The sequence below is a fragment of the Carica papaya genome, chromosome 5, assembly GCF_054855325.1.
Source record: "Carica papaya isolate Zhongbai chromosome 5, ASM5485532v1, whole genome shotgun sequence".
In the NCBI taxonomy this organism is placed as follows: domain Eukaryota; kingdom Viridiplantae; phylum Streptophyta; class Magnoliopsida; order Brassicales; family Caricaceae; genus Carica; species Carica papaya.
The window spans coordinates 3873249-3945337 of NC_142313.1; the positions used below are offsets into that span (position 1 = coordinate 3873249).

The window sequence follows — 72089 nt, forward strand, 5'->3', positions numbered from 1 at the left end:
TTTTATTATTTTTAGTTGAAATTATCATGAAATAAAACTTCTACTCTCGTTTTCAAGAATTTGTTTAAAATTAACGAGTAAATTTATATATAAATATATATAATTACCACCTTCATAATACAAAATTAGACAAACATATAATTAAAATGTAATTATGAATTAATTTAATTACATATAAGAAAATAAAATTTTGTTAATACTTTTAATTATTTATTTAGTTCTAATAAATAAATTTTGTAGAGGCAAAGAAAACTATATAGAGAAAATAGTTAACCCTTCATTGTAATGTTAATTATAAGCAGATTTACCTGTAATTTTAGACATTAAATAATAAAATAAGCTTAACACACTTTTATTATCTAATGTTGTAATTTCAGAACAATGCTAACAAAGTGATGTTCATTTTTTTTTTCCCCCTAAAGATTGGTAAATTAATGCCTGTGCTGAATTAAGAATAATAATATAGATTGTGGAACCATCAAAATTTTTAAAACCCAAACTTTCTAGTGTTCTCCATATGTATTAAAGACAGAAAATCTAAAACTATGTTCAAACTATACATTTAACTTTTCAACCGAAACACTATTAACTTCAAAACTTGATCATGACCGTGTTAATTTAAATAAAATAATCTATAAATCTAAGTTATATTGTATTAATACGAATTGAGATATGTAAATTTCCATAAGAATTAAAAAAATTAAAATAAACCAAACAGAATATATATTCTCCGTAATTTCGATCTTTAAATAAGTAGATCGAAAATTCTAATCCAAATCAATTCAGTTTTAATTCCGTTTTAATCAAAATTATTAATTAAAAAAAAAAAGACCTAAAGCAAAAAAAAAACTCCGAGTAATTAAAAGGCTATTCCCTTTTTGGTCGTGCCTCTCATCATTACTCACTCCCTCTCGCCTCTCAACTCCTTTGGACTTCCCTCTCTCAATTGCTCCGGCCTCCACCAAAAATCGAACCCTTTAGGCATTTCCAAATGCCAATGGCGCCTCTCAACTCCTCTGAATTTCTATGCTCTCTCTCAACTACTTCTCCTCCAGGCTTCAACCAGCCCAACGCGTCACTCCTCTTCTCTGCTAATCTACTATCAAATGTTTGAATCCATGACTGTTATAACATAATTTTTATTTAGAAATTGAGCAATCCATGTTTTCACGTAGTGTATCGACGTGTTCATTAAGGAAATGTAAACGAGGGGAGTAGAAGATGTAGGTGAGTTGAATGAGTCGGGAAAGCTAAGGAAGTTGCAGAGGTGCCAAGGACGGCGAGAAGAAGGTTGGGAAGGGAAGTTGCAAGGCTTTTTTTTTTTCTTTGGAGGGGATAAAACCTTATATAGTCAGATCTTCCATCCGGCATTTTAGGAGTTTTTTAATTTCGGTTCTTTCTGGATCTGGTTCGATTTTAGACTTCTCCATACCCTTAGTATTTACCACAATATCGAAATAGTAAATATCCTCCATAAAAACAATAATAACGAAACAAAACAAATAAGTGAGCACTAATGTATACAGAACCAGTCAAGACTATCTATATTGAAGAATACTTCAATAACTTCACTAAATCAAAGATTTTGAAAATAATACAAAACCAATGAAAACTCTTTGTCCAAACTGACTCACATGCCTTTCTAACCAGCAAATACCAAATCAACAACTCAACATTTTGAAAAAGAACCCTGACCCTACAAAGGATAAAAAATAAACTTATCTTTATCCTGTTGTTGCCCTAATCTATTTGGAATCCCGCCGCTACAGGGCCCTCCACCCTTTGGTTTTGGGAACCAGAACCAAATGTGGAAGGGCAAAAAAGACACAGCAAATGATAAAAAATAAAAAATAATAAAAAGAAGACTATACTGTGTGTGTGTTCTGTTCTTTTTCCAGGATCTGCATAAAGTTTTCACCATGTTTAACACAGTCTCATGGTGTCAACCATCCTGATATTTATTCAGCCACTGTATGAGAGCTAGACCTAGTTCAGCAACCCTTTGATCTTCCCAGAATTGCTCAAACTGGGAGCAAGTGTCTTTGCCACCAACTTGAACAACGAAACATTTAATTGCCAAAGACCAGTCTGAGCTTCATCCCAATGCTAACTTAGTGTTCTGCAAATTGTAGTGACAAAGTGTGTCATTACATCAAATAGATGTTAGATATCACCTACATAGCATGAAAAACAAACATAGGTATGCTCCATTTGATTTGATCAGGCCTAGCCAAATCCACTAAGGTTGTTTATACAGAGATTATTTTGTGTAACAGATTCATGATAAAAGTAATATTTCCTTTCATTATTATGTAAAAAACTCAAATGATCAGCAAATTTCACTTGGATTCTACCAATAATGAAGAAAGGCGACAACCCTCAGTATATACCAATTATATAAAGTAGTTCATCTATTATATATAGTAAAAGGTCCAACTAGGCTGAGCAATTACAACCAGTAGGCAGTCATCACCAGACTATAATATTACCAAACTCAGTCACGTGCAATAAATCTAAATGGGGTTCTGTGAATTACCTTCAACCGAAGTTGAATCCACCAGAAGGAACAGGAAGTTCATTGCCCCCAAAGCGGAATCCAGATTGGGAAGCATCACCAGGAGGTAATTGCTCCTCGTCATCATCTTCTACCCAATATGTCTCAAGAATCTTCACTGCCTTCTCATATATCTCATTGTTGTCATGACTCTGAAGGTTCTCAATCTTTTCTAACCCTTCTGCATCATCAACTAATTGAGCATACAGATTTACATTTTCCCCATTGCCCATATTCTTCTCAGCTTCACCGACCTTTAGAATGTTCTCAAGTCCTTCCAAGCACACAGTGACAATTCTTGGATCAGGGCAGTTAAGGAGATCACACAATGGCTTAATGCACCCTTGGCTCACTAAAAATCTAGCAATCAGAAACAAAATAAACATTTTTAAACGTGATTACTTGAACAACAGAAAATAAAAGACAGAACACGCAGGAATGTGAAACTATACTTGATTTGTTCAGGGGTGCCACCAGAAGTAGCATTTGAAATAGCCCAAGCTGCCTCCTTCTTAATCTCGAATTCAGCATTTTGAAGCAAAAGAACTAGAGGTTGAATAATACCAGCCTGAATAACAGCCTGCATGTTTTTCAAGAACTGTCACATATAACATCCATTTATATAGAAATAAGAGATAATCATGCAAATCAAGTATTGCAACACCACAGTTCCAACAGTAAAAATCAATTATTGAACCTTTATTTTCTATTTATATCTCAATTTCCTTGAAACACATTAGACATCATGAAAGAAGATGGGTGTACTTGTTAAACAATTACTATATAATACTCTGAATGAGCTCACCAGGAATGCCTCACATAGTTTATTAGAAGCTCACCTGTATCTGATCTACATTTCCAGCTGTGATGTTTGAGATGGTCCAGCAAGCTTCTTTCTTGATACTCTTCTTATAAGTTTGTGTCAACAGGTTAAAAAGGCATGGAAGAGCTTGATGGCTTATTATGACCTGAAAGATAGAGAAGAGACATGGCATCAAATTATTGGCTTACTAATTCATGACTAGGGAAAAACTACTTATAAATATTTCTAAGCATAAAAGAGGATTAACTAATTTGTTGTTTTGATATGAATGTTTTGACAAGCCCATAAACAAATCACAGAACAGAAAAGAAGGTAATGTTTTGATAAGGAAAACTTATGTGGCTCTTGTGACCTCTGATAAAATTTCGTACCCAGCATTTGAGAAATGGCACTGATAAAATCGACTTATGTTACTTATGGAATTTTGTAAGCAAATGAGCACGGAAGACACTTCCGTGATTTTTTTATTTCTTTTTTCAATCTTTTGAATCAAAAGACAAAAATAATTGTTGTATTTTGTTTCTCACTTAATATACAACATGGAAACGAATGACTAGTACTTCACAAATAAACACTTCAAGCCAATTGTGGTCTGATACAATTTTCATAAATTATCTTGGCCAATTTATGCTCAATAGTAATTGAGAAATGTTTTTACTTAGTTCGGTCAATAGATAACTCTATCTTTCTGATAACATTTTAGGGCAACAAACTCAGAGGATAATCAAAGGTGTAAAATAATTCCATCTAAAAATGTGAAGACTAACCATATGACAATTCAAACACATACATAGAAAAATATTAATAAAAAATTATTTGTTAGAGCAGAAACATATCATAGTTCAAGTAGCCAAGCAAGTGGTAGTATTGCTCCCACACAGCAGAATAAGCAGTTTGATTCAAATACAAATACAAATAGCCAAGATTTATGATTAAGCTGATCAATTATATTAAAATAAGGAAAATAATATAACTAAAACCAATTAGAAAATTTTAAAACAGAAAGCCATAATCCTATTAAACACCTGCGTTTGCATATCATCTCCAGTGACAATGTTTCCAACTGTACGAAGAGCAGGAATAAGCACTGACGGAGATGGATGACTACAGACCAAACCAGAGAAATGTTAAACTAAAATCATTCAGATTTCACGGGTAAAACAGAGGAATTTCTTTTGGTATAAGAAAATACACATAAAAATAGTATTTGGTACTCACAGTAAAAGTTCAACTAGGCGAGGGCAAACACCGGCCTCAATAACAGCTTGAATCTTGTCATTGGTACCATCTGAGAGATACGATAATGCCCAGCAGGCATCTGTGAGAACTTCCTCATCATTTGAATGTATAAGGCGCTCTAAGGCAGGTAAAGCAGGTTTTGTCTGTTCATGGAATTTCAAGAGCCCCACACATTAATAACAGATATAAATACTAGCAATATACAAGCATGAACAAGTGCATGCATAGGGTGCGTGCATGTGTGCATGCGTGTAACTCATACTGTAACAGCTCTTCCGAATTTCAACCTGCTCAAATGAAGGCTGAGGCTTCCCTCTGCAGAAGTTTGATAAAGTCCATGTTGCATTTCTCAGCATTGAGAGCTTGGCATGCTCATTAAATTGTGCCAGCAAAGGCATCAAGGCCCCATGGCCTAGGACCATGTCACGGCATTTTGGGGAGTCACCAGCAACATTTCCTAATGCCCAAACAGCCTATAATCACATAAAGAGTTTATCAGCACCGAAAAAATTAAACATTGCTAATCAAAACATTTCCAAAAGTTTCATTCCCCAAATTTATATATAAAATTTGTTTGGTAATATGTGTTTTTGTGATAACAGGATTTAAATAAAAAGAAATTTTCTAGAGAACATAAAAACTTTATCATTTTTATCGACCTTGTGCTGCATTTTCACTATCTAAATATTTTTTTTATTTTCAACTACATTATATGCTTTTGTGAATAAAGATATGTAAATTTAGGAAATGAAATTAGAAAATGTGCTTATATGACAGTGATCAGATGCAAAAAAAAATTCAAAAAAACGCATAGAGAAACAATTGAAAGCATAGAAACATATACCTGCTCACGGACATCATCTGTGGGTGAACTAAGAAGCTTTACAAATATTGGGACAGCACCATGATCAATCACAACCCTAGTGTTTTCTGATGTCCCAGATGCAATATTTGTGAGAGCCCAAGCAGCTTCAAACTAAAATCAAAACCAAAACAATGCAACAAAATTATTAATAAAACCAAGATATAACTTAGTTTAACAGATTTAAACAAAGAACATTAATAGAAAATTAAAACCTGAAGCTGCGGGAAATCATCCCTCGAAAGAAATTCCACAAAACGAGGGACAACACCCGACTGTACAACTTCATTTATTGGCGGGCTACGTTCTGTAGACAGAGAGAAAGTAAGACAAATCTACTGAATACATGATAGTAGGAATAAGAATACATCAGAAAATAAAATAAAATGAAATATCAACCTATAGAGAGCAGCTTCCGAAATTGAGTGGTTGCCTCCAGTTGTGCATTCCTGTCGTCCGACCAAACACCGGCAACCATAGCAGGCAGACTTTCCAACTGCAACAATATCCATACCTCATTAGCTCAAAAGCAAGCTAAGAATAACCAAGATTATCATAATATTTCTTTTTTTTTTTGTTAAAAATCAAGATTTGTATACACAACAATTTGCAACACTTGTTATCTTCTGTATACCCAATCTCTGTCACCTGGATAGTCTATCCAAACTGGCTATGTCCCAATTCCCATTGCAACTAGATGTTCAATTATTACTCCACTGAATGCTCTATATTAAGACTAGCTTAAGACAGAACCTGAACTAAGAACATCCCAGAATAAAAAATGAATCAGACAGTAGATCAATTATCTCCAGTATTTATTTGTACCTCAGATCAAATCTAGCTCTTTTCTTACACTTAGCAATTTCATTGAATAGATATTAAAAGCCCTAGCAGTACCAAAGAAAAGCCTCAATAACTATAGTGATTTTCGATACTTCCAGTCAGTTCAAATTCATTCTTCATAAAACAGAAATCAGAAAATAGACGAAATGAAAAGAAAGTTAGCCCTAACTCGATGATCCATTGAATTAAATCAAGCAACAATTGACCCAAGCTCAATTCTTATACATAGTTAGACAAGGAAAAAGAATAAAGAAGACTGCGGTAATAACACACAAAACGTAGTGGATAATATACCTTCTTCTCGGTAGTGGAAGCGGGGGCGAGAGAGGAAGGGAGCTGCTGCTGTTGCTGCTGCAGCTGCTGCGCAGCAAGGAGTCCTTCGCGTCGCTTCTTTTGCAAGCTCTCTTCCCTTTTATTCTTCCGGATCTCGACCATGTTGTCCTCCCTCCTCCGTCGACCCTCTTCTGCATCGACCGACACCTTGTACTTGTTCCGACGGACCTCGGTCCTAGCACTCGGTCTCAGAGACATGGTCGCTCGCTGTATCAATCAAAAACCAATCAAAAGAAAACTTCAAAGTATTGAAAAGGATCTATCTATACTGACAGCCAGATAAAGAGAGAAAGAGAGGGAGTGACTGAAGAAACCTACGAGTGAAGAAGACGAAGAAGAAGAAAAGAAGAAGAAAGCTTTTTTGGAGTTTTATATTCGAATGAATGGAAGAGGAGGGGACTGGGTGATTGTACATATATATACGGTTTTTACTTGAAAAGTAAAGAAAGGTTTTTCAACTACCGGCGGATCGGAAAATGGCCTTGGATTTTAAGTTAATAACAGAAATGCCACTCAATTTTTGAATTTTGAAAATGGACAAAGTCTCCAACTGCCTCTCCGTCGTGGTTTCCAGCCTAGAGAATGTTTTTAAATTAAAAAAAAAATTAGAAGTCCCGAAAATTAACGGCTTTAAATTTAAAATAATGTAAATAATATTAAAGGATGATGCAAATGAATTATATAATAGGAAGTGACCTGGAAATTCATTGAACAATTTTTAATTGACAAATTAAATTTTCTTTTATTGAAAATTTAGCATTTATTTTTTAATAAAAATATTAAAATTTATGAGTTTAATTTTTTAAGTATTTTATTTTATTTTATTTTAAAATTTTCTGTTTTAAGAATGTCGGCATCTAATGATATCCGAATTATTATTTTTTATGCGATATATTTGACATTTAAAATATATATATATAATTTTATAACTAAAATAAAAACAAAATGATACATTGTCTATCGTGTAAACAAATAAACAAAATATATTAATAATATATCATATATAACGTAATTTGAATATTTATTGAGTGATATAATAAATTAGTATGTAAATAAAAAATTATGAAGTGAATGATATATAAAATTTTGCAATTTTATCGATATAAGAGTGCAAATTAGCTATACGATATTCTATAAATTACGGATAAATTTTCTCTATAAGTTAACTACAATAAAATAAAATCTCACATAATAGTTTAGAATTAACTATAATACTAAAAATATTTATGTGATATGTATAACAACGGGATAAATGAAAACAATCTAAATTTTAAAATAAAATTACATTTTTAGATATAATTAATGTAGTAAATAATGAAATGTATATTTGTAAATCAAGTTCAATATTTACTACATTTTATTTATAGTATGATAGTTTAGTATTTAAGATTATATTACTTTAATTAAATGTCACAATTTATATCATTAATGAGTATGTAAAACTCTTTATTAGTGTAATATGAGATAATGATGGTTGACTAATTATATTTTATTCAATTATTTTATTAGTTAATTTATTAGTGTATTTGTGATAGTATAATAACTAATTATAGCGAGTCATTATGATTTTATCTAAATAAATATTTCGTAATAACTAAATTGTTTAAGTTATAGTAATTACAACAAACAAACATTATAGACCTAACACATCAACTAGCAACAAAAAAAATCAATATTTTTAAGACAAAATTATTAAAATTTTATTTGCAAAATCTCTTTACTTCTTGTGCATTAGATATATTTCGTCATATTATATATAAAAAAATTAGAATATCATCTATTTAAAAATAAATACTATTCGCTTGTAATTTATCATTTGATATCGGGTTTAAATGATAGAATATTGAGCTTGCAATTTATCATTTAATATAATGTTTAAAATAAAGAGATTAATTTTTTTGAATTATACAAATTTATTGGCTACGATAATTGAAAGAACAAAATATATATTTAATAAATATTAAATTTTCGTAATCGAGATAATTACAAAGAATAAAAGTACTAAACTTAATATATTAATTAGTAAAAAATATTACTTATTTTATAAACTTATAGATTATCCTTACTCTTTATATATTAGATATTTTTTATCATATTATATAATAAAAATTATAATATTATTTATTAAGAATGTACTACTGTATTTATTTATTAAAGGAAAGAAGGTTGTATTTCTTGAATTATAAAGATAACCATAATAATTGAAAAAAATATGTATAAAAATATATGCATTATATAAGAAAAAAGATATGAAACCTTAAATAATATTCTAATTAAATAAAAAAAAATTAACAGTTTAATGTTGTAATGATTTTGTTGCATGTAGTTGAGGTAAAATATCTTTTTTTTTTTGAGAAAAGTAATCCATCATCATAATAAATGTTGAGGTAAACAATTTAAAGAGACATCATAATAGAAGTTTTGTATAGTTATATTATCATGCTGTAAATTAATTATGATATTTCCAATAAATTTTCCCAAAATTTTCATTTAATTAAAATTCAATCATAATTTTACGAGATAAATTTAAAAATTAAAATATATTATGAAAAACATTTTTAAGTTTAAAGTTATACATATTATTAATTATGTAAAACATACAAACAATTTATAATATAGTATTGAATGAATATATAATAAAATATTATAATTTAATTAAGACTTTTAAATTTTTATAGATGATGAAAAGTATTAATGTAACACCCCAAAACTATTTTTGTTTTTATATTGAAATTTTTTTTGGATTTTATTTTATTTTTTAATAGTTAATTTATTTTGTAATAATTATATGTTTAATTTAATTTAATAGAAATAAAAAAAATAATGATAAAATAAGGTAAAATTATATTTGGGAATTAATTGAAAATGATTTTAGAAAAAATGGGTGAAATTTTGGATTATGGTGGTGTTTTTGAAAAGAAAATCGAAAACTGGGGGGTCAAAACGTAATTTAGTAAAAATACACCACGTCAGCAGTCCCAGCCAACCAGGACACGTCGCGTGACAGGAATGCTGACGTGGGAAGTCACGCGGGACGAGGCCCCGTGAGTGATCCGCGTGCGCGCGATCAAACAACCTAGATCCGTTCTCACGCGCACAGACGGTCCAGATTTATTCATATTTTAATCATGATCGAACGGTATAGATTAAATCGTGATGGACGGCTGATATTAAAAGGGAAAAGTTATAAATAACCTCACCCACACCCAACTCCAAACCCTAGCCGCCAATACCCTCGCCGTAGAAGACGACCCAGCCACTAGAGGAACCGGCCGCCGCCACCTGCTGCTGCACCAGAGGATTTTTCGACCGCCAAACGAGGTAAAGTTTCTCCAATTGGCTTGTTTTTCGATGCTAAATCCACCTGTGGCCAAATCGGAGTCAAACCACTGGCCAATCGCCCAGAAAATACCGCTGAAACCCAGCGGTGTCGTCGCGGCTTTCCTCGATTTTTGCCTCCGATAAAGCCCTTCCCGGTTCCTGTTCGATACAATTTTTACACCACTGTGATCACCGTCCTTTTCTTTACAGGTTGACCGGAGTAAAACATTGATTCGCGACTCGTGCCGGAGAAGCCACCGCACCTGAGATCTTCGCTACCGATAAATCTCAGTTTTTCGTAATTTTTTGGCCCACCGAGGGCCCTAGGGTTGTTTTATCGCAGGAACTAATGCAAATTTGGTCGAAAACGGCTGAAAACGGCCAACCCGAGGCGGATCGCAGCTATGGGCGGCGACACCGTCGCCGGAGCACGGCAAAACCGCCCTGCTGGAGTTCCAAAAATGGCCGAGTAGGCCTTGGGACTGTTTTTGAGTTTTTTCGGGATATGTGTATGTACCGGAAGTGTATTTCGGTTCCCAAGAAAAGAAATTCAGGGAATCTAGGGGCAGCCCATAGGCGCAGTGAGAACCCGATTTCAGACTCCGAAAAAAGTAAGGATTTCTTACCCTATTTTCTATAACGGTATTAAAGCTCAATAAATAATAAAACGGTATTTCATGAATTAATACATGTGTATAATTAATTAAAGTTATTAATGGAGCTCGAATCTGATATATTTTTCGGTCAGTTGTTGTTTGATCTATTTTACATTTTTAAATGCAGTATGGTATTTGATGTGTTTATTTTATGGTTTCGTATGCATGAATCACAGTTTCGTTTATTATGATTTGAATTATTGTGAACCCGTTGTTGTCTTATTTGGTGTTCATTACTGGTTTATGTGTTTATATTTGATTGGATAATCAAGACCAAGAAAAATAGAAAAAGGTATGTGAATTGATAAATTGATGATGTTGATAGCCTAACTAGATATCCTGGGAGATGGTGGACGGATCGGGTTCGTAGGGAACCCTACCGGGAACGTGGTCTTTCATATCGGATGGGGTATAGAGACCTTATGTGTTTTGGCACCCATACCGGACGGGGTATGGGGACGGCCCTGGAATCAAGTTATTAATGTGAATGGTTCACGTGTAGCGGGGACCCTCTTTGGATCTCCATGGATACTAGTAGACTGATAAAAGAGGAAAAATGTTGTCTGATGATTGAAAAATGAGAGTTTTATATGTGTTATGTTATAAAGTGTGCATGATTTTATGATGTTTATGATGTTATTGTGTTTCATAAGTTGTCTTTCATGAATCTTAACGAGATAAGTGGATAATAAATGTTTTTATTATTGATAAACGAGTTTGCTATAAATTATGTTCAATTGTTCGTTTTTTTATTTTCTACAAAGCTTTACTCCTGTGTCAGTGAGATAGTGTGATGTCTTTACTGGGATATTGTAGCTTATTCCTTATTTAACAATTTCAGATCAGGAGGACTTGGTTCCCGAGCCCGTCCCGCAGGAAGACGGCGAGTAGACGATTAAGGATTTCATAGATTTATTTATAGCATTCATTACTAGTGTTTACTTCAGTTAATTTATTCTTTCATACGTTTAATACATTTTGGTTATTGTGTAAGGGATATTAATCATAATTTTTATTTCGCTTCCGCACTTATAATTTTTAATACATACATTTTTTTTAAAATTTCCAGAACCGTTACAATTAATTATTTAATTAAAAAATAATTAATTATTATTGTGAAAGACTCAAGATATATTTAGTACATAAATATATATATTTAATTTTATTATTAATTATAATGCCATCTCTTGCATTTGTGAGAATTACTTTATACAAATGATAAGAGGCATTTAACAATCACACAAAAAGCTTTAACTAATAATAAAACAAAATATAAAGGGTAGAACTGTAATTTACTTTTTTTTTAATAAAAATTTTGTTGGTATTTATATAGGTTTACATTAATTAAAATTTTGTAATAGTAAAAAATAAAAAGAGAGTAGTGTCATTTGTTTGGTATGAACTAATCAATGAATTTTTTTTTTTGTTAAAGAAAAAAAAAGTCAATAATTTGAGATGACTCCACAAGTAATAAGAGAATAAAAGGGGGGAATTAAAATACATTGTATTATTATAATAAAAGAATTTGCAGGCCCACAAGGTTAGGCCCAGGAAGTCTGACTCTTTCGAAAGCTTATAAAAAATTTAATTTGATTTCAAAATTTTTAAAAAATAAAAAATAGTAATTTCTTAATGTTTTAATTAAATTATATTTTCATATTTTATGCTAGTTTTATGTTAATTTAAATTAATTAATTATTTCTTAAAGCAAAATGGGTAAATCCTTAGTTTATTTATTTTTAAATAAATCATTTTTATATTATTTACTAATTTTATGTTAAAATGAATTTAATATCACGTGACATGAAAATTTATTGAGAGTGAAACGATGTCGTGTCAGTATTGCGCCATCTCAAGACAGCTCAGTAGAGCGAAAACTGTAATGACAGAAAAAACAGTCTCTGCTATGAGACGAAAAGGCAGAAACACAGCAGAGACAGGAGCATAGCAGAAAGAGATCTCAGAAGATATGGCGGATAAATTATCATCAGTTGCGAAGACTTTTTCTCCTTCGCCTATCCAACAACTCTCTCACCTCGCTCAGCAATGTAACGCCATCAACCTCGCCGAAGGTTTCCCAGACTTCCCTGTTCCTTCCCATATCAAAGACGCCGCGGTTTCCGCCATCAACTCCGACTTCAATCAGTACCGGTTGGTTAATATTTTTCTATCTTTCATTTCAGATTCCTCGTTTTTTTTTTGTTTTTCATTGTTGAAACGTATGGCTTATTTTAATGTGAACAAGGCATGTGCAAGGACTCTGCGATTTGTTGGCGAAAAAGGCGAAGGAAATTCACGGCCTAGACGTTGACCCCCTGACTGATATAGCCATTTGCTGTGGGCAAACCGAGGCATTTGCGGCAACTGTTTTTGCCGGTACGTTGTCGTTTAGACATGCTCTTACTTTTCCAGAACCGTTTTGGCCACTCCAATCGAGATTTAAGTGTTTTGACTTACTGATTATGGAGTTGCAGTAATAGACAAAGGTGATGAGGTTCTGCTCTTTGATCCTTGTTACGAAACATACGAAGGATGCATAACCATGGCGGGCGGTGTCCCAGTAAGTTTCCTCTGATGTCGATTTATCAGATGGTCTTTGGTTTTGAACAATTACTCACCTTCAGTATTGTGTGTGAATTTACTTTTTCCTTTTTGTTTTGTGGGTTGGGTGGATCGTATGGGTACAGGTATTTATGGCGCTTGATCCTCCCCATTGGACTTTGGATCCGGAGAAGTTCAAGAAGGCTTTCACTGACAGAACGAAAGCTGTGGTGTTGAACAGGTTATTAATTCATTCATTTACTGAAAGTTGATGATTAGAAAAGATACTGATGTGGACTATGGAGTGGCACAGTCCTCACAATCCAACAGGCAAAGTTTTCCATAAAGATGAACTGGAGATTATAGCTGAAGTTTGCTGCAAAAGGGATTGCCTAGCTATAACGGACGAAGTATGGCGTTAACTACCTTCTTGCTCCTTAAAAATCTCAATAATTAATTTGAATTTAACCAGGGGATATAGGTCATGGAATATTTGTAATTGTAATCCCCTTTAATGGATACAAGAGAGGGTTTAAATCAAGGTCCAGGAGATAATCACTAAAATAGTTGATTGGCTAAGCTAGGTTGTTAGGATATGGTGTGCAAAAACTTCCAGAATGATTCTTACTGCTCCATAAAGTTACTTTCTGAACTACTCTATTGAGTTTGGAGAAAATAGGAGTTTCTTATACGGTGTAATTGTCCAATAAATTATTAGGAACCAGTATGAATGCGCTTATTGCTTGGTGTTTTTATCTAATTTGGCATGACTAGTGGAACCAAATCTTAAGCACCGAAGATCATGAACTTCAAGTAGTTTTTGATTTTGAAGCAAAGGTTCTAACTCAGAAGAGGATTCAGGGATGAAATATAAGACTCAATATCAAATATAAAATCAAAAGCATTGGAAGTATTAGATAAAAAATGAGAACCTCCCTCCTTATGTTATTGGATTTTTTGTTGAGGTATTAATTCTCCTTAGAGTAATTGGGAAGGACTCAATGAATCCCAAGGCTTGGTATCTTGAGTCATCAACTTATGCTTCTATTTTTTCCTTCTCATAATTGACACTTAACCTATAACTTTGGTAGCCTTCAATTTCTCTATTTTATTTATGGTCTTACTTCCTTGTATATGTGTTATAGATATGTACTCAAATAATGTAGGCATATTTTTTTTTTCAGGTTTACGAGCACATAATATTTCATGATGAAAAGCATATATCCCTTGCCTCACTCCCAGGAATGCAAGAGCGAACTATCATCACATCTTCCTTGTCTAAAACTTTTAGTGTTACAGGTTAAAGATAAATCTTGCGCTATGAAATTCTACTGTAAATTTTCTCGTGATAGAAATTCTCTTATATTTTTTGCTCTTAATTGGTATATTATCTCTCATAACCATTGTGTTATCTAGCCTTAAACATGTCCTAATTTTGAGTCACTACTTTTATCCATCATTTTGAGTTATTATGTTGACTTGCCATTTAAAAGTACTGCTCTGTTTCATTGGTGTGTTATCAATCAGGTTGGAGAATTGGATGGGCAATTGCTCCAGCTGTCATTGCATCTGCCATCAGAAACATCCATATTAGAGTTACCGATTCTGCTCCAGCACCTTTTCAGGAGGCTGCGTTGAGTGCTTTGATGAGCCCTCTAAATTACTTTGAATCGTTGAAAATGGTAGAAATATCAAATTTTATTTTCAGATTGGTTTCAAACTTTTGTCAAAAACCACTCATAATGACTTGCTTCTTCATACTATTTTGGATATCTAACTTTGTGATTATACCTAAATAATTCCTGATTTTTAGTAATAACCCTATAGGATTATGAATCGAAAAGAGATTACCTTGTCAAGTTGCTTTCTGGGATTGGTTTCCAGATTCACTTTAAGCCGCAAGGTGCAGTCTTCGTATTTGCAGAGCTTCCAGAGCATTGCTTACTTTCTGACGTAAGTGTTACAAACAAGTTATTCACTTTGTTGGTATAATAAATTAATCACGTTAAAGAAGTTTGATTACTTTGTGAAGCTGTGCTCGTTTAGACCTTTATTTTGCCCTACTACTTTCAGTGCTTAGCCGCCACTTTGTTAGGTCTGTACTACTAATTTATTCTAACAGAACAAGTAAAGCTTTCCATTCGTTCAGTTGGAATACGTTCAAGAATTAATAAATCAAGCAGGAGTAGTTGCTGTACCAGGATGTGGATTCTTTCGCACAAATTTCCCGTCTGAGGATCTATCTCAGATAAGTCATAGATATCAGAGAAGATATATCAGGTTTGCTTTCTGCAAAAGCAATGCTACTCTGGCTGCTGCTGCACAAAAGCTCGTCGATGCTAAGAACCACCTTAACCTCCATTGATTTAGTCCAACGGGTATTTATACATTTCTTAGTAGCACAAAACTGTATGAATTTTAAGCTGTTAAAACTGTTTTGTTAAAAGCATTATGTACATTATGATTTATTTCAATAGAAGTTGAAAAATATAGTAAGCCAGTGCAAAATATTTACGTCCATAGCTCTCAGGAATGACACAATACTTACCAGGCAGGTGGAGTGGTAGACACACTTCCTTTTTTTTTTTTCTTGCTAAAGTTCTTTTCAAAAGATGACTGGAAAGACTATGCTATGCCACAAATTCATAAATCCACAAGCCATCTTGTCTATTTGACCAGAGGAAATGAGTATGAAAACATCTATGGTGTCCAAGGAGGTGGTGGTGGTGGTTGGATTGGGGATATGGGAGGAACTGAATAAAAAATGGTGTTCTTGTCAATCCCAGTAGTTTCTTCACCTGACAAAGCTACCAGCGCTGCAACCAGACCTGCATTACCCGCAATGGTTGGTTCTGTACAAGTGTAGTTGCTGCGTTCATCAATGAAAGCATCATCTTTATAAGGTCCAGCAACCATGGCTCCCACAATTGTATAATGGTTTGGCATCTTACTGTTTCTCCATCTATATCCATCCTTACAACCATGTTGGGTATTATTGGCGGGAATTGAAGCACCTCTATGGTGCACCTGCTGTGGGAAATGATTGCCAAAACCTACTATGTAGCTCATACTCCTAGGATTGTTGCCAAGGACGTAATTCATTTGAGACTTGGCAAAATTGCGCAATGTTATCTTCTCGAAAAAATTATTTCCACAGTACCATCCTGGTGTCATTGTAGCTTCTAAGTAATCACTGTACAGAGTAGCCAAGAAAGCTGCATTCACAGCATATTGAAGAGGGCGAGGCCTTCCATGGTTTAATTGAATCAATCCTCCTCTTGTTCGGTTGTAGGTAGGGAAATCTGGAAGGTATGAGCACATGGTTTCCATTACCTGCTTGTGAAATACTCTTAACATCTGTTCATATGGATATCCATAGGGCAAGAACATCCTCAAGCGGGTGAGAAGCAACTGAGCACCAACATGCTTGTTGTCCCAGCTAAGCATGCCACTATGTCGACCTCCCCCAGATGCATCAACCTTTTTGGCCAAAAGAGGGCTAGTGACGAGCTCAAGATAGGAAGAATCTCCAGTTGCAAAATACAACCAAGTTCCACCCCAAACAAACTCATCCCAGAAACTACTAGAGTTATATTGAGCTGATGGTGGATCTCGACCCGCTGAGTAGTTTTCCCCTTGCTGCTTTGTGGCAAACTTAAACAACAAGTCAGCACCATGGACCAGTTTCTTTGAATACTCCTTGTTCTCTTTGAAAACAATTGATGCAGAAGCTAAAGCTGCAGTCATCTCTGCAGCCAGTGCAGGGCAGATACTGCAAGTGGACACTGGTCTTTCGTACTCAATCTGTTCAGGACGAACCCAGCAAATGAGATCATCTCGCCCTCCCACTTGCGAAGCAATGAGGTCTATTGAATGATCAGCAGAGGAGTTGAATGTTCTGAGAAGGTAATCTGTCCCCCATTTGATGATGTCTTTGACATGGTCAAGCTCTGCTGCGGCTTTATATTTTGCACTATACTCGAGCACACTCCAGCTCAAAATGGTCATGGTGAAAGATGCAGGGAAGCTGAACTTCATTGCATCTCCAGCATCGTAGTAGCCACCTGTTAAACCTTTCATAAACTTCTCTCCATCTCTCAAGCAGGAGTCACCCCTCCACCAGATATTATTGTTCCTTGGAAGCTCTCCAGCTGCATGTACCATAAAAGAACGAAAAGCAATATATATCAGAAGATCTAAGTTAGAATTTCTTTCATAGTATTATACAGGAGAGTCATGAAGGCAAAGGATTGCACGACTCAGCTTTGCGTTTTAAAAATACTTACTTACTGTAATTAAATGGGTGATACTGTTAAAATTAAACGGCAATTTCACCAAACACTTCAAAATGATTTTGCATTTTACTAAAAATTTACACTTAAAATTTTAAAAGTCAATTTTATTAATTAGATAATTTTTCTTTTTTTTTTTTTTTAAATCATAATATTTTTATTAAATATTAAATAATATTTTATATTAAAAATAATTTTAGTAAATAATTATTTTAATAATATGTTTAAACTAACAGTACAAATTATAATTATTTTAGCTAAGAACAAAATTGAATTAAAAACGTAAATATCTAATTTAAATTTCTTAAATATTGATTTACCTGAATTTGGTTGGAAGCTTCTTTGGAATTTATATTGCCAAGTTTGCACTTCATTAGAAGAAAAAGGTTGGCCCCATTAATAAAAAAATAGCCCAAATGAAGAGCTGAGCCCAGATAAATTTTAACTTTGGGCGAGGGCTCAAATAAAATTCTATACATAATATTTAAATTATTCAAATAAAATATTAATAACTTTTAAAAAATATAGTAATTAATATATTATATATTCAATAAGATATATTTAATTTATTCATACATAACAATATGAATTTTTGAATTAAATATCTCAGAATTCTAGTTCAGGTTATTGAAATGATGTTCTAAACTCAGATTTATCTTGAGTCCACTTTAAACCGAATAAAAAAAATATTTGAAGATTCAATAAAAATATTACATGTGAATATCTAGAAGAAGAAGAAGACATCAGAGGAGTGTACATACATCGTTGTGCATTGAAGAACATGAGTGCATGGCGGAGGGCGACGGTGTAGTTATCGGGTCCGGTGAGTGGTCGGTGGTGACGACGGCGAGTGGAGACGTAAGCAATGAGTCCGAGGACGCCGGCCAATACTAGAACCACCAATAAGGTCCTCACCACCATAGCATTTACGTATCTCCTCATCTTCATCTTCTTCCTCTTCTTCTCTCTTTCAATCACGGGCCTCAGTAGCCAGCTTTGCTTCACCTCTTCCTCCGACACCGGCGAACGGTAAGCAGCCGCGTCATATCCAGAGTCTCCGCCGTCATCTCTGCCTTGCTGGTCTTGATTTTTTGTTATTATTTCAAACGAACCCCCCCATATGTTAGTTCTTTCTGGCATCCCTCTTCTCTGTTTCACTCGGTATCTTCTCCTCTGTTTTTGTTAATGAATTTAATGTATTGCAGGCTAAAATGGGAAGAGAGAAATAAAATCGAGGATATTTTTCCTAATTAATTTAATGATTTAATTCAGTTTTCAAATGGAAATCAAAGTAAATTTACCATAATTAAAACCAGTGCATGCACCGGGATTACAGTGCAAAAGGGTATTAGTCCAGAGATTATTAAAAGTAATTATGTGCAACGGATTAATAGCTAGGATTTTAGTATTTCATCTATAAATTAGAATATCACTTAAAAGTCAAAATTATCAATTCTATAAATATATTATAAGTTTGCATGAATTAATTTATAATATTTAATTTAATAAATTTATAATTTAATTTATTAGTTTATTAATAAAATATAATAATTAAATTAAATTTTATTCTAACATATTATTATATAATTGTTTTGACAAAAAAATATTGGTGAGAACTAAAATTATAATAAATGAATATTTGACATATAATTTGTTTAAATTAATAAGATAAAAAGTCAAAATTTAATATTTATCACATTAATTTATAACTAAAACCTTGAAAAAAATTTATGATCATTATTTTCATCAATAAAAATATTTAAAAGTATTTTATGGCGAAATTTTGGATTTTTTTCAGTACGTAGTGGTAATTTATTGGGAAGGTAAAAACCGAGGATTAAAAAAAATTTGAAGTTAATACGTAATTATTTCTCGGTAATCCAATGCTTTGCACGCGGGTTAGCGACTCTAAGGGGTTCGTCAAGGTCCTATCAGACGGTCTGTCAACTTACCCAGACACACCACCTTTTTCGCAGCTTCGTTTCCCGATTCCCCTTCGTCACAGCTTGCGCTTCTAGAGAACAGGAGAACCAGAAAAAGAGAAGTTGACGACTAGAAGAAAATTTGTAAAAAATGTCAATTGGTGAAGAACAGCGAGAACCTCTCCTTCACAGTACTTCGCAGAGAGGTCGAGTCCATGAAGATGATGAAGAGATCGTCCTGTATCCACCGGCCAATGGGCCAGACGAACAGTCACCTTGTCCATCCGGGAAGAATCAACGGCTGGAGTCCCTCGATGTCTTCCGTGGGCTTACTGTCGCTGTATGTTGCCTGAATTTCGCTAATTCTTTTTTGTTTTTGACTGTAATGGAATTGGCCTGGTAATAATTCTAAATTTGGACGTGTTTCTTAGTTTTGGATAATACTTTCTCTGGTGAAGTTTGTATGTAGTTGTTGATAATTTGGGTGTGAATTGAGTATACTAGTTATGGCAGAAGAGAAGTTGGTAACTCCGAAGGGAAGTCTTCATCAGTAACACACAGACATAAAATTGGTGTATGTGTATGTGAAAGCTCATGTTGATGCAGATTATGGACTTTGCCGATTGTTGTTTTCTTGCTAGTCATTAAAATATTTTTGGGCATTGACTATTTAGTTCTGCTGATTAGTTGAGGTAATTTGTCCTGTTTATGAAATTTCTTTGTTGGGTAGAGCAATGCAGGCATGATATTATACCTTCATAAAACATGGTTAGTAGCTGATTGCAGCTAAGTTTAATCCCATTTCTATATTTTATTTGCAGCTAATGATTTTAATAGATGATGCCGGAGGAGCTTTTCCGTCAATTAATCACTCACCATGGTTTGGTGTAACACTTGCTGATTTTGTAATGCCTTTTTTTCTCTTTGGTGTTGGTGTCTCCATCAGCCTTGTATTCAAGGCAAGAAAGCTTATGAAGTGTGAGATTTAGTCGCTTGTTATTAGTTATTTAAATGCAAGATATATTGCATGTCTTGGAGATTGAAAGCATTACTGATACCTCTTTAAGCTACAGACTGAGAGTGGAGTCTTGATTGACATTTTTCATTTTCTGGATGAGAAAATTATTTAGTCTGCATAGCGGGCATCAAACATCCGCATGTTATGCCTTTTGTAATATTTATTCTGCCAATATGGATATTGTAAATTAATATTCAATTTTTGAAATTATGGTCACCATGCAGAAAGCCTCTAACAGACCAGCAGCGACAAAGAAAGTGATACTGCGAACAATAAAGCTCTTTCTTTTGGGAGTGTTGCTGCAAGGTTTGCTGCTTGCTCATTCATGTTCTTGATCTTTTTCATTGGGTCCTCGCTCATAATAATCCCAGGTCTGATAATACATGTTAGGTTAGCCCATCTTTGATGAATTGAAATTTTTAGTTGACTGACAGAACATTAATGTTCTTGATCTTATCATTGTTGAACTTTTAGTTGACTGAAAGAACATTCATGTTCTTGGTCTTATCAGTGTGTCCTCATTCCTCACAGACATTTCAGTCTGATCATACATGTTAAGTTAGCCCATCTTCGGATTTTTTAGCTGACTGAAGGAACATTCAACTGTACGATACTTGGACGCTATGTGTTTGACTCAGTACATTATAGATTTGCGTTCGTCCTGATAAAAAGAAGCTGATGGTATAAAAACATTTATACACTTTTAAATTAAATTTTGTCTTCTTAATTTTTCTTGGAATGTCTATAGGTGGGTATTTCCATGGACGTCACAGTTTGACATATGGAGTCGATATTGCCAAGATACGTTGGTTAGGAGTCCTACAGGTAATATTTTTACATCAGTTAACATCTTTCGTTTTCTTTTGCTTTAATTATCTATATTTCAAATTGTACTGTTTTATGATAATTCTCTTTTGCAATAGTTCTTTATTCTAACTGTCATTTTCTGTTTTTTCCTCAGATAATTGTCTACTTAAAAAATTCTGCCATAAAAACTCGATTATGCTTTCCTGATGATTTGTTTACAGTTTTGTTGGGAGATAAACATAATGAACTTGCATAAGTGCCCTATCAACTGGATCTTGTCCTTCACTAAGCTGTTTATCAAACTGACACCTGCTACCGTGAAAAAAATGTTATCAGCTTTTAATATAAACTGAATTACTTGGAAAATTAGATAGCCTGCAGTTTGGTACTTCTTATTGATAGTATATCCTTAATGATAGGATAATGTGATAAGATATTGTTATGTAGTAGGATAAGATTTTATTGTTTCTTGAATGAGTTCCACTTCAAGTTGAACTCTCACTTGTAACCTTTGTATAAAATTGACCTTGAAAGAAAATTATTTTTCGAGGACGGAAATTAATCTGAAAATTTACACAAATCTGCTTTTATTTTTCCGTTGCAGGCTTTTACTGCGACAGCTCTATGAATAAGAACAAAAGAGTTGCTTGATATTTTCTCGCTAGCTAAATTTTGTATGAAACCAAAAGAGATAAACTGATTAGCCAAACCTCATTGGATGTAGTAAAACCTTTGGAATGTTCACCAGTGTTGACAACAAATGCTAGTAGTGTCATCATTAGCTATATAACAGATTATAAGCAAACAATGGACCAAGTGTAATTATATTTTTACCAGCTTGCAGGCGTTGGTTATAGGAATACTAGCCTATTTAAGCTCATTTTCTCACCTCCTGTAACTGGACAAGTGGTTGCATCTTGTTTTATCAACTGACAGCATGTAAGTTTTTGTCTGAATGTCAAAACTGTTGTTAGTTGGTGGAACATGAAGAGAATGTCTACAAAGGATCATGCAGCTACTGCTAATGAAGTCATGTTAAAGGATCTTATCTTAGAGTATATTGCCTCATTTATTTAGATTTATGATTTTTTTTAACAATGAAATAAGTTCCATATACTAAGTTAAGAAGACAACGTAAGCACTTACTGCAGTTTTCTAGGTGCATATTGTCTAACTAGAGCGGCATCATGTAATTGCAGAGAATTGTATGTTTGTTTCTCCTGTATCTTGAATCCCGGACTTATCTTAAATGAAGTTAACACTGCTGCCAGCTACAAAAGGATGTTAAAACTTTTTTTGGTTGAAATGCACAATAGGATGTTAAAACTAATGAACCTAATAAAAAAGTAATGAAGAATGATGGAAGCAATAAAGAAATACTTATGACGTCCTTGACCTGTTCAAAATGTTATGGAGTAACTGGTCAATTCTTTATCGTGTTTATTAGTTATCAGTGAACTGAAAAAGAAAGTTCTAATGATTAATTCAACATATGGATAATGGATTTATTCTGATGTTCAGTAATTTTAATTTTTGAATTGCTGGTTTCCAATAAACAGAGGATAGCACTTGAAAATTTTTTAGCAGTTATCTAATGCTTTAATTCGGATAATGCATATGTTCTGATGTTCTGCAATTTTAATATTTTGTTGCTGTTGCAATCAACAGAGGATAGCAATTGGATATTTTTTAGCAGCTATATCAGAGATTTGGCTTGTTAAGGATATCATAGTTGACTTGCCGTTTGCTCTCATAAAGAAATACTATATTCAGTGGTTAGTTCTGTTACTTGAGATTTTTTACTTTGACTGCTTTTCTTGTCATTTAAAAGATGTTGCTGCTTGGGATAATGTTGAACTGCCGAATATTTACTTATTATTATTGCAAATATTTGCATGTTTGTGATATTCGAATTCCTTGGAATTGGAAATCATCTTGAAGTTCCTCTGGAGGTTTTCCATCATTCTTAACTAATTGTCTTGCTCCATGAGCGTCAATCTTACTTCATGGGCTGCAAGTTCATTAAGTTGATTTCGTCATGGAACCATTTTGTTTTCCCTTGTAAAATTGACTGGAAAATAGGGAATGGGAACTATCATATTTATGTCTTAATAAGTTTATGAAGTTATATGCGGAAATAAAATTCTCCTCTGCCAATTAATATGATAGGTGAGTACTAAGGAGCTGCATTATTCGAAATCAAACAGACTACATCCATAATTGAAAAAAAAGGAAAAAGTATTAGACCATTGTGCTAATTTATGTTTGTCTGAGTTGTTTTTGAGACTGTTGGAAATATCTGATAAGGCATTCTGTCGCTTTCTTTTTCCGGAGGAATGTGTGATTCTGTTGTTGACATGCCGAACGTATTCTGAACTTCCATTTTGTTCAATTGTGTTGATGATTCAACTACCAATGTGCATTAACAACCATGATTTTGCATTATCCATTAGCGAAATGGACCTTTTATAATTATGAAAAGCAAAAAGGTTAAGCCGTCATGTTATATATTTGTCTAAGTGTGTTCAAAAGCCCATTGGCAAGAATGTTATGAGGCATTCTGTTGCCCTATTTTAGAAGGCCTATATATATATATGTTATTGCCAAACTTATGCAACTCAGTTGTGACAAATGCAACTATCTTGATGCTTTCACTTAACAGTGTGCATTAACGACTGTAATGCTTATGACTTTGATTTACAGTCTGTTGTATTTTAAGAGACATTAAATTATAAACTTAACTAGATAACACTTTTCTTTTTTATGCTCATATTTCAGATTTTTCTTATACAGGATCGTTGGAGTGCTTTTATGCCTATTTTACACATGCCTGCTATATGGTCTTTATGTTCCTAACTGGGAGTTTGAAGCTCCAGCAACCAATATGTTGGTCTATGGATCTGGTACTCAAATTGTGAGTTGAAGTTATTTGTTTTTGGAAACTGTTATCTGATTTGCAAGAAAAGAAACATGATATTGTTTGATAAATTCTTGTGTTTAGTATGCCTTCATGGATAAAAACATGAAAATGTGATAATCATGTAACAGCAGGACAATATTGTTGCAGACGTATGTACAAATATAAATGATAATTGTGCTATCATGAATTTTCTACTTCTTTTGTGGTCTTCCAACCTCCTGCTCTGCATATTGGATGAGAATATCCAATTTCTCAGTGTGCAGATCAAATGGGAAGCAACCAAGCCAAAGCTCATGATCTTGGGTTTTATTGATTAGTTATGCTTTGTGAGTCTCATTTAATTTACCTTTTTCATTTGCTAGGTGCACTGTAGAGTAAGGGGAAGTCTTCAGCCTCCCTGTAATGCAGTTGGTTTTGTTGATCGAAGCATTCTTGGTGAATATCATCTATATCAACGTCCTGTGTACAGAAGAACAAAGGTGACTTCCTGTCCTATAATTTGAGAAGTTCATTAATTTAATCATGAAAAGATTGTAATCCTTCTTATCTTGCAGGAATGCAGTGTTAATTCTCCTGACTATGGACCTCTTCCAACAGATTCACCTGGGTGGTGCCTAGCTCCTTTTGACCCTGAAGGCATCTTAAGGTTATTAGTATTTTCTTTTCTTTTTTCATCTTCCTCTCCTTTTTTCTCAGGGTTTCATGTCATTTATTTTAGAATTTACACACAGAAGAGGGAAAACTGAAGAAGAATGATAAAGACAGATAAGAAACAAACAGGTATACTTGTCACATCAAGTTCCTGATCTTACAAGTTTTGGGGGGTAGAATGTGTTTTTGTTTTTTAAATGAACAAGTAAAAAAATATTATTAACAACGGCAGCAAGAGAGTGCCAATCCATATACAGAATATGTATATATCTATCAATAAGTCAATCAGGTTCCCCAAATCCTCCCTAGAGTGCAAAGCATGACCAACAATAAAATCCAAGATTCTGAAACCATCAATTCCTAATTAAATTGAATCCATTATCAGTGTCTGCCCTTTCAAAATTCTAACATTTTTCTCCTTCCAAACCGCCCAAAAAGAAGTAATCGGAGTCATGTCCACATGTTTCCTCCTGCTGATACTCTTCAACGCCCATAAATTCTCTCTAATCGATCCTGCTTTCACCCACTTCACCTCTAATAACCCATGAATATGGTCCAAAGCTTGTAAATCTCCGAGTATCAAAGGAGTAAATAGTTGCATGTCTCTGCAGTTCTTTTACAAAAAATAACATCCATTTACCAGAACCTTACTCTGTCTTATCAACTTATCAATTGTCAGAATGCACTCCCTGTTGGCCTCCCAAGTAAAAAGAGACACACTGGGTGGGAATTTCACCTTCTAAATTGAGGGTTAGAATGTTATAAAAGCCTTCTTGACAATAGCTATGATTACGTTTTTTTTTTCTGAGAAATTCCGTATAGCAGTCTTATATGTTGAAGCTAACATTATGGACACAGAGTATAATTAATTATGGGAGATCATTCTCGAATTGGATGCCAAAGAGTGTGAGAAAATTAGTTGAATTGACTTAAATTGCTTTTATCCTCTCATATTTATCATCTGACACTCCAGATAGGCAGTTCCAAGCATGGGGAATGAATGGTTGATCTGAAGATGAACATGTTGTATGCCCTCAAACTTGCAGGCAGTCTTGTGTGTCTTTTGTAGTCGATGCACTATGGTGGCAAAACATTGCATATAAAATGAACATTTCCTTTTGGGTTACTGATCATGCACAATCTCCTCCTTTTGATTTGTTTCTATAGCTATTCCGTTGCACTTTCAAAGACACAGGCACCTCATGCAGTGTTGCAAACTTTTTGAAAGATAATGAATGAGATTTTTATTTCTATTTGAATGCTAATTTCTATTTTTGAAGAACTCTCCAGCTCATCGATTGCTGCCGTCACATGTTTTATTGGAATGCATTTTGGCCACATACTTGTTCATTTTAAGGTATGCAATAAGAGCATTTTTAGTTGAAATATGTTTTCATCTGTGTTAAAGTGTCCAGACACTAACAGCTTATGTTCATGACTCCTAATTGTTGGTGCAGGACCACAAGCAGAGATTATTATTGTGGTCCTTGTCTTCCTTCCTACTGTTAATTTCAGGTTACATTTTGGATCTGCTAGGTAAATTGTTTTAGATTTTTTTCACATATATTACAGTTTCCACTAAATTTTATTCTCCTTTTTTCGCTCTAAGCAAAGCTGTGTAAAGAGTTGCAGGAATTCCTTTGTCTAAACCGCTATACACACTAAGCTATATGTGCATCACAGCAGGAGCATCGGGCTTGCTCTTAACCGTTATCTTTTATCTGGTAAGTTCATTCTCTTGATAAATAAACCCAATGATGTCAAATGACCTCTTTAGTTCTCAGCTGGGATAAAGGGGTAAATATGTCTTATACTTAAATTTTATTATTATTTTATATATATCTAATAATATATATTGATCTTATATCATTATGATTCTAGAACATATGGTTAGTTGGATGAGGACTCTACATGACTAAATCTTGTTAACATTATGAATGGCATGCTCATGTGGTGAATAAGACGACCCCTTTCAATATTTACATCTGTTCATGGTATCAGAGCCTACTCCACATAATTTGTTTTGAATTTTTTTCGTTAACCTCACTGGTTTACGATTTAAAAAAAAGAAAGAAAATTCTCCCTGTGTCTGCACCTTCTGCATCTCTCAACAATGTGGCCTGATCTGTCAAACTTTCTCTCTCTTCAAGCGAACAACAGCATGTCTGCACCTTCTGTGTGAGACCCCCTTCTTGCTCTCTCTTCGGGTGCAATTTTTCTCTTTTGTCAGGCAAACCAGAATCACAATTTTTCTCTCTCCTCAGACTGTCAGTTTCTCTCTACTGTCTCTGCATTTTTTATCAAGCACAGGACTCCCTTCTCTCTCCTACAGCAACACTGACAGAGCAAAGTCTCTGTTATTTGCGTCTCTTTTCTCCAAATGCAAAATTTTTGCCTTGGCTCTCTCTTATTTTGTTATTCTCTCTCTTGTACCTCCGATAGCCTCAAGCTCTCTCAATAAGTGATTCTCTCTCCTGCCTAGTTGTCTTCTCTCTCTGCTACTCTACTTAAAAATAAAAAAAGGCCTGCTGATTTTTGTATTTGCTGTTATATATTCTTTGGTTCATACAACTACGTTGTTTATATACTTACCTTATGATCAATCTCCTCCAAAAGGAAAAAAAACTTTTGATCAAACAACATGAATCTCTCTTCTTCTTCCACTTTAGTTGACTCTTGTCCCTCCTCTTTTTTTCACCTTTCTCGTGCTTCTCATCCTTCTTTCGGTGTTTCCAACATTAAGAATTATATTAGCGAACAAATTGATTTCACTAATTATTTAGTTTGGGAATCTCTTTTCATCGTGGTTTTTCAAGACTGGCATTCTCGATCACATTGATGGGACCAGTTTATGTCCAGTTGAAACTCTACTTGAGAACGGGCTACAGGTGTCAAATCTAAATGTTGTTTTATGGAAGTAGGTTGATGCTATAGTATTTTCATGGATTCAAGCGACTGTCTCTTCTGACATCCTTTGAAGCCTGCTCAAACCCAATCTCTCTCTCACTACTAAAGACACTTTTGACTTGCTACCGAAGGCATATTCCAAATGAAGCTCACGGTTGGAATCCGAATTTTATAGTGTCTTTAAATCTGATCTGTCAATTAATGTATACCTCCAAAAGATGAAGTCTTTGTTCAACTCCTTGGTGGCTATTGACCATGAGCTCTCTAAAGGATATTTGGTTCTTCAAATCCTGGAAGTTCTTCCCTTTGATTATGAGAATGTTGTCATCTGTTTAAGTTCCCAGAAACTGCTACCCTCCTTTCGGACTGCACTATATCTCCGGGTGGTTCAACTTGCATGACGTCAAAAAGGGCCTTCATATTGTTGACTAACTTGAAACTTTATCCTGCTTGCTTCTGAGAGGCTAATGCATGCAATCCTCAGTAAGGGCATTATATTTTGCCAATGCATTTCTTCTTAGAAATAATAGTATATTGCCTAAATTTTTGTAAATCTTTCGAGCTAGTCTCAGACCCTGTCAAAACTAGTTATGTGACTAATGGATGGGATTCTCAAAATCTCCAGAACCAAAGGGTTTGCTAGTTTTTTATTTGTTTGGATTTACATTCCTCAAGCTATGTTTCCCTTGCAACAGCACCATTGAAGTTAATCCTCTCTGTAGCTCTTTCAGAAGATTTGATCGAGAAATTTCTTGGTCCATTTTTTCTAGAGCTAGGAGATTTACTTGCAGAAGCTAATAAGAAAATAATTGTTTGGTGACACGGAGAGGATGGAGATTTATATTTTAATCTGAACATAATTGATGCAGGTAGACGTAAAAAAATTTGGAAATGCCACATTGTTGCTTAAGTGGATGGGAGTAAATGCCCTCATCGTATATGCTTTGGCAGCTTGTGAAATTTTTCCAGCAGTTGTGCAGGGTTTCTATTGGCGTTCACCTAAAAACAACATGGTAACTTTCCTCCTCTTTTCTTGACCATAAGTATTGCAAGCAATGATTTAGTTACCAGTAAATGAACACAAACCTTTTACATCAAAATATTCAATTGTGCCTAACAGACGGTTGGTGGCATGAACTCTCAAAATTCATTGTTGGATAAACTGCTTCATAGTGATTAGTGGTTGTAGTCAATTGTATAGAGAAGTTACTGCCTGTCTAGACCTCTTTTCATTTAGGGGGTGTTTGGAGTGATTGTAATTTGTACTCTGAGTTCTACAAACGCTGTTAAAATAGTTTTTAATAAAAGTACTTTTAATTAAATATTATTTGATGTTAGGTAAAAATAATTGTAAAAACTGTTAATCACCTTAAAAAAACAGAAATTGTGTTTGGTGGAAAATGACTTTTGAGATTTCATGTATAAATTTTTATTAAAAATTAAAAATTATTTTGTAAAAATTACAAATTGTAATTATTATCTTTAAACGTATTAAAAACAGATTTTGATTTTAATTTCTTTTCATTTTATTAGTTTGATTGCAAAAGTACATTTGGAACTTATAAGTTAAAGTTAGAAGTCGCTCTAATCGCCCCTTAGTCTTTTTCTGTATTAGTACGGCGAAAAAAGAGGCAAAATGATTCAACAAGTACTAGCTTGTGAAAGTGTCATTTAGCTCGGCATTGGAGATGGATAGAAGTAGAACTCGGTAGATTTGTCTTTCTACTCATAGCATAACCATTGAGTTTTCAAAATGGTTGTTTGGAATTTGATCTCACAATGTCTGGTTGATAAACTCAATATTACATTCAGGTCGACTTGACAGAATCTTTCTTACAAGCTGCACTTAATTCGAGGAAGTGGGGTACCCTGGCATTTGTACTGCTTGAGATTCTATTTTGGTGCATGGTTGCTGGTTTTCTACATATGAAAGGTATATATATGAAATTGTAGAAATGCCACAAGGTTGCTTTGTAAATCTCCTGTGAATACAAAGTTTTACTATTAGGAACAGCATTTTATATCTTCAAATTCATATGGGTGCTATAGGTTTGTTCAGGAATCAGTTTATGCTGTGTATGGGCATTTTGGTTATAGTCAAACTTGGTTTATCACCTTTTCATCACTTGTTTATGTATATACAAGTGCACCTTTGTAACATGGGTTATAGGCATTACAATTTTAATTGTTAGACTACAATTATTTGAAACTGTTATTTTAAATATCTAACAGTTAAAACATTAGCATTTACAATTGAAGTCAGCAATTTAATACTAACACAAAAGTAATGCCTCCCAGTGTACATAAAAGTCTGTTTGGGTAATTGACGTTTAACACCTTCCAACTTTTGGCCTCTTTAGTCTGTTTGGGAAATTCAAAGATCAACTTGAAACCTATAATTATCATATGAAACACTATTAAATAGTACTTATTAGGCTATCTTTATAATAAGATTTAAAATTCATTTGAAATTTAATCTCGATTTTGAACAGTTTATTTTAAATTTTGTTAAATCTAATGAAATTTGAAATGAATTGTTTTATTTTGTATCAAATTTTTTGTAAACTTAATTTTAAACATCTTAAATGAAGTTTTACCATTTTTATTATTTAAATCTTTTATAAGCTTAATTTTTATAATTTTCAATGGAATTTTAATTGTTATAGTTGAAATAAATATTAATGTTAAAATAAATTTTACACTAGGAAACCTCCCAGGTATGTCAATTCCAATTCCGGCTACATAGTTTGGCTCTTTGTGTAATACTCGGGTTCGGAATTTGGTACAGAAATAATTTTAATATTTTAAATATATCAAAAAATTATTTTTAAATTAATTTATTTTAATTTTTGTTGAATTATTAGAAAAAAATAGGTTATGAGTGAAATTGAAAATAATTTTGAAAAAAATGGGTGGAAATTTAGATTTGATGGGTGTTTTTGAAAGAAAAATCGAAAACTGTAGATCAGAGTACAAATAAGAAAAATTTTGCCATATAGAACTGTCAAATCAACAATCCCAACGAACCTGAGCGTATCGCGTGGCAAGGTGCGCTGACGCGGGATGTCACTTAAGTGATATGCGTGCCCCGTGATCGAACGGTCTAGGATTGATCCCACGTGCGTGGACAGTTTGAATTTGTTCCCTTTTTAAACACGATCGAACAGTCGAGATCAAATTGCGATAAATGGTTCAGATTCATTTATTCTTTAAATGTGATCGGATGGTCGAGATCAAATGCGATGAACGACTTAAATTAACGTGAGATGAGCATAAATATTTCGCATCACATTGAACCCAAACCATAGTCACCAACCTCCTGCCGTAGAAGAAGAACCAGTCGTCGGAGAAAGGAGTCGACCGTCGACCACCGTCGCACCAGAGCCACCTCCGACTGCAAAAAAATGTAAAAAGTCTCCTACCCGCTCGAAATTTGATTATGAGCAACCCCATCGTTAAATTAGAGCAAAAGGGATGACGGTTGAGCTGGAAACCGTGGGTGACACTTGGTGGCAACGCCGCGGGCAAAACCCATAACCTCCTCTGATGAGCCCCTTCCTGTTTTCTGTTTCGTGCGATTTTTCATCGTTGTATTTAATGTTATGTTTTCTCTAGGTTGACTGAAGAAAAACTCTCAGCCATGAAGGAAAGCTGGCGGAACTGCCACACCCGAAAAATCCCACCGCCGGTAGGTTTTTGTTTTCTGATTTTTTTCGACCAAGCAATGCTCTCTAGCGTGTTTTTTCGTAGGGATATGTATAAAGCGGGCTGAAACTAGCCAAAACTGGCAAAAAACGACTAGGTTGAGGCAAATCGCCACCGTGGACGGTGGTGCCGCCATGTTGGAACCTCGAAATTGGCCAAAAAGAATTTTTTTACAGATTTTAGATCATTAGGATATTTTTAGGTACATGACAAATATTTTGGATTTCGCAAGGATAATTTAGGAAACCCGGGGACCACCAATAGGCGCAACTAAAATTTTAGTGTTTCAAACACCGATTCGGGTAAGGATCTTTCACTCTTTTCTTCATTACGACAAATTAAGGCTTAATAATTAATAATTGTGTGTTTTTATGAAAAATTAGAGAAATTTAAAAATAATTAAAGGTCACTAGTAGAGGCGAAACTGGTTAGTTCACAGTCATTTTGATTTCTTGCTAATTTTTCTATATTGCCTATATTTATTTACTATTATACTGTGCATAACTCAATTGATGATTTTTAGGGTCTCTTTGATTATTTTGTTATTTGTTTCCCCTGCATTACGTGCTTGTATCCCCGTCATTGATTATTTGGCGGTGTGAAACTATATTGTTGTTTAAGTGAACGGTGAGTATAAAATGAGATATGGTTATTGCATGATTAATTTTTTTGCTAATGGAAATCTGAATAGGAAAGACTTACTGGGTACCTAGGAAAGGGCGGACGAGCCCAGTACATAGAGAACCCTACCGTGAATATTACCTTAGTATGACGGAGCTGAGAAGTCCTTTACCAAGAAGGTTTGGGAGATATGGTTCACTTTCATACTGAATGGGGTATCAATGTAAAATGATCATTTTTTTGTTATCTTCTATGTGATAAATAATTGTGCATAAATATAAATTTTCATAAGTTATTGTTGGGAGAGAGTTGTTACACAAATGTGGAATAAATGACTTTTTTTATAATAAATAAATTTACAATAAATTAAAGGCTCAATTGGTTGTTTTTCTAATTTTTACTAATCTTAAGTTTTTCGTATTTGTGATTCGTGTAATATTTTTACTAGACTAGTGTATCTCACTCATTCATTAATTATTTCAGATCAAGAGGATCAAGATCCAGATTCCGATCAACAAGATGGTTACGAATAGTTCACCACCCGGACTTCCTTCAAAAGCTAATGAAGGTCATCCTAGGATACTTAGTGATTTGTTTTTTATTTATTTCTTTAATTTTCGTTTGCTCTTTTAGAAAGAATATTCCCGTAGCCCTAAATTATTGTGTAAAGAATTTAAACCCTAATTCTATTATTTCGCTTCCGCATTTAATTTATGATTTTATTTTTATTTAAATTTCGGGCCTTTACAGTTGGTATCAGAGCCGCATTTGTCGGAACAATTCCTTACATAAAGACCTAAAGAAACACCAAAAAAATAAATTATCGCTCAACCATTCATTGTGAAATGTAAATACAAATAGATGAGGAGAGCAAGACCCACACTAAACCGAGCAGCCTAGGAGGACTTGCTTCGAGAGGATGTTGACCGACTATTTGAAATGCTAGAGAGACTTATTGATGCCCAGCAGGTCCAGGAGGAAAGGAGGGAGTTACCTGACCCTTCCCCGCTACCACAGTTTGAGCCACCCCTGCAGCGGAAAGATCCTGAGCCACCCCGATACAATCCTACTCCTCCACAATACCATCCGACACCGCCACAATATAATTCAGTGCCCCCATCGCATCAACTGACACCACCACAATACAATCCAATACCTCCACTGTATCATTCAGTACTACCACATGGCCATCTGATCCCTCCCCAACACAATCTAGTCTCACTTTCATGGAACCCAGTTTCACCCATGATGGATACAAAAGACTAAATCTATCTACTTTTACGGGAACATCATCTTTTGAAGAAACTGAGTACTAGTTAGTTGAGACAGAGAATGTTTTCACGACTCTTGAGGTGGTTCCCGAACAGAGAGTTATACTTGCCACCTATATGCTGGTGGAAGAGACAGGTCGCTGGTGGTAGCTCAAGTAGGCCACCCTACCCGTTCCAGTCACTTGGGAATAGTTCCTGATGACCTTCAATGCAGAGTACCTCCCAAAGTATCTCTAACATCTGAAAGAAATGGAGTTTGCACTCTTAATTTAGGGTGATATGATTGTGTCAGAGTATGCTCGGAAGTTCTTAGAATTGGGCCGGTATTCCCTTAAGAGCATGATGGATGAAGGCAAAAAGGTAAGGAAGTTCGAGTGAGTCCTCTGTCCTGAGATTAGACAACAGCTGTATGTGTTCGAGATCAGTACCTACTCAGTTATTTTGGCTAAGGCACAGCTAGTGGAGAGAAACCTTCGCATTTTTTCTCAAGCAGTAGGGAACCTCAGGCCCCCGGTTTCACACCGCAGTCTAGTACCCACTGCATTTGTTCAATAGAACAAGAGACCTAGGCCAGTGACTCAGGCTCTTCCTCAGATTCTGGTAACAGGACATGGTAGGACTTGCCAGCACTGTGGTAAAGATCATGAGAACCGACCCTGCTATCGCTTCAATAATATTTGCTGTATATGTGATAGTGCCCAGTATTACGTGAGAGAGTGTCCGAGAAATCAGAACCAGGTCAGACCTCTTGTTTAGAACAGAGCTTATAACCTCACTTAGCAAGATACAGAAGCCAACCCAGACGTGATACAGGGTATGTACATTATCTGTAATCATCTTGCATATATTTTGATTGATATTAGTACCTCACATTTATTTGTTTCACATGTTTTTACACCAAACTTGAATCTATTACCTAAAAGAGTTGATTCTGTGTTGTTTGTCTACTCCTGGGAATAGGACATTATTAGAGGAGGTTATATATAGAACTTATATTATAGATATAACGGATAAAAAATTGAGTGTGGACCTAATAAAAATTAACTCGGGGGACTTTAATGTAATCTTAGGAATGAATTGGCTAGCAGATCGTAGATTATTTTCATAAGAAACTTGTATTCAACCCTACTAATGAAGAGTCATTTACAAATTAATAAAAGTTTTAAACATTATTTTTTCATGACAACCTTCTTATTACAAAGCACTTTAACTTGGTTGTTTTCTTTAACTAGGCAAATCTAAGAAAAAAATTTATATTCGAGAGATTCTAGTAGTTCAAGACTTTCTGGATGTGTTTCCTGATGAACTACTCGGACTGCTAATGGACAGAAAATTTGAATTCACCATAGATCTTTAGCCAGACACCCAGCCTATCTTGGTTTTCCTTTATCGCATGAGCCATGTTGAGATGGAAGAGCTGAGAAAACAGATCAATGAATTGTAGGATAGTGGATTCATCTGACATAATGTGTCCCTTTGGGGTGCTGGAGTCACATTTGCAAGAAAAAGGGATGAGACGTTAAGGTTATGTATTGATCACAGGGACTGAACAAGGTTACGATCAAGAACAAATACCCATTCTCCAAGATCGATGACCTTTTTGATCAATTGTAGGGTACCCAAGTCTTCTCCAAAATAGACATACGTTCAGGTTACCATCAGGTAAAGATCAAGGTAGAAGACATTCCCAAAACAGTTTTCTGAACCAGGTATGAACACTATGAGTTCCTAGTCATACCATTTGTACTAACCAACGCATTAGCCATCTTTATGAATTTGATAAACAGGATTTTCAGATAATTTCTGAATCAGTTCGTCATTGTATTTATTGATAATATTCTGATCTATTCAAAAAGTAGAGAGGAACATGCTCACTATCTAACTTAAGTTTTATACTTTCTCAGAGAAAAGAAGTTGTATGCAAAGTTAAGTAAGTGTAGATTTTGTCTCGAGTAAACTACCTTCCAAAGGCATATCATATCAAGAAATGGAGTGTCAGTGAACCTCGAAAAAGTTGAGACAGTGCTTGGTTGGAAGAAATTGACATTGTTCAAGGAGATTTGTAGCTTTTTAGGAATGATAGGTTATTACTACAGGTTCGTAGAAGGATTTTCTAGCCTAGCTGCTCATTTGACTCTGCTCACAAAGAAGAAAGTCAAGTTTGAGTGGAACGAGAATTGTGAAAGGAGCTTTACAGAACTAAAGAAGTGGTTGACGACTGCACCTGTGTTGGCTTTGCCGAGTGGGACATGTGGATATACAGTTTATAGTGATGCTTCCTACCTGGAGTTGGGTTGTGTTTTGATGCAACATAGGAAGGTCATAACTTATGGGTCCAGATAGTTGAAGAGTCATGAGAAAAACTACGCCGCCCATGATTTAGAACTTGCTGCGATTATCCACGCCTTGAAGACTTGGTGTCATTCCTTGTATGGGGAGACTTTTTAGATTTATACTGACCATAAGAGCTTGAAACACATATTTACTCAAAAGGATCTCAACATGCATAAGAGATAATGGATAGAATTCCTCAAGAACTATAATTGCAACATTTTGTATCACTTGGACAATGATAATATGGTAGCCGACGTACTCAGCAGAAAAGGTGCAGGTATGTTAGCTCATCTAATGATTTCAAAATGTAAGAAAATAGGGGCCACACAATAGAAATGACTTCAGGACCTAAAGAGAGTTACATGTTTGGCCCACCTGACTGTTTAACTTGAGTTGATCTAGAGAATAAAGGAAGTCCAATCCGTCAATTTCAACCTAGCGGCTCTTAGGAAAGATGTAGAACAAGAAGTAAATTCAGAATTTTGAGTATCTGTCGATGGGTTGTTCAGATTTAAGGACAGGGTGTGTGTTTCATATAACAGTGAGCTGAAAAGGGACATCATGACAGAGACTCATAGTTCAAAATTTGTCATGCATCATGGAAGTACTAAAATGTATTAAAGTATCCGACCCCGATTTTGGTAGAACGAGATGAAAAGAGAGCTAGCCGACTTTATTTTCAAGTGTCTAGTGTGTCAGCAGGTCAAAGCAGAGCATTAGCGTCCAGACGGCCTAATTAAGTCGTTATCGATTCCATAGTGGAAGTGAGAACATATTACAATAGATTTCATGACAAGATTGTCTAGGACACGCTCAGGACATGATGCTATTTAGGTAATTGTTGACTGGCTCACCAAGTCTTATCACTTCTTGGCTATCAAGAAGACTGATTCCTTAGACAAACTAATAAAAATGTATATCCAAGAGATAATCAGGCTACATAAAGTGTCAGTGACAGTAGTATCCAACAGAAACCCTAGGTTCACTTATCAGTTCTGGTCTAGTTTTCAGCAAGTCATGGGAACGAAACTATCTTTTAGTACCGTATTCTACCCTCAAATCGATGAACAATCAGAAAGGACGATCCACACACTAGAGGATATGCTCCAAGCTTGTGTTCTTAGCTTTGAGGGCCATTATGATGATCATTTACCCTTAATAGAGTTCGCCTACAATTACAGTTACCAAACAAATATCGGTATGGCTCCGTACGAGGTGTTATATGGTTGCCCGTGCAAATCACTGATTTGTTAAAAAGAGGTGGGTAATAAAAAATTATTCAGTCCAGTCATGTGGAGGAGACTACAACAAAAATAGTTAAGATCAGGAAGAACATCCAGACGACTCAGAGCAGACAGAAGAGTTATGCGGACACCTGAATAAGGGATTTAGAATTTGAGAAAGGTGATCGAATATTCCTCAAATTCATAATTTTCAATACAATCAGTAAGTTTGGCAAGAGAGGGAAACTAAATCTTTGGTTTATTGGGCCATTTGAGATCTTAAACAGAATTGGTACCGGTGTACAGATTGACACTATCTCTAGAGCTATCCAGAGTCCATAGTGTATTTTATATGTCCATGCTACGCAAGTACAACCCCTATCACATCTTGGTCCACGAGCCTCTTTCACTCAACGATGATCTATTTTATGAGGAGGTATTAGTGGGCATTATAGACCGAAAGAACAGGGCACTCCGCAATCGGAAAATTTCCTTTATTAAGGTCCTATAACAGAATCACACACAGAGAGATGCCGCATTAGAGCTAGAATCAGACTTCAGAGCTTAGTATCCTCAACTGTTTGATTGAGTGAGAGTGAGATAAATTTGAAGGACCAAATTTCTTTTAAAAAGGGGAGAATTATAATATCCGAGCCTAGAATTTAGTCCGGGAATAATTTTAACATTTTAAATATATATAAAAAATTATTTTTAAATTAATATATTTTAATTTTTTGTTAAATTATTGGAAAAAAACAGGTTATGAGTGAAATTGAAAATAATTTTAGAAAAAAAGGGGTGAAATTTTGGATCCGAAAGGTGTTTTTGAATGAAAAATTGGAAACTGAGAGTCATAGTGCAAATAAGAAAAATTTTGCCACGGAGGACCACTCCATCAGTAACCCCGACGAACCAAAGCACGCCATGTGGCAAGGCGCATAGACGGTCCGAATTTGTTTCTCCTTTAAATGCGATCGGACGGTTGAGATCAATTCGCGATGAATGGTCTAGATTTATTTCTTCTTTAAACGCGATCAGAAGGTCGAGATCAAATGTGATGAACAACCCAGATTAACGCGAGATGATTGTAAATATTTCGCATCACACTGAACCCAAACCCTAACCGCCAGCCTCTCGTTGAAGAAGAAGAACTAGTCGTCGGAGAAAGGAGCCGATCACCGACTGCCGACCGTCGCCACATTGGAGCCACCTCGGACCACCAAAAAAGGTAAAAATTCTTCTATCTGCTAGGAATTTGATTCCAAGCACTCCCATGACCAACTTGGAGAAAAAAGAACGGCGGTTGAGCCAAAAACTGCGGGCGAAACTCGACGGCGCTGCTGCGGGCAAAACTCGCAACTTCCTCTGATGAGCTCCTTCCTGTTTTTCGTTTCGTACAAATTTTCAACTATTGTGTTCACAATTCTTTTTTTTACAAGTTTACCAAAGAAAAATCTCCAACCATGAAGGTGAGCCGGCGGAGCTACCGCACCCAAAAAACTCCACTGTTTACCAGCTTCCTTTTTTTGATTTTTTTAGGCCAACCAAGACTCCCTAATATATTTTTTAGTAGGAGTATGTATAAAACCGGCCTAAACCGGCTGAAAATGGCCAGATTGAGACAAACCACCGCCGGAGCACGGCAGTGCCGAACTCCGAAATTGGCTAGAAATGATTTTTTTACTGATTTTGGACTCCTCTGGTATTTTTAGGTACGTGATAAGTGTTTTAGATTTAGCATGGATAATTCATGAAACCCGGGACCGTTAGTAAGCACAGTAGAAAGTTTAGTATTTCAGACACCGATTCGGGTAAAGATTCCTCACTATTTTCTCTGCTACGACAAATTGAGGCTTAATAACTAATAATTATGTGTTTATAAAAAATTAGAGAATCTTAAAAATAATTACAAGTCACTAGTGGAGCCGGAACCGGTTAGTTCACAGTTGTTTTGATTTTTTGTTTATTTCCCTATATTGCCTATATTTGTTTACTATTATACTGTGCGTAACTCAATTGATAGTTTTAGGGTTGGTTATTTTGTTATTTATTTTTCCTGTATTGCGTGCTGGTATCCCAGTCATTAGTTATTTGGCGGTGTGAAACTATATTATTATTTAAGTGTACGGTAAGTATAAAATGAGATATGGTTATTGCATGGTTGATTTTTTATACTGATAGAAATTTGTATAAGAAAGACTTACTGGGTAATCGGGAAAGAGCAGACGGAGCCGGTACATAGGAAACCTTACCGTGAATGTTACCTGAGTCGGACGAGGCTGAAAAATTCCTTACCAGGAAGGTTTGGGAGATATGGTTCACCTTCATACCGGACGAGGTATCGAGGTGGTAGAATATTTGGCGCCCATTAACAGATGGGATATGGGGGCAGTCGGTTAATTGTTTAATTAGATATTTAGTTTACGAGTAGGATGACATCCCTATAGACTCCTAGAGGTACCTGTAAGTAGGTAAAAATATAAAACGATAGTTTCTTGTTATCTTCTACGTGATAAATAATTGTGCATGAATATGAGTTTTTATAAGTTATTATTGAGAAAGAGTCGTTACACAAATGTGGAATAAATGACTTTCTTTATAGTAAATGAATTTATAGTAAATTAAGGGCTCAATTGGTTGTTTTTCTGATTTTTATCAATATTGAGTTTTTCGTATCTATGATTAGTATGATATTCTTACTGAGATAGTGTAGCTCACCCCTTCATTAATTATTTCAGATCAAGAGAATTAAGATCTAGATCCCGATCAACAAGAGAGTTACGAATAGTTCACCACTCGGACTCATTTTAAAAGCTAGTGAAAATCGTTCTAAGATGTTTAGTGATTTATTTTTCGTTTATTTCTTTGATTTCCGTCTGCTCTTTTAAAATGAACATTTTCGTAGTTTTATTAAGCATTCTAAATTATTGTGTAAAGAATGTAAACCTTAACTCTATTATTTTATTTTCGTATTTAATTTATAATTTTATTTTCATTTAACTTCTGAGCCTTTGCACTTCGTCTTTGAAAATTCCAAGATGCGGATGCCTTTGAAATTATAAGAGAAAAAATTGTGAAAAAAAAAATTATTTTTATTTTATTTTTAAATAATTTTTTAATTTTGTCAATATCATGTGATATAATTTCTTTTTCCTCTTAATTTTATTTTATTTTTTTCATATTTTTTTATATGTAACGCGAACTTAAAATTTTAAATTAGAAACTAAAAAAATCTCAAAATTAAAATACATGTAAACTTGACTTACAGAACTGGCCCGACCCGGCAGGTTGGGTTTGGCACTAATGTCTTACACCGTGGCATACAGTCGTACTTAACGCCTGTAGTGGGAAACAGAAAATGTGCATTGCTCCAAGAGTATATACTCGACGTTATCGGTTTGGCCGCAATAAACTAGTTTCGTTCATATCTGCAATGGGTTTAGCTTAACTTTTTTTTTAAAAATAAAATAAAAGAGCTTGTAGGTTAAGAATATGAATTATTAGTATTTTATAATTAATTTAAATTTTTGGGCTTATTAATCTTTAATTATTTATTTCCAATAAATTCTTTAATATTTTTTTTTAAAAAATTCGACTTCATTGTAATAAATAATATATATATTTATTTTTTCAATAAAAACTTTTTATTTTTTTTTCACAATTAATCTCTTATTTAAACAAATGATTATGTTTTTAAGTAGGAATTAATTTTTATAACAATTAGAATCTATTTATTTGGACAATCCCAAACTAATTAGCTTGTTATCTAAGGCCAACGCGATTAATTACACCATTATTTGTTGGCTCTCGATTTTGTTACGCTTTTACTTTAAGAAATTAATCTGTTTTAATCATAATACTCATAATAGAGCCTCCCAGTTGGTCCGAATCATCATCTCCTCTCCCTCTTTACTTTTTCTATAAGAAAAAAATTAAATTAATCTATAATTTGTTTAATGCTATCTTAAACTATAATTATATCTTTAATCAATATATAATCGATAGCTTTATTATGTTTAAATATTCAAATTTGAAGCTGAAAATTTTAAAATTAGTTGAAGGCATTATAAATATTTTTTAAAAATTTTCCTAAATAAAAGCAATTCTTACTAAAGCTAACAAGTAAAAAAATAAAAAATAATGTTAGAAAACTTTTTTTTTTTCTTTTGAAATATATATATATTCCATCAGCTGAAGACACTTTTAATCTGATCTTTGTCTGAGAATCAATAAAAACAAATAGTTGGAGAAATGAGATCGGCAAAAGCCAGTACTTCGTCTTTTACAAGTTAAGTAGCAAAAAGTTAAAAAAGTGCTGAAGATGATAATGGAGCTTCCCTTGGTATATTTACTTCCTTCCAATCAAAGATACATACAAATTCTTTCTCTTCTATATTAAAATTTTATTACTTCTCTCTTTAGTCTTTTCCCAACTCAGATTCCACCACCACCATTTCAACCTGTAAAACATCCATGACAACTTCAATTCCATCTCATATATAAAAACCACTCACTTACCACATTTCCCCTACATCTTCTACTTCGATTTTACTCTATATAACTCTCTACTGTCATCGAGGATTTGAACGGAGAAGAAAATGGCTAGTGAGAAAGCAAATGCTGAAATTTCTGACACCAGCAATGGAGGTGGACTCCAAGATGATATCACAGATCGATCACCACACGGTAATTTTTCCACGAGATACCAGCAGTTTGGCAAAGCTCTTGCACATAGAGCATTGTATGGCTCCAGCAGCCGGAGAGCAGGAGGCAGAAGGTTGAGAACAAATGATGTCAAAACTTTGCCGAGTAGGCTAAGCAAGGTATCATTAGCTGATGATGATACTGAAAAATAGAGATGAACTTGTACTCTTTTATAATATATACATGTATAGAGATATGCATTTCTGCTGAGCTACTAGTATTGACATGGAGAGTTCATTGTCTGTATCTCCTGAACTATGACAAAACTAAATATTGTCTTTCGGATTATTATCCTAAAATACTTCATCTATTATATCTTTTCTCATGAATCAAAAAGTAGCTCCCATTGAACTCAGCAATAGAATACTTTCAATTTCAAGGTAGCAGCTTTCTGGGGTTTCAACTGCTGCGAGTGCAATGGAAAAGGTTAGCTTGCAGTATATTCTTGAAACCCACGACAATCAGAAGAGGTTGACAGATGGCTTTCACCCTGTCAGAAGCCTCAAATTCAATCTTTTTGTGATGAGGAACTCTGGATTCTATAACTAGTATAATGGCAGACTGATCTTTCTGTAAGTAGATCTGGATGAAGTTCAATGAAAATGGTCTTTGTAAAAAAATTCTAAAACTGATGTATGAGAACTATTCATCAATCATATTACTACTGTATACATGTAACCATCTTAAGAAATTTACCTACAGAAATCCTAGCCCGTCTCCACCCATATCCTCGCCTCCCATCATTGGACAGTCAGCTGCATCATGTCCAAATTGCCCGCCACAAGGCACACAGCAGCGCCTCCGTTTCCTGTATATATCAGCACCATCTCTTTGTCTTCTCTCTTTCAGTTTCTCCAACGTAATAGATCCATGAGAATTCCCAGCAGCAAAACTTTGGTCAACTGCATCAGAGTCTGCAACTTCTGGGAGTATCAGCGAGTCAGATGGGCTCTCGTAAGGAATACCACCTGAGCCATTGGATGAGCCAGGAAATTCCTTGATGCGAGATAAAACTAATGCAATCTGATTACAAGCAGCATCAAGTCGTTCTTCTGTCTCAGTAGATTCTGTGATAAGAGTTGAAACCATGGAATGGAGTAATTGAACTTTCCCAGCATAACCCCCTGAAGAACTACTCTGGAAGGGCTTCATCAATGATGAGTTGACATCACACCAACGGACCGGCAAGTATCGATCTGGAATGTGGAAACAGTTGTTTGTTGATAGGACACGAAGAATGTGTCTGCAGAGGATACCAGAAAACTCAAAAAAATGGCATCCACAACTTATGAAATCATCATGAGGTATCCATACTACTTTGAAACCTCCATCCATATTTGTGTGGTGTCTGACAATGAAATAAGTCTCATCTATCATAAGAGATGCATATTGTGGAGCCAACACGAGCTCTTCTTGCAGTTTGCCGAAGGCATATGGCGTAAGAAGAGCAGCAGCATGCGACTCCAATGGAGAACCTGTTTTCGGTGTGACCTTCTGTACTTTCCGCTGTAATTTTGTTTTTGTTCCTGCTTCATCTTTAAATTCAGAAATAGCAGCCACCTGCAGAAAGATGGATAAACAAATGAAAACTAATAAACAAATTAACATTAGGACAACTAGTATTTGCTACCTGCTCGATAAAATTATCGTGAAAAGTTTGAGCACCCAAAAACCGCTGGATATATGCATTTATGGCCTCTGATTGAAATGTCCCAGTCATTCCAGCAAAGAAGTAACATCTCAAATATGGGAGGGCCCAGAAAGAGCGTAATGCATATAAGCTCACAATGTGCTTATTTCCATGTAGCCCATATGTATCAACCATTTCTCTCCATCCAGCTTCAAAATCCTCCACAGAATGCAAATTATAAAGTCGATAAAACTCAGCTTTCCATTTATCGTACTTCGACCCAAGCAGTGCAGAAAACCAATCAGAGAACTTGGCAACAATATGCCATATACAAAATGCATGCTTAGTGCTAGGCATTTCTGTGGCAACTGCCTCTTTAAGCCACATATTTTGGTCAGTTAATATCGTTTCTGGAGCCTTTCCGTTCATGAACTCCAAAAATGTCTGTCATAAACATTTAGACGCCAAAAGAAAAAGATAATCAAAACCAAAAACTTCAAATAAATGCAATAGATTTTACAATTCTGAGTAATTAACTATAAGAAAATTTTGCAAAAGCTTATCTAGCTGCAAATCTTTATACACGTTAACAGAGGCATATCAAGGTGGGGCAATAGAAAAGGCTAGGATAAAACATATCTACTACCAAAACTGAAGGTCCAGATTCTACAAGAAGAACTACTAACTAGTAACTGTGTTCCTCAATAAATGAGGCAAAAAAATGACTTTCACCTTGAGCTCATATCAAGAAAGAAAAGTAATCTTAAATAAAAAGCCATCAACTGAATGGCTGAACCAGGAGGAAAAGGGTTTGCATCTCATTTTATCATGTAAGCTCATAGCATAGCTAAGTGATTAACCATGGCCTAGATTCTCACCTCAAGCCAAAAACAAGATGAAACTCAATTCCCTTTTCATATTTACAGCATGGTTAAATGATTGAAGTTCAAGATTTTCAGAATCCTATTGCAAATGCTACATAGCCTCTTACCTTCAATGCCCATGAAAAAGATTGCACATTTTCATCCCTAAGAAGCACGCAACCAAAGTGACAATTCATGCCATGATTGTCCACTCCAAGCCAAATTCCTAGAATCATATCATATGCATCCAAACGGCAAGTCGTATCAAATATAATGGCATCTCCAAATGTTTCATATAATCGAATACATGAAGTATATGACCATGCAATGTGCTCCAGCCTGTTATTTGCATCAATGTGGAAGTTGTATTTGAAGTTTGGATTTTTGTCCTTCTTATATTTGCACATTTTAAGAAGGTCGATAGCATCATTATCCCGACCAACATTCCTGAAAGACTGAAGCAGATTTCTCACATCTATTTCCGTGAATGGTAAACAACCTAGCTTCACACCCTTCTCTAACTCCATCAATCTTAACATTTGGCGGACCGACATACCAGCTTTTGCATACATGCAAATTCGACTCTTGTCATCAGCAGAAATGGTACAATGTGCAGGAAGCAACTGTGTGTCATTTGATTTCAGCAGTTCATGGTTGTGGACATTGCTAAAACCAGTTATACGCCATTCTGGAACATCAAAATCTGCCTTCTTGACAATTCGCATGTATGCTTGACATCCACAACGAGATGATTTTCGATTTCTTTGCAGCTTTCCGTCATCAGATGGCTTCAGCTGCGGATAACCGCCACGGTGGCAGGTGAAATCTCTCCTTGTAATGCCTCTACCTACACCATCTTTCCCTCGAGTACGATGTCGTCTAATTGAAAAGCCACATTGCTTCGCAAAGCTGCAATAAAACTCATATGCAGCATCTTGGGAAACAAATCTCTGGCCAATGAAAGGAACAAGGGTAACAGAAGTTTGTCGAGACAAAATAGTGTCTTCAGGCATTTCCTCAACACTACCAGTATCATCTGGGGATGAATCCACAGCATTTTCAGTGATTTCTTTCATGATCCCTAAATCAGAGTACTCCAGAAATCAGGAAAATAAGACTGTAGCTACGATAGCTGCTTAAGTCTGTTGAACGCTCATCCTATGTAAAAAAATAAGGGAAGAAGAGTCAGCAAACTTTTCACCAATTCTTCGACTATCTATTTTGTCCGAAAATCCCATCCAACACAAAAATTGATCATGGAATTTGAATCAGTTTGAAGATAATCACCAAAAAATTCAATACAATTCCTAAGATATATCTATTTACCTGTGAAAATGAGTGGGAACAACCCTTGACATGTGTTATCGTCAATAAAGCTTGCAATTTAACGTACAGGTAAGGGTCATACTTAGTATAGACTCAATCAAATTCCATTGTCTATAGGGAACTTAATCAACTCGGTAATCAAATCATATCTCAGATCATCTTGCCCCTTGGTAAAATCGAATTAATTAAATAACATCTATTCAACATTTTATGCAATCATTTATTATTATTCAATCTCAAAAGAATGTAGACTAAAAGTCTTCGCCAGGAAATACACAAGAACAAATAGTCAAAAGCAGAAGGCCTTGTCAACAGGCCAGTGAAGATAACTTCATTGACTGGTAATTCGATCTAGTGAACTTACAGATGAGCCAAATGAATATATGGAGTTATGATCACTACCTTATGTAAAAAAATAAGGGAAGAAGAGTCAGCAAACTTTTCATCAATTCTTCGACTATCTATTTTGTCCGAAAATCCCATCCAACACAAAAATTGATCATGGAATTTGAATTAGTTTGAAGATAATCACCAAAAAATTCAATACAATTCCTAAGATATATCTATTTACCTGTGAAAATGAGTGGGAGCAACCCTTGACATGTGTTATCGTCAATAAAGCTTGCAATTTAACGTACAGGTAAGGGTCATACTTAGTATAGACTCAATCAAATTCCATTGTCTATAGGGAACTTAATCAACTCGGTAATCAAATCATATCTCAGATCATCTTGCCCCTTGGTAAAATCGAATTAATTAAATAACATCTATTCAACATTTTATGCAATCATTTATTATTATTCAATCTCAAAAGAATGTAGACTAAAAGTCTTCGCCAGGAAATACACAAGAACAAATAGTCAAAAGCAGAAGGCCTTGTCAACAGGCCAGTGAAGATAACTTCATTGACTGGTAATTCGATCTAGTGAACTTACAGATGAGCCAAATGAATATATGGAGTTATGATCACTACCTTATGTAAAAAAATAAGGGAAGAAGAGTCAGCAAACTTTTCACCAATTCTTCGACTGTCTATTTTGTCCGAAAATCCCATCCAACACAAAAATTGATCATGGAATTTGAATTAGTTTGAAGATAATCACCAAAAAATTCAATACAATTCCTAAGATATATCTATTTACCTGTGAAAATGAGTGGGAGCAACCCTTGACATGTGTTATCGTCAATAAAGCTTGCAATTTAACGTACAGGTAAGGGTCATACTTAGTATAGACTCAATCAAATTCCATTGTCTATAGGGAACTTAATCAACTCGGTAATCAAATCATATCTCAGATCATCTTGCCCCTTGGTAAAATCGAATTAATTAAATAACATCTATTCAACATTTTATGCAATCATTTATTATTATTCAATCTCAAAAGAATGTAGACTAAAAGTCTTCGCCAGGAAATACACAAGAACAAATAGTCAAAAGCAGAAGGCCTTGTCAACAGGCCAGTGAAGATAACTTCATTGACTGGTAATTCGATCTAGTGAACTTACAGATGAGCCAAATGAATATATGGAGTTATGATCACTACCTTATGTAAAAAAATAAGGGAAGAAGAGTCAGCAAACTTTTCACCAATTCTTCGACTGTCTATTTTGTCCGAAAATCCCATCCAACACAAAAATTGATCATGGAATTTGAATTAGTTTGAAGATAATCACCAAAAAATTCAATACAATTCCTAAGATATATCTATTTACCTGTGAAAATGAGTGGGAGCAACCCTTGACATGTGTTATCGTCAATAAAGCTTGCAATTTAACGTACAGGTAAGGGTCATACTTAGTATAGACTCAATCAAATTCCATTGTCTATAGGGAACTTAATCAACTCGGTAATCAAATCATATCTCAGATCATCTTGCCCCTTGGTAAAATCGAATTAATTAAATAACATCTATTCAACATTTTATGCAATCATTTATTATTATTCAATCTCAAAAGAATGTAGACTAAAAGTCTTCGCCAGGAAATACACAAGAACAAATAGTCAAAAGCAGAAGGCCTTGTCAACAGGCCAGTGAAGATAACTTCATTGACTGGTAATTCGATCTAGTGAACTTACAGATGAGCCAAATGAATATATGGAGTTATGATCACTACCTTATGTAAAAAAATAAGGGAAGAAGAGTCAGCAAACTTTTCACCAATTCTTCGACTGTCTATTTTGTCCGAAAATCCCATCCAACACAAAAATTGATCATGGAATTTGAATTAGTTTGAAGATAATCACCAAAAAATTCAATACAATTCCTAAGATATATCTATTTACCTGTGAAAATGAGTGGGAGCAACCCTTGACATGTGTTATCGTCAATAAAGCTTGCAATTTAACGTACAGGTAAGGGTCATACTTAGTATAGACTCAATCAAATTCCATTGTCTATAGGGAACTTAATCAACTCGGTAATCAAATCATATCTCAGATCATCTTGCCCCTTGGTAAAATCGAATTAATTAAATAACATCTATTCAACATTTTATGCAATCATTTATTATTATTCAATCTCAAAAGAATGTAGACTAAAAGTCTTCGCCAGGAAATACACAAGAACAAATAGTCAAAAGCAGAAGGCCTTGTCAACAGGCCAGTGAAGATAACTTCATTGACTGGTAATTCGATCTAGTGAACTTACAGATGAGCCAAATGAATATATGGAGTTATGATCACTACCTTATGTAAAAAAATAAGGGAAGAAGAGTCAGCAAACTTTTCACCAATTCTTCGACTGTCTATTTTGTCCGAAAATCCCATCCAACACAAAAATTGATCATGGAATTTGAATTAGTTTGAAGATAATCACCAAAAAATTCAATACAATTCCTAAGATATATCTATTTACCTGTGAAAATGAGTGGGAGCAACCCTTGACATGTGTTATCGTCAATAAAGCTTGCAATTTAACGTACAGGTAAGGGTCATACTTAGTATAGACTCAATCAAATTCCATTGTCTATAGGGAACTTAATCAACTCGGTAATCAAATCATATCTCAGATCATCTTGCCCCTTGGTAAAATCGAATTAATTAAATAACATCTATTCAACATTTTATGCAATCATTTATTATTATTCAATCTCAAAAGAATGTAGACTAAAAGTCTTCGCCAGGAAATACACAAGAACAAATAGTCAAAAGCAGAAGGCCTTGTCAACAGGCCAGTGAAGATAACTTCATTGACTGGTAATTCGATCTAGTGAACTTACAGATGAGCCAAATGAATATATGGAGTTATGATCACTACCTTATGTAAAAAAATAAGGGAAGAAGAGTCAGCAAACTTTTCACCAATTCTTCGACTGTCTATTTTGTCCGAAAATCCCATCCAACACAAAAATTGATCATGGAATTTGAATTAGTTTGAAGATAATCACCAAAAAATTCAATACAATTCCTAAGATATATCTATTTACCTGTGAAAATGAGTGGGAGCAACCCTTGACATGTGTTATCGTCAATAAAGCTTGCAATTTAACGTACAGGTAAGGGTCATACTTAGTATAGACTCAATCAAATTCCATTGTCTATAGGGAACTTAATCAACTCGGTAATCAAATCATATCTCAGATCATCTTGCCCCTTGGTAAAATCGAATTAATTAAATAACATCTATTCAACATTTTATGCAATCATTTATTATTATTCAATCTCAAAAGAATGTAGACTAAAAGTCTTCGCCAGGAAATACACAAGAACAAATAGTCAAAAGCAGAAGGCCTTGTCAACAGGCCAGTGAAGATAACTTCATTGACTGGTAATTCGATCTAGTGAACTTACAGATGAGCCAAATGAATATATGGAGTTATGATCACTACCTTATCTGGATCCTAGATCCTTGAAGTTCTTCATACTGAATTTGTTCGCGAAAATTACCCGAAAATTTTCGTCTAAGCGAGTTTCGTCCCAAACTAGAGCTCAATGGCGATCCAAACGCGGGTAATCATTTGACCAATTCAATGCAACTATTAATACAATGTCAAATGCCGACTCCGGAAAGAAAATTGAAGCAATGTATTCATGCAATTACGTCTATCAAACACCGATAACCATATAATCTTGTTTTCTCACAAAATTCAGATTAAAAATTCTCAGGAAAGTGACAGAAAGGGGCAAAATGAGGGATAAAATTACTTACCTAGTTAAAAGGAATAGGCTGTTGCGACTGCGCGAAGTACTAAAAGATTGAAACATTTGAATTTCAGAGAATATATGCGGAGATTGAACAGGCGGGGAAGGTTGAAGATTGGGGGTGCTTAGAGCGCATCCGTGGAGGAAGATAGATTATATATCGGGGATGGGCTAGCATGCGCCGGTAGAGTACGTGATGTTACCGAAACATATTGGTTCATCATGAACCGTTGGATAATTTGTTTCTGGAATCAGTGAGTTATGAGCGTTGGATTGGAACATTGGATAAATCAACGGCTTGGAGGAGAAGTCATCAGCGCAAGCAAAGAAGCATGTTAGAAGAACTCTATAATGTTCTTTAAATCCTTTGTGTGGTTTTGGGAAAAGGAGGTAGTTTTTCTGTAAGCAGATCACCGTTAACCGCTGATGTTAGCTGACAAAAAGTAGCCAGATCAGAGGCCCATGGGCTTTGTAGTTATAAAATTATTTAGAGAAAATTATCAACAACTATAAGTAAAATTTTTTATATTTTAAAGTAAACTGTTAATGTTAAATTCGAATTTGCTAGACTTGAATATGATGTTTTAATTCTTATTTGAAATATATCACAATTTTAAATTTTATTAAAAATATATAATTCGTTACTTTATAAGTATATTATAAATTTTGACTGACTGATATAATATATTTGATCCAACAAAATTTATGACTTAATTCATTAGTGTATCGTAGTGCTAAAATTTATATTCATTATAGTAAATTATTAAATACTTAGATTTATGTGATGAGTTAGTTTTTTTAATTTGGATAGTTAAAACAGATTAATTAAAACTTTAAATGATTACCTTTGCAAAAAAAAAAAAAACTACATTGTCAATTCTTATTCGTAATGGTATGTCCCTTGATTTAGTATATTTTATTTTATTTAGTAGTTTGAGCTTATTTAATAAATTTTGTTTTTAATAAAATTATTTTTAAATGTATTATAAGTTTGTACTGATTGATTTATAATATTTAATTCATTAAAATTTATGATTTAATTCATTATACTATTATATACTTACGTTAAATAAATATTATATGTTGATTTGGTTTGAATAATCACGACAAATTAATTAAAAATTTAGATAATAACCTTATAAAAAAAAAACTAAATTACTAATTTTATTTATAATGGTATATCACTAGATTTAAAAAATTTAATTTTATTTAATATTCTTAGCTTACTAAATAAATTTCATTTTAGTAAATTTAAAGGCTTTTTTATTTGAAAGTTTTTACTAATCCAATTTTTACTGTTTTCTAATATAATTTTCAGCTTTGACCATAACGTTACCAAACCATTTCACGTCAATCCCCAAATCGTATTCAAATGGATGGCAATTAACAAGGGTGCAAGGAGCTTCCAATGAGTTTGACTGCAGCTGATATGCCAAACGTTCTTTTGCATTCTCCCGCTCTTGTATTCCAGTAAGGTGGGAAAGAAAAATTGCAGACGGAAAGCCGAAGAGGCAAAAAGTAGGAGGTGGTTGCTTCATGGACTGCTGCAAGAGAGGAAAACGCCAGAAGGCAAATGAAAATTGAAGATGAAAGCGCCAAATAGAAAAAGAGCAGAAAGGAACGGTTGCTTATTTGATTGGTCCCGTAGAAGAAAACGTCAGTGTTTACCGAGGAACACTAAAGAAATTGGGGCATTCGCGTGAGATTCCAGAAAGCAGAGAGTGTGACTGCGATGCATGGTGATGGCTGCGAGCTTTGGCGAATCTCTGTGATGGCGAAAGAGGAGGAAGCTCTGGCGACAACTGTGTCAAATTTCTGGTTGGAACCGGTGAGATCTTATACTTCTTCGTTATGCAATTCATTTTCCTATAGTTTTCTGTCGTTATGTTTTTATTTAAATAGTGATTGTCTGCTCATGAAATGTTTTTTTGGTTGCATACGAAGAAATAGAATTGGAATTTGATTCATATGATCAACAACAATATGAGATTACTGAAATGTTGACTGCTGAAATGGTGGTCGAGAACTATTGTTCGATACTTGAATCAACAGACGTATTGAACTAGTATTACTTTATTGATACTGTATTAAACTACACTATTACTATGGAAAACATAATCCCCGGGAGCTCTGGTTAAAAAAAATTTAACAATAATAATAATAATAAAAGAAGACGTTGAGTTATGAATGGTTCGATTGAAACTGGTTTTCATTGCTCAATCAGTCAGAACTTATCCATTTATTTGGTGATTGTCAGTTGGAACGTTCACTTAATCCAAAATACAATGATTTGTATCCAACTTAAAGGATGCTATTCAAAAGATGAAATAGGAGGATTCAATATAGACGGGTGTTAGAATTGCATTAGAAAATTTTGGTAAAAATCTAGTTGAAAGGGTGCCCTAATGTGCCAACTCCAAACTGTTAAAAGCTGATATGATTCTTGGGGATAAAAACTAACAATTTATGGATGTCTTTTTATCTTAAGCTTTAGTCTTCCTGGATATTTGTTTTAGATAAGATAGGGGTAGAACTAATTCAATATGAGTTACGTGTTTTTAGCTTAAAAGACTCTTATTTACTGCAAATCAAGATCTCCAAATTAATATGCTAGAAGTTTGTTCTTTTTCTAATCATTTCATGCTTAACTTTTCTCTGGTATGCATAATGGATAAATTGGACTATACATTTAATACATTGTTGATTTTTCGATGAAAGATGAGCCACCCAGGCAAATGGTTATTATGGTATGATATGTTAGAGATAGAACCTCCTATGGTAAGTTAAGGTAGAACAGAGATGGATAAGTATAGGATCTAGTATTGCCTCTACCGAATTTTTACTCCATACTTGACCGGATTGATTCTCACCTTGTTGGTTGTTGTTCGTATACATCAGCCTTACATAATAACATATTTTATAAGTATGATTGAGTTGAAAATCAACCTCATCAATCACAAGGAGCACAAGTACCTAATCAAGTAAAGAAGAATTCAATTAGAAAAGGTACTACCAGTCCGAACCTAGCCATACTTACTCAACTGAAGAAGATGATGGTTCTACATTCTAAAGAGCTACAAACTAGTCTTGGCTATATATAGAACATGTTAATGCACCAAGTCTACAACTAGTCCTTGCTATATATAGAACAGATTAATGCACCAAGACTACAGCTAGTCTTAGCTATATATAGGGCATGTTAATGCACCAAGTCTAAATGAAGTTTGGATATAATCAAGCTAGTCAATATGCCAACATAATTGAAGAGTTAGTAAATTATGTCCATTCACGCATCTTTTTATGTGTGTTTAGCACTGAATATTAGTAAACATAGAATCATTGTCATTTCATATTGCAAGAACGGTTTTATTTCATTGTGGAAAAATGATGTGCCTGAATATCAAGGAGGGGCTGAAAATCATCCTGGTCAAATGCTTCATCAGATAGAAGAAAATAACCACACACCAGAACAAATCCAACTGGTAGAGTTAGTACTAGATTTTATACTTAACAGACTAACCATACTAACATATGCCAATATATATATATATATTTAAATATTTAACTTATAGATGACAAAAATATGTAAACGTTATCGTGCGACCTAATGAATATATTATTTTCTTAATAAATACATTTAATTTTTTTTTTCATGTATGTATATTTATTGATGTTTAAATAATTGTGTATATTGTTATTAGAGAATAAATAATGAAATTGCATATGAGGTCACTTTTTATTATTTTACTTATTATTATTACTATTTTCTAAGTGATTTAAGTATTGATTTACACATGAATTTTATAAATTTTTGAATCTGTTATAAACGTACTCTAAGTTCATTTCTTGAAAATAGTCATTCTTTTCTCACACCCAATCTTACAGCATGGCAACTCCAATTTTGTTATATTGAGCCACAAATATGTTAGACTTAATAAAGTTAATTTGTCTCAAATATCAAAATAATTCAATTTTATTTTCTAAACATTAGTTTAAAAAGATATTAATAATTAATTACTGTATTATGATATATATCTAACTAATTAAAAAACTAAATAATAAACATAAATATTTGCTACTACATAGCTTTTTTTTTTTTTTTTCAATTGACAACTATATGAACCGAAGCCCATGATTCAAAAATGCAACAGACTGAGACCATAGAGGCCCTAGATTAAAATTAAGCATACCAACCAAAGTTCTTTTACAATAGTCATTTTATATTGAAATTGAAATCTCTTTAAGTACCCAATAATAACTCTCATTATAACACTCAAACTCGGAAATGTAGCCCATGATAATTTTTTTATTTATAAAATATAAATATAAATAATTAAAATTTTAATTTTAATTTAATTTTATTTAAATTATTGAAAAAAATAAAATGAAGACGAAATTAAAAATAATTCTGAAAAAATGAGTGAAATTGTGAGTAAGGGATGTCTTTTCAAAAGAAAATTTGAAAACAAGGGGTGAAATCGTAAAAAAAAAAAATAAGGCTACATGGGACGATCATGTCAGCAACCATGACAAATTAGAAAATGTCGTGTGGTGGAGACGTTGATGCGGGAGGCCACGCGGGTGATCCGTGTGCTTGAGTAATCTGACGATCTAGATCGCATCTTATGTGCACGAACAACCCAGATGTATTCTCTCTTTAGACGCGATCAGACGGACGAGATTAATTGCGATGAATAGTCCAGATTCGTCTATGCAATCGGCCTAAATAGACAATGATCGAACGGCTCTCCCCGCTCCACGTTGACGTGAATGGACAACCTGGATCAGATAGAAGAGATATATTTAAACCTCTCTTCAGTTGGTCCCAAACCCAAGTTGACACTCGGTCGGAGAAGAAGAAGAAGGAGGCAGTCGGATGGAAGACCAGTTGTCACACCGGAACCACCATCGACTGCCGAAAAAGCTAGAATTTTCTCATTCCCGCTTGAAATTTAATCTCGAGCCTCCTTATGGCCATATCGGAGCAAAAGAGGCGATGTATGAGTCAGAAATCGCGGGCAAAGCTCGACCACGCCACTGCGGCTAAAATTCGAAATCCTCTCTGATGACCCCTTTTTGTTTATTGTTTCATGTGATTTTTTGACCACCGTATTCACTGTCTTTTTTTAGTGCAGGTTAGCCGAAAAAAAAACCCTAGTCGTGAAGGAGAACCGGTGGAGTCGTCGCACCTGGAGAACCCCCCAGCAATAGGTTTCAATTTTTCAGCATTTTTCGGCCAATTGAGGCTTCCTAATCCATTTTTCTGCAGATTTACGGGTAAAATCGACCAAAATCAACCAAAATTGGCCAAGTTGTGGCGAACTGCCGCTATAGGCGGCGGAGCCGGCGCTGGAGTACGGCAGTGCCATCGTGTCGGAACCCTAAAATTTTTCGAAAAGATTTTAAAATGCCTATTCTACCCTTTTAGGGTATTTTTGGATACTTGACGAATTTTTTAATTTTCACAAGAAAAATTCAAAAAATTCAGAGACCACCAGGAGGTACAATAAAATAGTGCAATGTTTCGAACACTGATTCGGGATAAGAATCCCTCACCCTATTTTCTGTTATGTAAATCAAAATTTAATAATCAATAATACTGTATTTTGTGAAAATTAGAAAACTTTAAGAATAATTACATATCACTAATAAACTATATTTGTCATGGTTTAATATTTATTTTACCTGTACTACTTAAAATATTTACTATTATATTATTTGAATTGAATTGATAGACTTAAAGACTCTCTCGGTTATTTGGTTTACCTCACCACATAGCCCCCATTTGTTGGTTCATTTTGTAATAAATGTTTCATTATATTTCCTGATGTACGTATCGCATATTTGCATGATTTACTATTGATCTGTAAATATAAGTTATTGGTATGTAACTGATAATCGATTTATACTTTGAATTTATGTAAGAGAGGCTTACTAGATACCCTGAAAAAGGGTGGACAGACCTGGTTCATACGGAACCCTACTGTGGACATTGCCTCAGTTGGACGAGGCTGAGAAGTCCTATACCAGAAGGGTTTGAGAAATCTGGTTCACCCTCATACTAGACGGGGTATCGAAGCAATGGTGTGTTTGGAGTTCATTATCGAACGAGGTATGGTAATGACCAGTTTAATTGACAAATTTTAATATTGGGTTCTTGAGAGGGGAATATCCCTATGGACATCTAGGGATTCTAATAAGCAGGTTAAAAAGAAAAATTATCGTTCTCACTCACTTAAAAATAAAATCATAATGTTATTTGAGTAATTATCTTTATAGGTTGATTTTGGAAAACTCGTAATGGTAAGTATGTAATAAACGGTTTTCTTTGTGTTAAATGAAACGAAGCCCTTAATTTAAATGAATTCATTTAAATTAAGGGCTTCGTTAGTTGTTTTATAATTTTTACCAACCTTTTGTTTCCGTATCAGTGATTAGTGTGATATTCTTCATCTCCTCATATTCTTGTACCTGTATTTCACAAGAGATGGTTGAGTATCAGGTTGTATTTCAGTATTTTTACATCTCTATGTAAGGAATGGTTCCGAGGAACGCGGCTATGATACTAAATATAAAGATCCAAAACTTAAAAGAAACAAATTCATACTTTAGATACGGACGCAAACAATAATGCTGGAAAAACTTATCTCTGTCTAATAAGTCAAGGAAGAAATGAGTGAGCTACATGACCCTCCACTACTGCCACAGTTTGAGCCACCCCTACATCGGTGCCACCTCGATATAATCCTACTCCTCCACAATATCATCATGCATCATCATAGTACAATCTGGTGCCCCCCACCATACAAGCAGGTGCTGCCATAGGGCCGTCCGGCCCCTCCCTAACATAATACAGTCCCTCTTCCACGGGACCCAATTGTACATATGATGGACTCAAGTTACATTGAGAGATACAAGTGACTAAACTCATATACCATTGCAGGGACATTCTTTTTCGAAGAGGTCGAGTATTGATTAGCAGAGACAGAGAAGATATTCGTAACACTTAGGATGGTTCCCGAACAAAAGGTTATATTTGCCACCTACATGTTCGTGAGTGAGGCAGGTCGCTGCTGGCAGTTGAAGCAGACCACTCTACTCGTTATAGTCACATGAGAACAGTTCCTGGTAGCCTTCAATACAGAGTACCTTATAGAACATCTTCAGTGTTTGAAGAAAATGGTGTTTACACACCTGGTTCAAGGCGATATGACAATATCAGAGTATGCCCGAAGGTTCCTAGAGTTTGGTCGATATTCCCTTGAAAGTATGATGGATGCAGGCAGAAAGATAAGGAAGTTTAAGTGGGGCTTCTGTCCTAAGATTAAGCAACAACTGTATGTGTTCGATCTCAGCACCTACTCAGCAGCTTTGACCAAGGCACAATGAGTAGAGAGGAGCCTTCATATTTTTCCTCAAGCAGTAGGAAATTTCAGACCTTCGGTTCTACACACACCGCAGACCAGCACCTACTACGCTGGTTTAACAGAATAAGAGACTTAGGCATGTGACTCAAGCCCCTTCTTAGGCCCCGACAGCAAGACGCAGTAGGACTTGTCAGCACTGTGACAAGGATCATGGAGATCGATTCTGCTATCACCTCAATAATATCTGCCGCATATGTGGAAGTACCCAACACTACGCGAGAGAGTGTCCTCAAAATCAGAATCAGGCCAGATCTCCCATCCAGGGCAGAGCTTACACTCTCACCCACCAGGATGTTGAAACTAACCCAGACATGATACAAGGTACGTATACTATTTATAACTACCTTGCACATATTTTGATTGATATTAGTATTTCACATTCTTTTATCTCAAATGCTTTTGCAAAAAAAATGAATGTATTACTTGAAAATCTTAATTCTGTTTTATTTGTGTCTACTCCTGGGCATGAGATACTATTAGAGGATGTCATATACAAAGCTTGTATTGTAGATATAACTGATAGGGAATTGAGTGTAGACTTGATAAAAATAAACATGGAGGATTTTGATGTAATTCTAGGAATGAACTTGTTAGTGGCGTATCACACCACCGTAAACTGTTTCCATAAAAAGCTTGTATTCAATCTTTCTAATGAAAAATCATTCACAAATTAATAAAAATGTTAGATATTTTTCCCCTCATAGCAATTGCATCGTTATGTGATGTTTAACTCGGTTGTCTTTTATACATTAGGAAAAACTAAGAATGAAATTTGCATTCAAGAGATCCTTGTGGTTCGAGAATTTTTAGATATTTTTTCTCATGAACTACTTGAATTGCCAGTGGATAGGGATGTAGAATTTACCATAGATCTTTATCCTGGCACCCATCCCATCTTAGTTGCCTCTTATTACATGAATTGGGTAGAGATGGAAGAGTTGAGAAAACATATCGAAGAATTACAGGATGGTGAGTTCATCTGACACAGTATATCTCTTTGGAGTGCTGGAGTCATTTTTTGCAAGGAATGGGATGGTTTTGTATTAACTACAGGGGATTGAATAAAGTCACAATTAAGAATAAGCACTCCCTCCCTCGGATTAATGAATTTTTTGATTAATTACAAGGTGCCCAAGTTTTTCTAAGATAGACTTGCATTCAGGTTACCATTATGTAAAGATCAAGGCATAGGACATTCCCAAGACCGTCTTCAGAACCAGGTACGAACACTGTGAGTTCCTGGTCATGTCATTTGGGCTAACCAATGGGTCAACCATTTTTATGGACTTGATGAATAAGATTTTTAGATAATTCCTGAATCAGTTTGTCATCATATTCATTGATGATATCTTGGTCTATTCAAAGAGTAGAGAGGAATACACTCATCACATGACTCAGGTTTTGCAAATTCTCAGGGAAAAGAAGTTGTATGCAAAATTGAGTAAGTGTGAATTTTGATTTGAAGAGACTACTTTTCTAGGGCACATAATATCAAAGGATGAGGTGTCAGTGAATTATGAGAAGGTTGAGCCAGTACTCGGTTGGAAAAAATTAACTTCAATAAAGGAGATCCGTAGCTTTTTAGGAATTGTAGAATATTACCGTAGGTTTGTGGTAGTGTTTTCTAGCATAGCCGCTCCATTGACCCGACTTACAAAGAAAAACGTTAAGATTGAGTGAAACGAGTATTGTAAAAATTTTTTTACAGAACTCAAGAAATGGTTGACTACTGCACTTTTGTTGGCTCTACCAAGTGGAACAGGTGGATACACGGTGTATAGTGATGCCTCATACCTGAGGTTGGGTTGTGTTCTGATATAATATGAGAAGGTTATAGCCTATAGGTCTAAACAGTTAAAAAGTCATAAGAATAATTACCTCACCCACGACTTGGAACTTGTTGCTATTATCCACATGCTGAAGACTTGACACCACTACTTGTATGAGGAGACTTTTGAGTTTTATACAAACCATAAGAGCTTGAATAATATATTCACTCAGAAAGATCTCCACATACGTCAGAGGTGTTGGATAGAGCTCTTCAAGAACTACGATTGCAAGATTTTATATCGTCCAGACAAATTCAATGTGGTAGCCGAAAAAATGTATGTATGTTGGCTCATTTAATAGTTTCTGAATGCAAGGTAATAGAGGCTATGCAACATATACAACTTCAGGACTTGAAGAGGGTTTCATGTCTGACCTATCTAACTGTCGAACACGAACTAATTTAAAAAATAAAGGAAGCTCAATTGACTGATTCCACTCTATCAGTTTTCATGAAGGATACAGAACATGAAGTTAATCTAGAATTTCGAGTTTCTGTCAATGGGTTACTCAGGTTCTAGGATAGGGTGTGTGTCTTAGATGATGGTGAACTAAAAATAGACATCATGACATAAATACATAGCTCAAAGTTCACTACGTATCCCGAAAGTACTAACATGTACTAAAGTATGTGACCCTATTTTTGGTAGCACGGGATAAAAAAAGAAATTAATGATTTTGTCTCCAACTGCCTTGTATGTCAACAAGTTAAGGCAGAACATTAACGCCTAGATGAGTTATTTCAGTCATTTACCGATTCCGGAGTGGAAATAGAAACATATCACTATATAGTTTGTGACATGATTGCTAAATGCATGCTCAAGACATGATGTTATATAGGTAATTGTTGACCGATTCATCAAGTCCTCTCTCTTCTTGGCTATTAAAATGATCGACTCCTTAGACAAGTTAGCAAGAATTTATATTTAAGAGATAGTCAGACTACATTGAGTTATGGTGACAGTGGTATCCGATAGAGACTTCAGGTTCACCTCTCAGTTTTGATCTAGTTTTTAACAAGTAATGAGAATGAAACTGTCACTCAGCACCGCATTTTACCCTCAAACTTGTAGACAATCAGAACAGACAATTCACACACTGGAGAATATGCTTTGAACTTGTGTTCTAAACTTCAGAGACCATTGGGATGATCACGTACCTTTGATAGAGTTTGCCTACAATAACAATTACCAAGCAAGTATTGATATGGTCCTGTACGAGGCATTGTATGGTCAATCCTGTAGGTTGTCAATCTGTTGTGAAGAGATAGGTGGTAAAAAATTATTTGCTCCAGATCTTGTAGAAGAGACCACAACCAAGATAGTTTAAATCAGAAAGAAAATTCAGACAGCTCAAAGTACGCATAAGAGTTATGTGGATATTTGGAGAAGAGATTTGGAATTTAAAAAAGACGATCGAGTGTTTCTTAAGGTCACTCCTTTTAATGAAATCAATAGGTTTTGGTAAGAGAGATAAATTAAATTCTCGTTTCTTTGGACCGTTTAAAATTTTGGACAGGACTAGTACGTCTCCTTACTTACTAGTACTACCTCCAGAGCTATTTAAAGTGCATAACGTGTTTCATGTATTTATGCTACACAAGTACAATCCGAACCTCTCGCATATCTTGTCTTACGAGCCACTTTCACTCCAGGAGTATCTATCATTTGAGGAGGTACCGGTGGGTATTATGGACCGGAAAAGCAAAGTATTTCGCAATAGAAAAATTTTCTTCGTTAAGGTCTTATGGCAGAATCACACGAAGTAAAAAGCCACTTGGGAGCTAGAATCGGACTTCAGAACCTAGTACCCCCAACTGTTTGACTAACAAGAGGGTAACAAATTTGAGGTACCAAATTTTTTCTTAAGAGTTGTAACACCCGGCCCCGAAAATTTGAGCCGGAATGATTTTTCTGTTTATAAAATTAAAATATAAATAATTAAATTTTTTATTTTAATTTAATTTTATTTAAATTATTGAACGAAATAAAATAGGAATGAAATTGCAAACAATTATGGAAAAAATTGGTGAAATTGTGAATAATGGAGGTGTTTTTGAAAGAAAATTTAAAAATATGGGACGAAATCGAAAAAAAGGGCCACGTGGGATGGCCACGATAAACCAGAAAACAACACGTGGCAGAGACATTGACGTAGGAGTCCACGCAGGCGATCCGCGTGCTTAGGCGATCCAACAGTTCAGATTGCATCCTGCGCGGATGAACGGCCCAAATTCATTCCCTCTTTAGATGTGATCAGACATATGAGATTAATCACGATGAATAATTCAAATTCGTCAACGCAATCGGCCTAAACAGACAACGATGGAACGACTCTCTTTGTTTCACGTCAATGTGGATGGACGACCTAGATCAAAGGGGAGAGAGGTATTTAAACCTTTCTTCAGTTGGCCCTAAATCCTAACTGACACCCAGCCGAAGAAGAAGAAGGAGGCGACTCGAGGGAAGACCAGCCCCTGGAGGGATGCTGCTGCCGCCACACTGGAGCCATTCCCTCATAATTCAATCTTGAGCCTCCCTGTGGCCATATCAGAATAAAAGGGGCAACGAATGAGTCAGAATCGTGGACAAAGCTCGACCGAGCTGCTACGCTCAAAACCCAAAACTATCTCTGATGACCCCCCTTTCTGTTTTACGTGATTTTTTGACCACCGTCACCATTTTTTTTTGTACAGGTTAGTCGAAGAAGAACCCCAGTTGTGAAGGAGAACCGACGAAGCCGCCGCACCCAGAGGCCCCCCTACCTCCCCTGCCAATCTGTTTCAATTTTTTGCCTTTTCCGGTTAATCGAGGGTTCATAACCCGTTTTTTAGCAGATTTACGCATAAAATCGATCAAAATCAGTTAAAATTGGCCTAATCTGGCCAGACCGAGGTGAACCGCCGCTATGCCGGAACCCTAAAATTTGTCAAAAAAATTTAAAACGCCTATTCTGGCATGTTGAAGTATTTTTGGATATTTAACGGGTGTTTTAATTTCTATATAAAAAATTCAAGAAACTTGAGGACTACCAGGAGGTGCAGTAGATAGTACGGTATTTCAAACACTAATCTGGGGTAAGAATCTCTCACCCTATTCCTTGTTACGAAAATTGAAGCTTAATAATCGATAAAACTGTGTTTTGTGAAAATTAGAAAGTTCTAAAAATAATTAGAGGTCACTAATGGAGCTGGAACTAGCCAGTTCATATTTGCCCTGGTTTACTGTTTATTTTACGTGTACTGCTTAAAATGCTTACTATTATATTGTATTAATTGAATTGATAGACTTAAAGGTTCTCTCGGTTATTTGGTTTATCTCACTACATACCCCTTATTTGTTGGTTCATTTTACAATAAATATTTTAGTTATATTTCCTGATGTACGTATCGCCTACTATTGATTTGTAAATATAAGTTATTGGTATGTAACTGGTAATCGGTTTATACTTTGAATCTATGTAAGAGAGGCTTATTGGGTACCCTAGGAAAGGGCAGACGGACCCAGTACATAAAGAACCCTACCTTAGACATTGTCTCAGTCAGACAGGTCTGAGAAGTCCCATACCGGAAGGGTTTGAAAAATCTGGTCCACCCTCGTACCGAACGGAGCATCGAGGTGATGGTATGTTTTGCGTCCATTACCGGACGGGGTATGAGGACGGTTGGGTTAATTAAAAAAAAAAACTGGATATTGGATTCAAGAGTAGGATAATATCTTTATGGAGCTCAAGGGGTTCCAGTAAACATGTAAAAAAGAAAAATTATTGTTCTTGCCACTTATAAATGAAATCATAATGTTATCTGAATAATTATCTTTATAGATTGATTTTGAAAAACTGGTAACGGTAAGTATGGAATAAATTATTTTCTTTATGTTAAATAAATTTATTTAAATTAAGGGTTCCATTAATTGTTTTATGATTTTTACTAACTTTTGGTTGTCGTATCAGTTATTAGTATGATATTCTTATTGGGTTAGTGTAACTCACTATTTTATTAATTATTTCAGATCAAGAAAACCAGAATCCAAATCCTGATTAGCAGGAGAGTTATGAGTAGATTACCTCTCGGACCCTATCAAGTATTAGTAGAGGTTAATCTCCTATGATATTTATTTACTTATTTTTAATCATTTACTTGTTTTTTTTTTACGAACCACTGTATAAGAGATATTTTCGTAATTCTATTAGACATTCTAATTTACTGTAGAAGGAATATAAACCCTAACATTATTGTTTGCTTTCGCATTTAAGGTATGAATTCGTTTTTTTTAAGTTCTGGGTCTTTACACTCATTTTTCTTTTCGTTTATCTTTATAGAATTCTTATCTAATTCTTAAATAATATAAATTAATCATAATGTATAGTTATATTATTTTTGTTCATAATTTTAATTTTATGCATAATAATAAATTTGTTTTCACATATAAAAGAAAAAGTTATAAAAACACATACTGTGAATTGAATACAAAATATTTTTTTTTAAAATACAAAATAGACTTAAAATCAAGTGCTATTCATCATAAATTGCTATGTGTTTTTTATTTTATAAAATTTAAATTTAAATTACTCTGAAATTGCTTGTGGATGTGTATTTTTAAACTTTATGGAATAAGTGTATGCATGCAAGCATGTAATGGTAGAAAGTTTGTATAGCTAGCTAGGTAGGTTGGTAGTGAAACAGTTAGCATACTATAAGTTGCGTATAGACATAATTAAGATAATGAAAATGATATCTAATGAAGAGATATACGAGTGGTTTGAGATGAGAAAAGATGGTTTCTGATATGTGAAAATTTAGATGAATGTAGTCATTGTCACAAGTTTTAAAAGTATTATTAAAATAATTATTTATTATGAAAATTTTTAATGAATTTTTTTTATATTTAATAAAAATAATTATAAAAAATATTATTACTTTAGAAAAACAAAAGTTATATAGTAAAAATAAATTTTGAGATTCTAAGTATAAATTTTTACTAAAAATTAAAGTTATTTTGTAAAAAAAAAAAAAAAAAATTGATTTTTGCTTACCAAAAAACACTTTGAATTTTGCCTATTTAGCTGTAAAAGTATTTTTGAAAATTAAAAAAAAAACTAAAAATTCAATAAAAACAGTCCAAGTGAAAAGAAAAATAGAATACTAATAAAAAATAAAATAATGACACATGTCTACTTAACTTTAGAATTACAAGAGATATATCAAGCTTTATATATATATATATATATTCATATATTTAGCTCAAATTCACCAATTCTATAATCTTTTGAGGAAACATCATAACCATTAAGAAGAATGATTTGGGAAATCTAGAGCAAGCCAAGGAACAAAAAAGAAGGTTTCAAGAAACCTAATATGAGATCAGGTACATGTAAAGCTTCCTTAGTTAAAATATGTGCTATCTTATTATAATGTTTAAGAATTCAAAGAAGTGAAGTAGAAAAAAAATTTCTACTTATCATAAAGATGTCATCGATTAATAAGTTTATTTTTGAGGTATCTATAGTATTTGGCACATAACTTGCTAAAGATACATTATGAGTATCTTTTCATATTGATGTGCAGTATACCTGGTTGACGTGCCAAATCAAATCCAAATAGTAGAGTATGTAGGTTTTCTATTTCCATTAAGAAAGACAAGGGTATCTTGTGCATACCCGTGAACATCATCTTTCTTTTATGATCATGCCCGACAACCTTTAAGTTGGTCCATCCATACTCCTAAATGAGGTATCCGAATTTAGCTTAGTTGTAGTTTTTGGAGTACATAACCAGAACATCTTGATCATATTGGCTATTGTATGTATATTATCTCAAACTGTGTGAGTGGTAGAATTAAAAACCAAGTCATCAAGTTCACAGTAGATCAATTGATTCTTGAGTTACAAATTATATGGTTCCTCCCGTCATTATTGATGGACCCATTTATTTCGTCCCCATCATAGTCCCCACATTATAGTCATAGACTAGGATACTTGTTCTACATTTAGAGTAGTATGTACCCTTATATGAAATGGTATTGACACATCTAGAGTAATTGAAAATGAAGAGAGCCCCAAGGATTTTGCAAGCTTGGGAGATTGTTTTTGTACTAATATTAATGGGCTTGCCCAACTAAGTCACCTATATCTTGGCCTCTTAACTACGATAATGGATATTAAAGTCTTACCAAATCCTTGGAAAGCATTAAAAAAGAATTTAGTCTTATATGAAACGATTAATTGTCATTTTTATGTAACTCATAGAAATTCATATGAAATTTAAAATACATATTTTAGGTTCTATCAAATTCAAAATTTTATCAAATTTTGTAATTTAAAATGTATTATTTAGTTCCATATATAATGCTTTTATCATTCTTAAAGAAAATTTTGTAAAAGATTTGGGTGAGTTCTAAACATGATATTAAAAAAAAAAAAAATTGAAAATAAGAGAGTAAAAACAATAAATTTTTTCTTAGAAATTAGTACAATTTGGAGTTTATATTCATGGTACTAATGAATGAATTAGTTAATGTTTATAATATAATTGGGTGGGTGGATTGAAATTAAAAATTTGAATAGGAAATCATTGATGGGTTATTAGGGTGGGACGAAATTTGATGCATGGGAACAAGAATTTCTCCGAAAGTGAAATGACAATACACCTGATCATTCTTTTGTTCCCTGTCAAAACAAAGCTGCTACTAAACTTCAACTCATCATGTTATGTCCACAAGTACGTTATTTTTTGTTCTTCATTTCCAGCTATCGGCTACTCACTCCTCTCTCTCTCTCTCTCTATATATATATATATAGATACACACACACACACACACACATATCTACACTATACATATAGCATTCCAATGTTATTGACTGTTCGAGGTCTGTCGTATTAAGGCAAATGATATCTTGACGTAGATATGGTGTGCACATATATATATATATATATGTTCGTATGTATATCTCCTGAGATAGCCAGGTGCTTTACTGATAAGCCCTTCGCGTGCAAGTTTTTGCTTGTACATAGCGGGTGGTACTAAAAGATAATAAAGTGAATGTCGGGTACGAAATTGTAAGTTTTGATAATTGAAAGGCTTATTTGTGATCTTTTAAAATTAAAATTTTGTTTAAAATATTGTCGAGTCACTCAAATTTTATTTACATTAATACTGAATTTTTAGATGATACTTATTTTATTTCGTAATTAAATAATAATATGATATTAACGTAATTATTATATAAAATTAAAATACTATTTAATTAATACTTTCATTTTTCTTTAAGAAATTATAATTTTGTTCATTATACGTTTTCGTTTAAAAATTATTTTATGGATGAAATTCTCTCTCTCCATTTTATTTTTCTCCTAAAAGTCACTTGTAAAAATTTAAGTTTCTTTTCTATTAATCATCCAAACATGCCAAAAGATTAATGCGTCATGAATATATATGAGCGTACCTAATTACATGACCCAGCTCCATTGGAAAAGTCAAAAGTTGTGACCATAAAATAGGGACACGATATATGTATATCTCGAATGTGTATATATACATATATATATATATATATAGAGACAGCACATAGTGTAGAAGTGTAGGGACTAGGAAAAGCTTTAATAATATAAATCTTGAAAGATCGCCAAAAGCAAAAGCATATATGTACATATGTGTGTGTGTGTGTGTATATGCAATAAAGGCTAACAAGAGACCAGAGAAGCTCGTGAGTGGAGCCATTTTGTTGTACTTTCATGGCCCCAGATCCTGTATATAATTAAAATATACATTCACAGCAATCTTCTTTTCACATTCCAACCATTTTGTACTATATTTATACGTAGTTAATTGTTATTTTAATTTATATACTAACCATGGCCTAACATAACGGTAAAAAAATATATAATTACATTGATTAGATAATCGTACGTACTCAAATATATTCTAAAATAACACCACTACCATTCGCCATCTGCCGTCTGAAACTTTGAATTTGATCTGTAACAAGTTCACGTGCTGTGCAATTGTGTGTAAATATATATCATATATGTATGTATATAAACAAATTCACCAAAATCCATGATCATACACAGTGAAAACGATTGAGATCTCTTGTATCATCATAAAATGACATATCATCTATGTATGTGTAAAAAGAAAAGGTAGGTAGTAGGACCAATTAGTGACTCAATGAACGATTCTGGTCCGATGCCTCAATGAATCCAAACCATGACATGACACCATTTAGCTTCACAGCTATGCAGCGGTGGGGGGTGGGGGGGGCCGGAGCCAGACTTTAGCCTGTTCAAGGCGGGCTTATGTCGGACAATTCTTGTCCTATCGATTGGCTTATATATATTTCAGTCATTTATATTTTATAATTTTTTAACTATATTATGTTTTTTTTTATTAATAATTTATTAGTTATTAAGGAATTATAAAATACTCTAATAACATTAAGTTCACAGACACTGTATATGTTATCAATTTATTTTTAAATAAAACTATTTTTTATATCTATTAGAAAAATGCATTAGTACAAATTTTGTTATATCTATAGACATATAAAATATAAATCTCTCGGACGAGATTGAAAAATCATTTTGAAGGTTAGTGTAACTTTCATTTAATAAAGATGCAAAAAGTCAATCTCGAATATTAATCTTACCAAGTTACAAGCAGCAGTTAGTGTAACTTTTTTAAAAAAAACTTTTTGGATTATGTAGAATAATTAATTAGTTCTTTAATACAAGGCATTCCAATATTTGTTTAATTCTAAAATAACTAAGTGAGTCACACATAACCAATATATTTGAAAACATACATAAACATGCGATCATAATAAAAATTTAATTAGAAACTATTAAGGACTTGAAATTGATCTACAATATTTTAAAATAACACGTTCGAGTAGTTCACTTACATATGGAATTTGTCTCTTTGGTAAATATTATCGATTAGGTATTAAATTCTTTAAGCAATAAATACATTTTTAATTCAATTTAAATAAATATCTCTTTATATAATTTTAAGAACATATTCACTCACGTAAGTTTAAATATATTTTAATTTATTGCTTTTAGAATCCTATTTACAAGAATGACAAAAAGATATTCTATTTATACAAATGACAAAAATGAAGAACATATTTTCTTATTAATTGGATCCAATAATATTAAACATGAATTTGAAATTAAGTATAAACCAAAATACCTTTTCTAACATATTGATCAAAATTTAAATTCTCATAAAATTTGAATGGGAAAAAATAGTTTGAGATGCAATGAATGGAGATGATGTAAAATTCCAAGGTGTGATGATAAGAATTGAAATCTCATCAAACACTTGGGAGGAATTACTCTTGTTTTGTAGTACTTTTAAGTGGCAATGGGATCTGCCGCTCAATTAATTTGTTTGGATTTTCTAAAACACAAAATTAGCAACCTTTCATGTTAGGTGTGTGAGCAAGACAAGAGTACTATAAGCTGATATATCAATTGATTTTTAGAGTTATATTTTTTTTAAAAAAAAAAATTAGATTTTATATGAAGTGACTAACTAAATTGAGATACAACATAAGCATGTAATTACCATACAAATAACTTTTTTTTTTTTTAAAAAAAAGAAAAAGACAAAACCAAACGGATAAATTATTAAATTAATTCTCAAAATTTATTGTAATATTACAATTTTCTTTAATATCTTTTTGTTATAATTTTGGATATTAATTTTTTATTAATTTTAAACATTTTTTTAAACATAAAATACTAAAATTATTATGTAATATTTGGACACTGTAGAAAATATACTAAAAAATAATTTTGACTAATTAATTAAATTAACAATTGTAAAGGCCCGGAATCTTGGATAAAATAAAATCATAAATTAAATGCGAAAAGAAAATAGTAGAGTTAGAATTTAAATTTCTTACACAATAATTTAAAATACCCAATAGGGATACGGGAATGTCCATTCTAAAAAAATAAACGAAAGGCAGATAATTAAGCAATCCTGGGACGACCTTTACTAACTCTTGAAGGGAGTCTGAGTGGTGAACTATTCACAAACCCTCTTATTGATCGAGATCTGGATCTTAATCCTCTTTATCTGAAATAATTAATGAATGTGTGAGTTACACTAGTTTAGTAAAAATATCACACTAATCACAGATACAGAAAACTGAAGATTAGTAAAAATTAGAAAAATAACTAATAGAGCCTTTAATTTAATAGAAATTCATTTACTATAAAGAAAACTATTTATTCCATATTGTGTAACAAGTCTCTCCCAATAATAACTTATGAAAACTCATATTCATGCACTATTATTTATCACATATAAGATGACAAAAAAAGATCATTTTATATTTTTACCCACTTACCGGTAATCCTGAAGGTCCATAGGGATATCCTCCTACTCATGAACTCAATATCCAATTCAACAATTAACCGGCCGTCCACGTACCCCGTCCGGTATGAAGGTGAACCATATCTCCCAAACCTTACTGGTAAAGAACTTTCTAGCCCCGTCCGACCAAGATAACATTCACGGTAGGGTTCCCTATGTATCAGGCTCGTCCGTCCTTTCTCGGGTACCCAATAAGTCTTTCCCATACAGATTTCTATCAGCATAACAATCAACCATGCAATAACCGTATCTCATTTTATACTCACCGTTCACTTAAACAACAATATAGTTTAACACAACTAAATAACTAATGACCAGAATACCATAACGCAATGAGGGAAAATAAATAAAAAAAATATCTAAAAAGACCTTAAACACCATCAATTGAGTTACGCACAGTATAACAGTAAACAAAAATAGATAATACAGAAAAAAAAATGGGAAATCGAAACGACTGTGAACAGCCTGACCGGTTTTGGCTAGTTTTGACTGACTTTATACGCATCCCTGCGAAAAAAACATATTAGGAGACCTTAGTTGGTCGAAAAAAAGAAAAAATGAAAACCTGCTAGTGTTGGGATTTTCCGGGTGCGACGGCTCACCTTTGCAGGTGGGAGTTTTTCTTTGGTCAACTTGTAAAAAATAGAACATAAACACAATAGTAGAAAAATCACACGAAACGAAAAACAGAAAGGGGCTCATTGGAGGAGGTTGGGGGTTTTGTCTGTGGCGGTGTTGCTGAGCTTTGTCGGTAATTTTTGGCTCACCTGCCATTTGTTTTGCTCTAGTATAGCCACAAAGATGCTCGAAATCGAATTCTGAGCGAGTATGAGAATTTTTTACCTTTTTTGGCGGTCGGAGGTGGCATTGGTGCAGCGACAATCGGCAGTTGGCTTCTTTCTCCGTTGACTAGTTCTTCTTCTCTAGTGGGAGGCTGACAGCTAGCATTTTGGTTCAGTGTGATGCGAAATATTCATACCCATCTTGCGTTAATTTGGGCTATTTATTGCATTTGATCTCGACCGTCCGACCGTATTTAAGGAAGAAATGAATTTGGACCGTTCATCACGATTTGATCTCAATCATCCAATCACATTTAAAGGGGGAACAAATTTGATCGTCCACACGCGGGGGATCGATCCTGGGCCATTTGATCTCGAGGCACGTAGATCACCTGTGTGGCATCCCACGTGGCACCGACGTCAGTGTATCTTGATACGTGACGTGTTCTAGTTTGTCGGAGTTGCTGATTAGGCTGTCCTACGTGACAAAATATTCTTTATTTACACTCTGACCCTCAGTTTCTGATTTTTCTTTCAAAAACACCATCGAAATCCAAATTTTCACCCATTTTTCCTAAAATTATTTTAAATTTCATCCCTAACCTATTGTTTCTATAATTCAACAAAAATTAAAATAAATTAATTTTTTAAAATTTTTTTATATTTAAATGTTAAAATTAATTTCGGACCCAAGTATTACAACTCTCCTCCCTAAAAAGAAATTTGGTTCCTCAAATTTGTCTCCCTCAAACTCAATCAAACAGTTAGAGATATTGGATTTTGAAGTCTGATTCTACCTTCCATGTGGTCTCTCTCTGTGTGTGATTTTGCTATAGGACCTTAACGAAGGGAATATCCCGGTTGCGAAGTACTCTGCTCTTTCAGTCTATAATGCCCACTGGTACCTCCTCATAGGACAGATCGTCTTGGAATGAATGGGGTTCATGGGTCAAGATGTTAGAGGGGTTCGAGTTGTACTTGCATAACATGAACATATGAAAATACATTATGGACTCTGAATAGTTTTGAAGGTAGTGTCAGTCTGTAGACAGAGGTACCAATTCTGTCTAAGATCTCAAATGGCCCAATAAATCAAAGATTTAGTTTTTTCCTCTTGCCAAACCTATTGATTCCCTTGAAATGGGTGATCTTGAGGAACACTCATCACCTTTCTCAAATTCCAAATCCTTCATCCAGGTGTCCGCATAACTCTTCTGCATGTTCTGAGCTGTCTAGATGTTCTTTTTGATTTTAACTATTTTAGTTGTAGTCTCCTCCATAAAATCTGAGTCGAATAATTTCCTATCACTCACTTCTTTTCAACAAATCGATAATCTGCAAGGACAGCCATATAATGCCTCATACGAAGTCATGCCAATACTTGTTTGGTAGTTGTTATTGTAGGCAAATTCTATTAAGGGTAAATGATCATCCCAATGGTCCTTGAATTTAAGAACACAAACTCGGAGCATATCCTCCAGTGTGCGGATCGTCCTTTCTGATTGTCAATCGGTCTGAGGGTGGATGTTGTACTAAGAGACAGTTTTGTTCTCATGACTTGCTGAAAACTAGACCAAAACTGAGAAGTAAACCTGAGGTCTCTGTCAGATATTACTATCACTAGCACTCCATGTAACCTGACTATCTCCCGGATCTATATTTTTGCTAACTTGTCTAAGAGATCGGTCATCTTGATGGTCAAGAAGTGAGAAGACTTGGTGAGCCAGTCAATAATTACCCAAATAGCATCATGTACAAAGTGTGCCCTAGGCAATCCTGTTACGAAATCTATTATGTGTTCCCACTTCCACTTCAGAATCGGTAATAGCTGAAGTAAGTCGTCTGGGCGTTGATGCTCTGTCTTGACCTGCTGACACACTAGATACTTGGAAACAAAGTTGGCTACCTCTCTTTTCATTCTATTTCACCAAAACCAGAGTCGCATACTTTGATACATTTTAGTGCTTCTGGGATGCATGGCAAACTTTAAGTTATAAGCCTCTGTTATGCTATCCCTTTTTAGCTCATTGTCACATGGAACACCCACCATGTCTTGAAATCTAAGCAGCCCATCGATAGAGACTCAAAATTCTGAATTTACTCTTTATTCTGTATCTTTTTAGAGAGCTTACTAGAGTGGAATCGACAAATTAGGCTTCTT

The 72089-nt window shown here is 34.3% G+C and overlaps 5 protein-coding genes across 11 annotated transcripts; 2 read left to right on the forward strand and 3 right to left on the reverse strand.

Moving 5' to 3' along the window:
• Window positions 1–1547: 1547 nt before the first annotated feature.
• LOC110808130 (importin subunit alpha-like) lies at window positions 1548–7095 on the reverse strand. Its single transcript, XM_022033507.2, has 12 exons — window positions 6973–7095; window positions 6616–6861; window positions 5878–5974; window positions 5694–5785; window positions 5461–5592; window positions 4904–5089; window positions 4596–4759; window positions 4403–4481; window positions 3394–3522; window positions 3007–3134; window positions 2537–2914; window positions 1548–2119 (listed from the first exon to the last, which is right to left on the reverse strand). The coding sequence occupies exons 2-11, from the start codon at window positions 6850–6852 to the stop codon at window positions 2539–2541; spliced, it is 1620 nt and encodes a 539-aa protein (XP_021889199.2). The 5' UTR covers window positions 6853–6861; window positions 6973–7095; the 3' UTR covers window positions 1548–2119; window positions 2537–2538.
• Window positions 7096–12485: 5390 nt separating this feature from the next.
• LOC110808111 (uncharacterized) lies at window positions 12486–17382 on the forward strand. 5 transcript variants are annotated; one of them, XR_015819054.1, is made up of 10 exons: window positions 12488–12782; window positions 12877–13007; window positions 13106–13191; window positions 13319–13413; window positions 13486–13582; window positions 14357–14471; window positions 14700–14854; window positions 15000–15125; window positions 15322–16481; window positions 16552–17382. XR_015819054.1 is itself a non-coding variant. In XM_088219813.1 (9 exons), the coding sequence occupies exons 1-9, from the start codon at window positions 12601–12603 to the stop codon at window positions 15405–15407; spliced, it is 1089 nt and encodes a 362-aa protein (XP_088075939.1). In that variant the 5' UTR covers window positions 12486–12600; the 3' UTR covers window positions 15408–17382. The 5 variants fall into 5 exon arrangements, 3 of the variants coding, with proteins under 3 accessions (XP_088075939.1, XP_088075940.1, XP_021889170.1); XR_015819053.1 differs by having other exon boundaries at window positions 15322–16464; XM_088219813.1 differs by having other exon boundaries at window positions 12486–12782; window positions 15306–17382.
• LOC110808110 (endoglucanase 25-like) lies at window positions 15873–18759 on the reverse strand. Its single transcript, XM_022033477.2, has 2 exons — window positions 18226–18759; window positions 15873–17323 (listed from the first exon to the last, which is right to left on the reverse strand). Exons 1-2 carry the CDS (start codon window positions 18602–18604, stop codon window positions 15873–15875), a joined length of 1830 nt encoding a protein of 609 aa, XP_021889169.2. The 5' UTR covers window positions 18605–18759.
• Window positions 18760–19362: 603 nt separating this feature from the next.
• Window positions 19363–29898, forward strand: LOC110808136 (uncharacterized). The gene is made up of 13 exons (XM_088219691.1): window positions 19363–19726; window positions 20208–20345; window positions 20629–20710; window positions 21153–21229; window positions 22880–22986; window positions 24005–24125; window positions 24494–24610; window positions 24686–24777; window positions 26073–26139; window positions 26240–26318; window positions 26415–26506; window positions 28559–28702; window positions 29502–29898. The coding sequence occupies exons 1-13, from the start codon at window positions 19538–19540 to the stop codon at window positions 29640–29642; spliced, it is 1446 nt and encodes a 481-aa protein (XP_088075817.1). The 5' UTR covers window positions 19363–19537; the 3' UTR covers window positions 29643–29898.
• Window positions 29899–41038: 11140 nt separating this feature from the next.
• Window positions 41039–49845, reverse strand: LOC110808134 (protein FAR1-RELATED SEQUENCE 11-like). Of its 3 annotated transcripts, none has more exons than XM_088219778.1 (5): window positions 49515–49845; window positions 44169–45198; window positions 43178–43621; window positions 42244–43107; window positions 41039–41303 (listed from the first exon to the last, which is right to left on the reverse strand). In XM_088219778.1, exons 2-4 carry the CDS (start codon window positions 45114–45116, stop codon window positions 42244–42246), a joined length of 2256 nt encoding a protein of 751 aa, XP_088075904.1. In that variant the 5' UTR covers window positions 45117–45198; window positions 49515–49845; the 3' UTR covers window positions 41039–41303. The 3 variants fall into 3 exon arrangements, with proteins under 3 accessions (XP_088075904.1, XP_021889205.2, XP_021889204.2); XM_022033513.2 differs by having other exon boundaries at window positions 41213–42129; XM_022033512.2 differs by lacking the exon at window positions 41039–41303 and adding an exon at window positions 49195–49341 and having other exon boundaries at window positions 42135–43107.
• Window positions 49846–72089: the final 22244 nt, after the last annotated feature.

Bases quoted from the DNA above. Each gene is read 5' to 3' on its own strand.
- LOC110808130 (XM_022033507.2), bottom strand. From the start codon at position 6,852: ATGTCTCTGAGACCGAGTGCTAGGACCGAGGTCCGTCGGAACAAGTAC. The intron at 5,975-6,615 runs GTATATTATCCA...ATATTGTTGCAG, and splicing joins CTTCCACTACCGAGAAGAAG to TTGGAAAGTCTGCCTGCTAT. The intron at 3,135-3,393 runs GTGAGCTTCTAA...AAAAACATGCAG, and splicing joins GAAATGTAGATCAGATACAG to GCTGTTATTCAGGCTGGTAT.
- LOC110808111 (XM_022033478.2), top strand. From the start codon at position 12,601: ATGGCGGATAAATTATCATCAGTTGCGAAGACTTTTTCTCCTTCGCCT. The intron at 13,192-13,318 runs GTAAGTTTCCTC...GTATGGGTACAG, and splicing joins CCATGGCGGGCGGTGTCCCA to GTATTTATGGCGCTTGATCC. The intron at 15,126-15,321 runs GTAAGTGTTACA...CCATTCGTTCAG, and splicing joins AGCATTGCTTACTTTCTGAC to TTGGAATACGTTCAAGAATT.
- LOC110808110 (XM_022033477.2), bottom strand. From the start codon at position 18,604: ATGCCAGAAAGAACTAACATATGGGGGGGTTCGTTTGAAATAATAACA. The intron at 17,324-18,225 runs GTATGTACACTC...TGGTACATGCAG, and splicing joins GTTCTTCAATGCACAACGAT to CTGGAGAGCTTCCAAGGAAC.
- LOC110808136 (XM_088219691.1), top strand. From the start codon at position 19,538: ATGTCAATTGGTGAAGAACAGCGAGAACCTCTCCTTCACAGTACTTCG. The intron at 24,126-24,493 runs GTGAGTTGAAGT...TTCATTTGCTAG, and splicing joins ATGGATCTGGTACTCAAATT to GTGCACTGTAGAGTAAGGGG. The intron at 24,778-26,072 runs GTTATTAGTATT...AGAACTCTCCAG, and splicing joins GACCCTGAAGGCATCTTAAG to CTCATCGATTGCTGCCGTCA.
- LOC110808134 (XM_088219778.1), bottom strand. From the start codon at position 45,116: ATGAAAGAAATCACTGAAAATGCTGTGGATTCATCCCCAGATGATACT. The intron at 43,622-44,168 runs GTAAGAGGCTAT...TGTTTATGACAG, and splicing joins CTTTTTCATGGGCATTGAAG to ACATTTTTGGAGTTCATGAA. The intron at 43,108-43,177 runs GTAGCAAATACT...ATCTTTCTGCAG, and splicing joins ACGATAATTTTATCGAGCAG to GTGGCTGCTATTTCTGAATT.